At 38.3% G+C, this 72,089-nt stretch overlaps 1 protein-coding gene across 1 annotated transcript; it reads right to left on the bottom strand.

The window, feature by feature from the left end:
• Positions 1-29,213: 29,213 nt before the first annotated feature.
• Positions 29,214-71,282, bottom strand: SLC30A8 (solute carrier family 30 member 8). The gene is made up of 8 exons (XM_053559312.1): positions 71,212-71,282; positions 64,391-64,587; positions 51,453-51,599; positions 47,769-47,922; positions 36,517-36,667; positions 34,554-34,659; positions 30,664-30,798; positions 29,214-29,359 (listed from the first exon to the last, which is right to left on the bottom strand). The coding sequence occupies exons 1-8, from the start codon at positions 71,280-71,282 to the stop codon at positions 29,214-29,216; spliced, it is 1,107 nt and encodes a 368-aa protein (XP_053415287.1).
• Positions 71,283-72,089: the final 807 nt, after the last annotated feature.

Here is a 72,089-nt window from a genome sequence, read left to right as displayed (position 1 = left end):
TTCCTTTACTAGGTATATACCCAGAAGACCAAAAATCACAATATAACAAAGACATCTGTACCAGAATGTTTATTACAGCCCAATTCATAATTCCTAAGTCATGGAAGAAGCCCAAGTGCCCATTGACCCACAAATGAATTAACAAATTGTGGTACATGTATACCATGGAATATTACACACCCTTAAAGAAAGATGGAGACTTTACCTCTTTCATGTTTACATGGATGGACCTAGAATATATTCTTCTTAGTAAAGTATCTCAAGAATGGAAGAAAAAGTATCCAATGTACTCAGCTCTACTATGAAGCTAATTTATAGTTTTCATATGAAGGCTATAACCCAACTATAGCACAAGAATATGGGGAAAGGACCAAGGGAGGGAAGGGGTGGGGGGAGGATGGGGTGGAAGGAGGGTACTTGGTGGGGCCACACCTGTGGTGCATCTTAGAATGGGTACAGGTGAAACTTACTAAATGCAGAATACAAATGTCTTCATACAATAACTAAGAAAATGCCAGGAAGGCTATGTTAAACAGTTTAATAAAGATATTTCAGATTGTATATGAAACCAGCACATTGTACCCCTTGACTGCACTAATGTACACAGCTATAATTTAATAATAATAATAAAAGGTAGAATAAGAAAAAAAATAAAATAAAATAAATTAGATATTTATTTCTTCTTTGATAGACCAAAGAAGAAAAAGCATGTAAGGACCTCTGTAAATAGTAGAAAATATTTTATAAAATTTATTATTTATTTCTGAAAATAAAAATTCTTAGAAAAAGAGGGAAAATTACTTTCTAAAATATGACTTTATAATACCTATACTGAAACTCTGAAGAAGATGTCATTCAAATGAGGAACAAACCATCATTTTCATTTTTACAGAGTTTTAAACATGCTAGCCCTCATCATTAGATGAGAAAAAAATGATATATTAAAATTAGAAATAAAGGAACAAAGTCACTTTTTTAGATAATATAATTGTACATCAGGCAACTCAAGAGAATCAACCTAACTTATTAAAATTAATTTTAAAAATTCAGTAATTCTACTAGTTATAATATTAATATACATAAATCAATGGCTTTCCTATGTGCATAAGGGCCAATTACTGAGAGCAAGGATTGACAAGAGTCAAATCCAGCAAGTTACAACTACGGCAAAGTAGTTGTAACACGCACACATACACAAACACATATCACAGAGTCATCTGTGTGTCCTGGAAAGACTAAAATAGTTACTATCTGGTCCCTCTTGCAAAAAAAAGTTTGTTGACTCTGACTCACAGAATATAGTGTTCACATTTTATGACAAAAGGTGGTAAGATATCTAGGAATAAATTCGATAAGAAAAGTATAAAATCTGTTTTCTGGCCAAGTTGGCGGATTAGAAGCAGCTTGCTTGTGCTGCTGTCAAGGATAGGATTCCACTGGCAAGTGGATGCCCGCTATGAATGGGTGCTCTTGGACAGAGTATTGCAAATCCTCAGAGAACTGACAGGAGAAGCTCAGAGTGAAGGAGATGGGGATGGCGAGTTCCACTTGCCAAGATTGCAAGGTACTTGGAGGGGGGGACCCCTACACAAGCATAAGTGATAAAGGAGTGAGCCCCAGAGCCCTGGATTCCCCATGTGGACAACACTGCAACCCTAGGCCTAAAGGCCAACCTTTATCCTCCATCCACCACCACCACAGGCCTCCATGCTCATTGGGGAACTGCTTGGAGACTGACTCTACAAGGAAAGTTGTATCAGAAAGCAGGCTCAGAAGGGACCCACTGGCCTCAGTTTCTGTGTTGCCATAGCTGACACCACTCTGAGCTCTTGAGTCCAGAGCACCGGATCATCACAGGGATCAACTTTGCTGCAACTACCTCCAGATTGCCCTTAGCAGGCCACATAGATCTTCAAGTCAGATCTTGAAGTAGTGTGTTAAATCTGTACATCATTTTGGGCAGAATGGACATTTTAATAGTGTTAATTCTCCCATTCCATGAGCATGGAATGTTTCTGTGTCTTCTATGATTTCTTTCATCAGTGTTTTGTAGTTTTGCTTGTATAGACCTTTCACCTCCTTGATATAAATATATTCCTACATATTTTGTTTTCTTTGTAGCTATTGTAAGTGATATGAAGTTATTTATTTGACTGTCAGCTTGACTCATATCTTTGGCCATATATAAAATTAATTCAAGATGGAATGAAACCATAAAAATTCTAGAAGAAAACATAGGAAACATAGGATATGCCTTCTAGAGATAGGCATAGACAAATAATTTATGACTAAGACCCAAAGACAAACATAGCAGCAACAAAAATAAATAAATGGGGACTTAAATATAAGAGAATATGCACAGCAAAGGAAAGAATTAACAGAGAAAACAGGCAACCAATAGAAGGAGAGAGGGCGGCACCTGTGGCTCAGCGGGTAGGGCGCCGGTCCCATATGCCGGAGGTGGCGGGTTCAAACCCAGCCCCGGCCAAATTAAAAAAAAAAAAAAAAAAAAAAAAAAAGAAGGAGAGAAAATGTCCACAAACTATGCCTTAGGCAAAGAACTAATTTCTAAAATCTATGAAGAACTCAAATAAATCAGTGAGAAAAAAACAAACCACACTATCAAAAAGTGGGTAAAGGATGTGAACAAAATATATTCATAGAAGACAGACATATGGCCAACATACATATGAAAAAATCTGTAATACCATGAATCTTTGAGGAAATGCAAATTTTAATTTGCACAATGAGATACCACCTGACCCTTATCAGAATGGCTGTTATTGTAATGTAATAGAAATTCAAAAGACAGCTAATTCTGGCATGGATGCAGAACAAACAGTCCACTTATACAGTTTTGGTAGGACTGCAAATTAATACGACCTCTTTGAAAAACTGTGGAGAATCCTCAAATAGCTAAAAGTAGACCTACCATTCAATAGAGTAATATTGCTAATGTACCCAAAGGAAAAGAAATCACTTTATCAAAAAGATATTTGTACCTGGATGTTTATTATCATACAAAACAAATTTTAAAAGTACAAAATCAACCTAAGTGACTATCAATAAATAAGTGTATTTAAAAAATATGGTATATGTGTGTGTGTGTATACATATATACATACATATATATATATATATATATAGTGTATATATAGGTCACTATGAAAGTTTTGAGGCAGACCATGTTCTGGTCCATTATTTCACTTCCAAGAAACACAGCTGACAGCATCCTTTCTGATTCACCAGTGCAAGTTTCAACTTGCTCGGCTTATCAGTGTTGCTGGGAGTAGGGGAGCTTCATTTATTTCCATCCACATGGATTTTACATATCTTGATTTTTATGTATCTTTAAACTTTTGTAATGACCTATGAATATTTGCACACACCATGGGGCACTATTCAGCCATAGAAAGGAATGAAAAAAATGGCATTTTTAGAAACTTGGATGGAACTGGAGACCATTATCCTAAGTGAACTATCTTAGGAATAGAAAAACAAATACAATATAGTCTCACTAACAAGTAGATGCACCTGGGCACAAAAATACAAAAAAATGTAAAGGATATTGTAATGTAATAAGGGGTTATAGATGGAGGGGTACTGAAGGATAACAACATACCTGTTGGGGACAGTGAGCACTGCCTTGTTGGCAGGCACACTGCAAGCCCTGATTTCAGCATTATGGAGTGTATCCAGACAACCAAAAAGTTCATACCCCCTTAATATTTTGAAATACATAAGATAAAATAAATAAATAAATCAGGTTAATTTTTTTACAAAATAGAGTGAAGAAGAAGGCAGAGTAGGAAAAATTAAGATTTATGAAGTCCTTTCTGTTCACTAACTGCTGTATTCAGACTAACACAAGCTATGTCATTAAGACCACCAAACAAGTCTATGGCAGTTGCATTTTTATTATTCCAATTGAACAGAGGCAAAAGTTATGCATGGAAAGTTCAGTAACAGCTGGTAAATTGCAGACAATTTGAACCCAAGCCGTTTAACTGTATAACCTTTATTTTATTTCTATTGCATCCTATAGCTTCCTGGTGGGGCTGAGGTTTTCATTAATTAAGATAAGAACGGGGAAAAGATAAAAAGGTGGTATAGAGGTAGAGTTATTGACATAAGTTTTGTACATTTTGCGTTTGATTTTCCTATAGGAATCCATCTGGAAGTATCTGGTTAAATAACCAGAAAGTGGAACTAAAGATAAACAGGCTATTGCTACAGAGATACTGATTGACACCAAAGGACCACATACGTTTGCTCGTTGGAAGAGTAGAAATAAAAGCTGTATATACCATCACCCCCTTGCCAATAAATAAACACACACAAATTTACAACCTTCAAACAATACAAAAAAGAACTGTGTAATATGTATAGTGAAGATATAACAATCAGATTGAAGGATTTAGAAGACTTTGCCATTGGATAAACGGAATATATGCATTGTTTCTGAATAGAAAGACTCAGAATGACATCAATATTCCCCAATTCCCTAATTTAATCTCTAAGTTGTATCCGACTTCAATAAAAATTCAATTTTCATTTACATTTATTCAAGAAAAAGTTATTAAAAACCTGCCTCATGTTTTAAATGTGCTAAAATCTACATGTATAGATCCAATCCAAATACCTCTCTAGAATCCAAAGATCTGTATCCAATTCTCTGCTTACTATCTCTATTCAGATGGTTCAAAGACATATTAGAACATTTCCATGTCAAACCCTGATTTTACCCAAGCTACTCTACCTGCAGTCTTTCCTATCTCAGTTAGTAGCAACTCCAAATTTCTGTTGACTTAGAAAAAAATTATCCTTAGAGTTTTAAAGGATTTCTTTCTTTTTCTAATACTCTACATTAATCAGTCAGGTAATAACATCCAGTTTTACCTTCAAACTATATTCAGATTTTGCTCACCTTTCCTAACCTCTGCTACCCTCCCTCTGGTCCAGGCTACCATCATCTCTCTAGTTGAATTAACAGCTCCGGTGTACCAGCTGGTTTCTTGTATATGCTGCTATCCTAAAGTCTGTGCCTGAAAGAGCAGCCAGGTTAGGCATTTTAAAACCCAAGTCAGCTCATGTCACTCTACTGGAAAAAATCTTCTCATAGCTTCTCAGTTAAGTAGGATAAAGCCAGCATCACTGTGATGGCCTTCAGCCCAGTGCCAGCTGGCCTCTGTCCCCCACTCCCAAACTCATACCATGGTACTCTTCCCTCTCACTGTGTTCACTCCAATCCCACTGGTGTCTTATTATTTTTCTAAGAAACAAGGTACATACCCACATCAACAACTTAGCACTTTGTTCCAGTGATGTCTTACCTAAAAATCACCCCTATGAGGCCCTGGCACCCCGTTTCCCCTTACCTTTCTCTAGTCTTTCCAAATCACGAATTACCTTCTAAAGTGTCATATTATTTATGATGCATTTTGACTATATCCCTGCCCCAAACGTAGGCTCTACAAAGGCGGGACATGTTTCTCTTTTGTTCACTAGTGTATTTCCAGTGCCTAGAATGATATACAGCATATGGTGAAATTCTCAGTTAATAATTATTGAACGAATGTACAATGTGTTGGGAAAGTTCTGTAAGAGAGCAAGGAGAATTGGCTCTTCCAGACAGTAAAAGGGGCCATAAAGCCACAGTATGTAAAATATTTTATACTGCACTGGAGTATTGATTTCAATGGAACTTAAAAAGAACGAAAAACTAGAATCAAATAAAATAGGACTTTAACACATGATAAATATGGCATTTCAAACCAATGGGAAAAAAGATATAAAATTCAGTAAATTGTGGGGGAACAAACTGAAGAAAATAAAGCATGATCATTACTACTTATTCTAAAATAAATACAAAACTCTGAATACTCAAAAGGAATTTGAGGGCTTTAAAAACATGGATTGTGGCGGTGATTCAGCCAGCAGCAGAGAGAGGCATGGCTGACAGAAAGATCAACAAAAAACAGCAACAATAACAACAACAAAAATAAACCTTCCAGATGTGCAGTGAAGTTTCCAGAGTGGGAACGAGAACACATTCAGAGCTCTCAAAATGAGATGGAACAAACTACCAAGTGTGCAAGACAGAGAAATTTTGAACTACCAAGAGTATGAGAGAGACAACTAATGAGAACTCATTCATTTCATATTCTTTTTCTGGTTTATTAAGGTTTACTTGACAAGCAGAAAATTGTGTATTTTTAAAGGGTACAATGTGAGGTTTCGATGCCCGTAGACATTGTGAAATGATTACCACGATCAAGCTAATTAAATATCTATCACTTCACATGGTTAATGATGTGTGTGTGTGTGTTGTAAAAACAAATTAGCACACTTCAAGTATCAGAGCAGTACTAATAAATATAATCACCGTGCTGTATGTCCGTTCACCAGAGTTCATCCATTTGTAACATCTGAATCATTTGTAGGTACCAGAAGAGCCTTTGGTCAATACTTTCAAGAAAATTGTTTCAGGGAGGGTCTTATTCAATAAGAATTATATGCAAAGTGAATTTTGACTGGTTTTAGAAAGAATGTTTGGAAATAACTAATGTGAATCCAGAATAGGTCTTCTCTCAGAGGAGAGTAACTCCTTTATCTTGGAGGGGAAAAGGCTTTGTTAATTAATATATTACTGGTCAGCAGAATGAAGTTAATATCTTATCGTTGAGGATGGACCACTCAAAGGGAAGCACACATACAAATGGCTTTTTCTTAGGAGAATCAAATGAAAAAAAAAGCTTTTTAGAGGAGTGCTAATGTCAGTAACCCTGGCTACTGTGTAAGTGACAAACAAATCAATTCGCTTGATGCCGAGCATGACCCTCGTACTCTGAAATAGACTTCTGAGAAATGTCAAAGGAGCCTCCTCGGGCTTCTGGTAATATTAAACAAAATAAAATATTCATTTAGATAACTTCTATTGACTTACTGCCTGCTATGCACCTGGCATTTTGGGTGCCAGGGATGCAGGGATGAACAATGGAAAAATTTGAAAAGGTCTTGGAGAGTTCACACAATCAGATATCACACAAGTAAAGAAAACAAATGATAAAACCACAGAGAGTGGATAGGGTTGTGAAATAACTGGTTAGAGTTGATAAGGTTACCACTTTACATAGTGTAAGCATAGCTCTGTTTAGCATATTTTAAGCAGAAAATGCAATAAATTCAAAGATGCTCTGAGAAGACAAGAGCTTGCTACATTGAAGAAACCCAGCATGTCTGGGACATGGAGAGCAAAGCAGAAAGTAGTGTGGGATGCATTTACTGAGGCAGACGCCAATTGCTCCAACCTGCCCTTCTTCATGCCTAACAATATTCTGATTTTGTTTGCAGCAGTAGCAGATTACCTCGATGAGGCTGGCCATGGGATACAGCTCTGGCCAAAGAGATGGGGCATAATTTTTATGGCGAGCCTTTCTTATTAAATTTAAAACAATTCCAAAGTCTCAAATAATTAACTCTTGCCTTTGCCCTTTATACTTTTTCTTCTTCCTGCCTGGAATACTGGCACAGTACCTGGAGATGCAGCAGCTATTCTGTAACCATGAGGGAAAAAAAAAAAAAACTCCACAGTAAAAATATCATTGAAGAAAGACAGAAGGAACTGGACTCTTGGATGACTTGCTTAATCAGATGCTTGAAATTCTCACCTTTGGAATATTATTATATGAGAAAAGCTGATCCCTTCCTTTTCTGACCTTTTTTGTTGAGTTTTCTTTTACTTTACACATAACCACAATTCTTAATTGATACATTTGTAGAGGGCAATGAAAGTCAGACTATGCAGGGCCTTTTAGAACATGGCCAAGAGTCTGGAATTTAAGAATTATAAACACATATAAAACAGCCAATTACATCCAATAGTACATTTTAGGTTTTTAATACATGACTAATGTTACTATTAAAATGGTGACAATATTTTATGTCAATTTAGAAAAAAGTCCTTAGATTAGATTTCATGCTACTATTATACAAATATTTTTTTTTTTCTCCAAACACTTATCTATTCTCCTTTCTAAAGCAAAATCAGAGAAAATTACCCATTGTGTACACTGGGTCAACACTATTTTCTCATGCTACATTAGGTGCCAATGATTAAACTGACACCATCTGGACTGAAACATGTTGTCTTTGCCTGATGTCAAAAGAGCAAAGACAGCAGAAGTCATATTCAATGTGCTGGAAACTTCTAAGTATCAATCTACAGAAGGCTGCTGAAGTTGAGAAAGCTTCATCATACTAGTTGTAAACAGCTCAGAGGCCTGGAATTAGCCAGTAAGCCTGAAGGAAGGAATGGACAGAGAACACAGCTGAAGTTTCGGGACCTAACATCTCCTAACAGTGAGAAGCAGGAAATCTGCATCTCTCCTTTGCTCCCTGGAACAGATGGCCCCCAAATGCGATCTCTGAGAATTAGGGTTAAATGGAAATCTGAACATTCATGGTTATGATGTAAGGCCTCAAGCATTTGCATCAGGATTATCATCAAGCTGTTATATAGAATATATAATAGAATAATGTATTATTCTAATGTATATAACTTGAATATATATCAAGTTGAATATATGTGTGTATATATATTATATTCTAAATAACAGTCTTATGTATATAACTTGAATATATATCAAGTTGAATATAGGTGTGTGTATATATAAATATATATATAAAGTTATATATACAAGTTATATATATATTCACATATATATACAAGTGTGTGTATATATATTCAAATATATATACATATATATAACTTGAATGTTTAGATGTTGTAGCATAGGAGAGTATCTGTTGGAAGCTTCCCTCCCATCTCTGATCTAGCTATAGAAATAATGTTTGTGATTTGTATAATTTATAATATAAGTTGATAAAAATTATATGAAGTTATTTACATTGGCCAGTGTGCACGCACACTGAGATTTGGATGTACTCATGTTTTGTGAATGAATAAATATGTTATGTCTGCCCATGTACTGATATAGGTATGCACATTGGTGTGCAAATAATTATGCACATATATATTTATGAGTATCATAAAATCATCCTTGTAACTTAACCAAGACAGTGGTAGATACTGCTAAATATAAATTTCAGACCAAAATTCTGCCGAGATATAAGGATCTGTAAAATCATCATGAGCCCCAAGTCCAGAGAAGGTGACTTGGGGAAGCTCTATAGGCAGGTAAGGCATTTATGACTCTACCCTGAATCTAACAGCTGAAATTCAAGACCTGGGACAATCGCTTTACCATCACACCCATGCCCATTTGAGTGGATTGAAACTTCAAACAAGCCACCCAAAATGAGCGTGTGCCGCTGCTCTACCTTTAAATTCCACTGGAAATAGTGGAATTTATGACTCACCTGCCAATGAACCTAAAGTGCTCCTTAAACTTACCCAGCACCAGAGGGAAGGTCTTCCCTGTGAATGATACAGGATTCCACCACTCAGGGAAGGATAGGGATTCCCCCCCTTCTCTAGTCCCAAGTGAGCTCAGAAATCAGACCCCTATTTCCAGGCCCAAACAGGCTGCCTTTTACAGGACACAACCTCTGGGCTCTAGCAAGGTCAGTAACAAAGCAGCCTGAGATTGTTTTTTGGGTGGTTCCACCTTGGTAGGGAACACACACCCTAATCCCTTCCCTTAGACAAAAACTGCAAAGACCTAATAGCCTTGCCCCAGGGGAGGGACTGCATTCAACTTTGAAAGGATATTTTTCCACCTACCAAATCCCAGCCAAAATGTAATTCTCCAGACAATACAGACCCATAGACAAAGGACATGAGAGAGATTTCCAACTTGGGTCTTCCCTTTTGCCAGAGGCTCTGGTGCCTTTTTTACTGCTTCTGTATTCCTTTTTGTCTAATACAATCCTATCTTACCACTGATCTGTGGTCCCTGGGTTCGTTCTTTGAATCCCCAAGACCAAGGACCGGTATCATGATGGGCCCAGGGTAGGGGATAATGACACCTACACAGGAGCTCACTGTGCTTCTGTCTATGCCTGTCACCATCTTCAGTAGCCATGGGGCAAAGTTGTCCAGTGCTGATAAGTAGTAACTTTGAAAAAATCAAACCCCAAACAGGAGTCCTTACGTTTGTACATGAGGGCATATTTACAGTGTTTTATAGCCTTTCTGAAGTGAATTATTATGAATATGCAGTCGGCCTAGGAAACCTATCAAACTCTTGCTTCCTGCTGACTTGCCAGCTAGTGAAGCTGAGAGTTTTAGAAATTTAAAAAGCAAACTAATTTGCAAAATAGATAGCAAGGGCTTCCCTGTGATTCTCAAGTATAACTTTCAATTTACAAGTCTTTCATCTGTCCTCACTTTTCATCTGCCCTTCTTCCCTTCAACATCACCTCACCAGTTCCATTAGCATGATGATTCTGAAGAACTGCCTGAAGGCTTCCCCAAAGAGTACAGAACTGTCTGTTTTCCTATTTTAAGGTACTTTTAATTGTGGGACAATTAAAATGGTCTATGGACACCTGCCTTAGGTCATGTAGACTGGTGAAATTCAATCAGCTTAGACTTACCCTGAAATAATGATTATCTTAGTAGCAGGGATAGTGACAGTGACAGTGATAAAGACAGTGACAGTAATAGCAGCGACAGCAATAGTACTAGTGATAGTTACTAGGTTGATCCCTTTACATATCTCTTCTCACTGAATACTTTTGACAACGTGTAAGTTACTCTTTTAAAAGCTGAAGAAACTGGCTCAAATTTATCAAAACCATACAGTTAAGACATGGCTGAGGAAAGGTTGAATGCAGGTTCATCTTACTCCAAAGTTCACATTCTCAACTTTCTCTCTGTTTTGTTTCCAGGGAAACTAAAATCATGCTAACTCACATGCATCACAAGAGCTATGCAGAAACCACTGCCCCAAGATTATTAGTGGTTTTATCTACAGATGCTCCTCCCATGGCTCAGAGGGAACCAACAGGGCATGCCCAAACCCTGATACAGGGGAGCCACATACTCAGCTCGGAACAGTGTAAGGCAACTTTTCTGCAGCAGAAAGACACACTGGCATAGGTGGAAATGAGATAGGCCGATTCTAAGCAGAAAGCACTGACAGCCACTGGGGCAAAGAAGCACAGTAAAGTGACAGGTGACACCCAGTAGCAGGTAGAGCTGCTTATCTGGATTGTAACACAGAGAGATGAGGTGCTGCCTGCTTACCCTTGGGCATTATCAGCCCTCAGATAATCATAATTAACGATACCCCTAAAGTGTGAACTTTTAGGTGAATTCATATGTATTATTTGTGCACTTGTTACAGTGAATAGTGATTACTCACCAGGCCAGATGGCTGTATTGAACATGAAACAACCAATCTTCTTTATTTTTAACTACATAATTTTTAGAGACTTTATGTTAGACTCAATATGTTTCAACCACTGACTTTTGTCATCAATGACTATAGAATCTAGAGAGAAGATAGGCAGATAAGCAGCTACTGGTACCTATAACAAAGCATACTAGAAGTATTGTCATTCAGCATTTCCCAGAGACTTGTAAATCAGGCCCACCTTGATAAGGCTGAGAACTATATGTATTGTTGTGTAACATAAGTTACCAACCACGGCAAGGTAGGTTTGCATTCATTCATTTATTTATTTAGGCAATATTTTGCAAACATCTATTAAATGGCATCACTAAAAACACAATCAATACAGGGAAAGAGGAAAATTTTAAAAATGCATGAAAATTATACTACGAGACTAAATGTAGACCAAAAAGGCATGGTACTGGTCTAAAAGAAGAAATTTAAACCAATGGAAATAAAACCACAGAGCTATGACCAACTGATCTTTGACAAAGCAGACAACAGCATGAACTGGGGAAAGGAAGTCCTGTTCAATAAATTGCTGGGAAAATTAGCACATGCAGAATAGACAGGACCCCTAACTCTCACTGTACATAAAAATTAATTAATATGAATAAAAGACTTAAATGTGACAGGTGTAATAAAAATTCTAGAAGAATACATTTAAAAAACTCTTCTAGACATTGACCTAAGCAAATAATTTATTATGACTAAAACTCCAAAAGCAAATACAGCAGCAATAAAAACAAATGGCACTAAATTACATTTAAAAGCTTATACACAGCAAGGGAAACCATCAACAGAGTGAATAGATAACCCATAGAATGGGAGAAAATATTCACAAATTATACATATGACAAAGGACGAATATCCAGAATCTGCAAAGAACTCAAGAAAAAAACAAACAACCCCATCAAAAAGTGGGCAAAAGACATGAACATAAGTTTTTCAAAGGAAAATAAAGAATGGCCTACAAACATATGAAAAATGCTCAACATCGCTAATCATCAGGAAAACGTAAATTAAAACTACAATGAGATATCACTGTAGCCCTATCAGAATGGCCATTATTAAAAAGTCAAAAGACAATAGATGCTGCCGTGGATTCAGGGAGGAAAAAAAAAAAATGAACGTTCCATACATATATTATGTACTGTTGGTGGGACTGCAAATTAGTACAACTTCTATGGAAAACGGGATGGAGATCCCTCAAAGAAATAAATGTAGACCTACCATTCAATCCAGCAATCCCAATACTTTACAATTCATAATTGTAAAGACGTGGAACCAACCTAAGTCCTCATCAATACAAGTGGATAAAGAAAACGTGATATATGTGTGTGTGTGTGTGTATGTGTATACATACCATGGGGCCCTACTCAGCCATAAAAAGCAACAAAATAATGTCATTTGCAGCAATTTGGACACAACTGGAGACCATTACTTGAAGTATCTCAGGAATGGAAACCCAAACACTGTATGTTCTCACTAAGAAGTCAGAGCTAAACTGTGCTCACACACAGGCACAGGAACATGTAAAGAACTCTGGAAACCAAGAAGGGAAGAGAGTGGGAGGGGAGGCGTGGGATAAAAACTGACCTATTAAGTGCCATGGACACTATTCTGGTGATGTGCACAGCAAAAGCCCTGACTTAAGCTTTATACCAAGGTATCCACGTAACAAAACTTCGTACCCCCTTAATATTTTGAAATAAATAAAAAATACAGAAATATGTATTTGACTATAACTGTGATTAGTACTATAAAGGAGGGATGCCATGGCAATGTACGATGGAGGCCCTACCAGGGGGACAAACTGATCATCCCTATTGTACAGATGGGGAAACTCGGTCTTAGAAAACGTCAGTAACTGATATTCAGGCAACCAAGCAAAGCTGACCTGGGGACTCATACCCAGGCGGTCTGGCCCCAGAACCCAGGTGAACTTTCCCTGACACTGCCTCTAATGAGCAGCTTTGTGTTTCAGACGATTGGTAAGAACATTGCATATATATTTCTTCAGCTGGGTGTCAGTGAACGAGAGTCAAATAGCGTTTCAAGAAGAAATGACTGGGCATCTATCAGCCTTGGCTGCGTACAGCTGGCTTTTGACAAATGTGAACATCTCTAGCAGAAGTACTTTCTGCACCTGTTAGACAGTTGCACTTAAAAGGCTCTTCAGAAATGGGAGGCAGTCCATATTTCAGCAACTTCCATTAAGCTGTCATATACCTTCCCCCCATTTCCTGCCATACAGCAAGCCTTGGATTAATAAAATCTTCCTTGCTCAATCAAGGTTTTCTCTCCTCACCTACTCAAGGCTGTATTCTGCTCCCGATTCGCAGTCAATAGTCTGAAGGTGGGATGCAGAAGGTCAAATCCGGATCACGGGTTCTTGGGTGGTTTTGAATTATTTAGCAACTGCAGCCGACCTCTAACAAAGGCTAGACACTGAGATTTAGCTTCCCCTGAACAACCTGCTATGTAAAACTCAGCCCCATCTAATCCTGGAGTATGAAAAACAAGGGGATTATGATAGAAAAAGTTAAAATTTAGTTGTGTATTTGTGTGTATGGAAAATTTGAAGACCATAGATGTAGAACTCTGAAGTACACACATCAGAGCATTTTAACCAAGCATTTTAAGCTGGCAAAAGTGATTAGTTTTCCAAAATTTATTTTTTAAAATAAGTAATATATTCACAATAAAAATACAAACACAGCTTTCTATTCATTCTACTAGAAAACAAATACACATGTACACATATGTGGAGACATATATACGCCTATGTACTTACAACTGTGTATATGAAGGGAGAGTTTCAATTCTTCCTTCTTTAAATCAGTACCCACCAAATCTCCCCAAACAGGTAACCTCTGTTATTAGTTTCTCTTATATTCTTCCAGATATGCAAACAAATACAAATCTATATGCTTATTTTCCTCATTCTTACATGAAAGTCAATATCCCACACACCCTGCAGCTGTTGTTGATTTTCATATAACATGTAAGTATTTAGGGAGTTTCTTCACTTTTGTAGCCATTGGACATGTGTGATTATTGAGCATGCGGTTAGAACATCTGAAGAACTTTTTGCTTTTAAATGGCTTTATTGAAATATAATTCATATATCATATAATTCATTCATTTCAATCGTACAATTCAGTGTTTTCAATAAAATCCACAGAATTGTATGCCTTACCACAATTAAATTTAGAATATTTTCATTACCACCCATAAAAATCTAGTACCCATTGGCAGTCAGTCCCCACTCACTCTTCTAAACTCCCACCTCTTAGCCCCCCCAAAAACATTCACACACTTTTCACCTCTACCGATTTGCCTATTCTTGACATTTAATTTAATGGAATCGTACAATATGTAGTCTTTTGTGACTAGCTTCTTTCGCTTAGTAGAATGTTTTCAGGGTTCCTTTATGTTGTAGCATGGATAAATGCTTCATTCTTTTTACTGATGAATTATATTCCATGTATGGATATATTCATCAGCTCATAGGTATTCGGGTTGTTTCCAATTTTGTCTGAGTAATGTTGCTATGAACACTGGTGCTCAAGTTTTTATATAGAAGTATCTTTATTTCTCTTGAGTATACACATAGAAATGGAATTGCTTAGTGATATGAAAAACTCTATTTTGAGAAATTGCCAAATTATTGTCCAAAGTGGCTGCATCATTTTACATTTCAATAGCAATGCATGAGGTTTCCAATATCTCTGCATCCTCAGCCATACCTGTATTGTCTGTCTTTTTTATTACAGACATCTGAGTATATGGCGTGGTACCTCATGATTTAAATTTTCATTTTCCTAATTATTATTCATGTTGAGCACCTCTTAATGTGTTTATTGGCTGTTTGTATATCTTTGGGGTAATGTCTATTCAGATCCTTTGTCCACTTTTAAATTGAGTTATTTTTCTTATTATTGACCTGTGATAATATATTTTACATATTCTAGATTTTATAAGTCTCTTATAAAATACATAATTTGTGAATATTTTCTCTCATTCTTGTGAGTTTGTCTATTCTCTGGATGACATCATTTACAATATACAAGTTTTTAATTTTGCTAAAAGCAAATTTGTCTTTTTTTTTTGTTTCTTTGTGTTTTTGGTACTGTATCTAAGAAACCATTCCCTACTTAACTTCTTTAGGATTTACTCCTATATTTTCTCCTGGATTTTATAAAACTATAATTTTATATTTTTAATTATATGTCTTTCATACAGTTGAGTGAACTTAGATCTTTAATCTATTTTGAGTGAATTTGTGTGTGTGGTGGAGAAAGGAGTTTAACTTCTTTCTTTTTACACATAGATATCCAGTTATCCCTATGTCATTTTATTTAAAAGACTTGTTTTGTCCTCTTAAATTTCTTGGTCCTCTTAAATTTTTTGGTTAATTGATGAAAATCAATTAACCAAAAATGTAAAGTTTTATTTTTAGATTCTCAAGTCTATCCCATCGAATTATATGCCTATGCTTACTGCTACTTCTACACTATCTTAATTACCATTTTCTTGTACATTTTGGAATTATAAAGTGTGAGACCTCCTACTTCATTCTTTTTTAAGATTGCTTTTGTTATTCTGGGTCACTTGCAATTCCGTATGTATTTAGGATTGGCTTATCAATTTCTGCAAAAAGCCTGGTGGAATTTTGCTAGGGATTACTTTGAATCTATAAATCAGTTTGCAGAAAATGCCATCTTGACAAAATCAAGTCTTCTGATTTGTGTAGTTTGTCTTCCATTTATTTAGCTCTTTAATTTCTGTCAAGTGTTTTTATAGTATTCCTTGTGTAAGTCTTACCCTTGTTTTGCATAGTACTAAGTATTTTATTCTTTTTGATGCTATCATAAATGAAATTGTTTCTTAATTTCATTTTTGAATTTTTAATTGCTAGTGTATTGGATTACAATTTCGTTTTGCATATTTATCTTATACACCATAAATGGAATGAATTCGTTTATTAGTTCTAAGAGTTGTTAGCTGAGTTCTTAGGATCTGTGTTAGATCTTGCTATATAGAAATAGAGATTGTTTTCATTCTCCCTTTCCAATCTCTATGCCTTTAATTATTTTCTCTTGTCTAATTGTCTGAGATAGAATGTAATTGTAAATCTTATAAAAGCAATAGTAAAATGTCAAATTAAAGTGAGTGGTAAAAGCAGACATTCTTATCTTGTTCCTGATCCTAAGAAGAAAGCATTCAGTCTTTCATCATTAACTGCAATGTTAGCTGTGGAGTTTCCATAGATGTCCTTTATCAGGTTGAGATATTTATTTACTTTCTATTTCTAGTTTGTTGAACTTTTTTTTTAATCATGAAAGGGTATATCATTTTGTTAAATCCTTTATTAGCATTTACTGAGATGATTGTGGAGTTCTGTTCTTTATTCTGTTAATATGCTGAATTATCTAGATTAACTTTTGGATGATAAACTAATCTTTCATTCCTGGCATACATCCCACTTGCTTGTGGTTTATGAGCCTTCTTAGACTATATATATTGCTGGATTTGGTTTGTTCCTCATCCCTTTTGTAGAGCTGGATATTTTTCCAGAGTGTGTATGGTTTATCTAGTTTCATATTGATAGGCATCGGGACTTTTTAAATTGCTTTTAACCAATAATACTGAAATGAGTAACCACATATTTCTGTTATTTCAGAAGTAGAATTGTTATTCTACATAAATAATTAAAGATTCTATGCTTGCATTATTTCAAATGAGAAATAGAGCATTATCCTTGTCTTATTCCCCTGTGGGTAATGTGTCTTTTTTCACTTGCTATTTAAAATTTTTTTCTCTTTATCACTGGCTTAAACAGTCTGATTATGATAAGCCCTTGTGTAGTTTTGTATATTTTGTAATTCGCATTTGTTGAGTGTCTTGGACCTGTGGGTTCATTTTGGCTGATAATTTCCCAGATACTTTTCATGTCTCTCACGCGACTTCTCTCCTACGAGGATTTATAACTATGCAAACATTTGACTATTTGAAGTTGCCCTACATTCTAACCATGTTCCATTCCTTCCCCCAGCCCCCATCTTTTTTCTCTCGGTTTCATTTTGGGTGGTTTCTATTGCTATGTCTTTAAAATCACTACTCTTTTCTTTTTTACCTGCAGTGTCTGTTCAACTGATATTCCCATATTGTCATTCAGCACATTTTTCATCTCAAACAAAGTTTTTATCTCTATAAGTCTACTTTAGGTATTTTTAAATATCTTTCTTGCTTCTACTTAACATACTCAATCTAGCTCTTCAAACGTATGGAATATACACCTAATAAGTGTCTTGACACCCTTTACTCTATTACCTGTTTTACTTTTATGTGGTCATTTCAATTATTGAATTTTGTACTCATTATAGTTTTTACCTTTATGCTTCTTTTCATTCTTTTTACCTTTTCTTGATCCTAGACATTGTGAATTTTACCTAGTGTGCACTGGATATGTTACATGTTTCTATACATATTCCTGAGCTTTGTCCTACGAACTGGTTCAGCTATTTTAAAGAGTTTTATCCTTTTTGGGTCTTGTTTTCAAGCTTTACTTGGCAAAGAACCATTTAGAGTTAATTTTCTCTGCTGTTGAGGAAAGTCCTAACCAAACCTCCTAAATTATAGGGTTTTCCATTCTGGTTTGGGGGAACAAGAACCAATCACAGTCTTGTCTGAGTTGGGAACTTTTCCTTTCTATTCTTTCAGCTGGTCCATTCCAGCCTTAACTAGTATACTCACTTACATGCACTAATCAGTACTTAGCTGAGAACTCGAGGGAGACTTCTCTGCATAGCGCACGCGCTCTCTCTCTCTCTCTCTCTCTCTGCAGTCCTCATCTCTAGCACCATGTCCTATAAACTCTGGCCACCATGCCTTCCTCAGACTCCAGATCTATTTCTTCCACCTCTGTCAGTCAGTCAGAGAGACTGCCCAGACTCTTCCTGGGTCTCCCCTCCCTATACAAAAGCCTGGAAACTTTTTCAACATAATACACCAGGGAAAATAAACTGGAAATTATTGGGCTCACTCTTTAGATCCCTTTCTCTCAGGGATAATTGCCTTTATTGCCTGATGCTCAATGCCTTGAGAACCATCCCTTCATATAGTATTTTATCTATTTTTTATATGTTTGGCAGGAAGGTAAGATGCTTTACTTGCTTGTGGTTGGAAGTAAAAGTCTCAGATCTATTTTTCGTGATCCGTGTTCTGCTAAGGCTTTCTGCATGCTTCTTTCTTTCTTCCCATGCACCTCTGCTCAATTATAGATAATGCTAAAAGCCTTACTCATGTACTGAAATCAATGAATTATATCTGTCTCTTAGAGTGACTAAAAATGGAGTCTAATTTCCCCTTTTACTTGCTTTATCCAATAATCTAAAAAAAGTGAAAGATACTGACGTTCTCCAATAAAGCAATTTCAGTTTCTATTTCAACAACAGCTAATAAAGTGCACAAAATTTTAGTTTCCAATTATTTAATAAATTTAGGCATGTTTAAGGTCAAAAGATTTCTCAGGATGCTTAATATTTCCAGGTAGCATATGGGGGTTGTATTTATAATTCTATAGCTAATGAACTTTAATAATATTCTGAGTGTTATTTAACAGCTGGGAAAATTGTCTGGCCATTATCATCTCCATTATTAGTAGTATAATTGGCTTTCTCAAATGAGACAAAATTCACTGTTCCCTGGGGTGGAGGGTTTAGAAGACAGAATGTAAAAAACGAAGTATGGCTTTTCTTCTTTATTTTTGATCTGTTCACTTCAGCCTCAAATCATGGGCTCTCTTTTTAGTACTATTGAGAAATTTTGCTACTCGAATGTCTAGTGAGAGGATTGAAATCTTCTCTTGCCCTCGAAATCATTTTCATATTATTCATGCAGCCATAACAAGAAAAGGTCTGGTATAGGACAGTAGAATAATGTTTTAGAGCATATGTTTTGGAATGACACAAACCTGGGTTTGAATCTTAGTTCTATTACTTTTGGCTTTGGACAAATCTCTTAAACTCTCTAAACTATTTCCCATCTGGGACATAAGGGTCATCATACCTACAGCACTAAGTTTTGTTAAGGGTTAAATAAGAAAATGTATTTAATCTTGACATTTTTCCAGGCACCATAATCATCGTTACTGATATTATCTCTATTATGATTATCATTTATAATGAGGAGAAATTAGAAACTAATTCTTTCCTTGCAGCAGCCAGATCAGTATCACCCCTTTCTCATCCAAAACTTTTGAAGGGATGTGCCAAGCTCAGGCTGTTATTGCCATTTTGATTATTTAACGTTCACTGAGCACTGAGCAGCATTTGTGAGAACACAGAAGGTGACGATGGGGCAACCTCTCCTATTCTGAGTTAAGCAGGGAGCCTGGAGCTGGCCGGATGTGTGGTGAGGACAGTACAGCCAAAAAAGACCATCTGGACCAGTGCAATCGGAGCTCCATGGAAACTTGTGGGGCCTCTCACTAAACCAAGTTATTTGGCTTCTAACCAACTTAACATTAAAATTCTCCTAGCCTCCCATCTAAGATGCTAATTTCTCCTAAAGAGGCATGAGATGTATAGGAGACCCCATCAACTGAGCTCCTGTTTCCTTCTGCCTATCTCACTTCTGTCAGCTAGACTGATCTACTGGAAAACACACTTTTCCCTTAAAATAAAATAAAAGCCTAATTTGAATAAACACCAGTACCAAACTCTCATTTTAAGGGGCCTTGAACACACTTGGGGACTTATAGCCTTGCCACCCAATAATTCTTCTGGAATAGATGCCAGATACCCTTTCATCATCAGAAAAGTGAGAAGACTTTTTTAAGCCAAGCAGAATTGCTCAGTCCTTGACTCCGACCCTTTAAAATAATGCCTGATGACTAAGGGTACTCTGAATTCTGGACATAGTATTAATATAAAAGCTGTCTCCTCCAACAGGTTGTCTCAGTGGAGGGGTCTACTCTAAGTAATGAAATGCATCCTGAATTGCGTTCTTTATATCATTATTAGTTCCAGTCCAGGTAAATGGCATTCAGAGAAGCCTGATGGTGACCACATTCCCACAGCAAGTTAGGCAAGACCCTTCTGTTAAAACTCTGTGTTAGAAATTTGACCTACAAAAAAGAAAAGAAAAGAAATTTGGCCTACAATGCAAGGGAGAATCTTAGATCAGAGCCTCTGCCTCATTTTCTGTGTAATTACCTTGACTTCTCCAGATATAGTTACAGCCACATAAAAGCTGCTCTGTCAATGTTTGCTGAACTGACTGTAATAATTACAACCAAAGAACCATTTCTCAGCTTCCATGGATTTATATTTGCAAACTCAGTTCTCTTGGTATTTGTTTCTAAGCCTCAAGGCCGAGTAGTATTATAGGAGAAGGTCTACATAAGCAATTCTACAAATTCAGACTAGCAAACAATGGGCATATGAGTGTGAGTTTTTGATATTTTGAGGTCTGAGAGGGGAAGGGGGGGCATCTATACACCCATGGAAAGAAAGAAGTCTATTGTAAAACTTCTACAATATATTGTCGTACAGCCATCATTGCAGTTAGTAATGACAATGACTGCTGATTATGTGATGAGTTAAGATTCACAAAGTGCTTTTGCCTAAGATATCCCATTTGATCTCCATAATAACTGTGGGAAGTAGGAAGAATCTGGAGTCTTCTTCCCTTTTTACATATGGGGAAACACAGCTCCTAGAGTCAGGTGCAAGTGAGTCACAGTGACAGAATTAGCTGTGTTAACACCTAGCATAATATATCACATATTTCCTACCACTTTTCCCAGCTTCCCTTAGTACTCCACTTCCTTAAAGGCTCACTCAGGAATCACTGAACCCACTCCCACATTTTTAAAGCTAACGTATTGCAAAATTATTCATTGAACCAACTATCCAGTGATTGCCTAGACATAAGGCACCATAATGGGTTTTGGAGGTGGAGAACATGCTAAATAACATAAAGTTCACTCAAAATCTCATCAGGGAAATCAAAATTGTAAATCGGCATTTTGTGGAATGGGATAAGTACCTACAAAATGTGAAATATGCAAAGAAGAGAGAATAAACTCTTCTGAGTGTGGAAAACAGAGAAGTTTCAGAAAGAGTTGATCTTTGTTAGGGCTTTGAAGTCAGAACGGGAGTTTTAAGGAAGGTGAGAGAATAGCAGAGAGGGTGTTAGGTTGGATGTGGTGGCTGACGCCTGTTATGCCAGAATTCTGGGAGACCAAGATGGGTGGATCTCTTGAGCTCACAAATTGGAGATGAGCCTGAGCTGGAGCAAGACCCTGTCTCTAAAAAGAAATAGCTAGGTATTGTGGCAGGGACATGTAGTCCCAGGTGCTTGGCAGACTGAGGCAAGAGGATCATTTGGGCCCTAAAGTTTGAGGTTGAAGTGAGCTGTGACTCCACCGCACTCTACAGGGGTGTGACAGAGAGACTCTATCTCAAAGAAAGAAAAAAAGAAAAGGGGGGTTTATTTCAGGGGAAATGAGGAAATGTACTGAGTCAAAGACGGCCTACTTGTGAAAAGATGGGAAGCCCAGGGTGTGACATGTGCAGGATATTTGGGGAAAGTGGTGGTAGATGAGACTAGAGAATAAAATCAGGCCAAGTGAAGCCATAGTGAGAAATCTCACTTGTCAACCAACGTGTTATGTATATTTCTTGTATTTAATTTTTTAAAAGGTAGTAAGATTTGTAAATAAGCATTGCATCTAAGCATTTGCAAGGAGCCAAGCTTGGTCCAAGGTTGGGACAGAAGAGGATATGAGCCTCGGGGTCGACAGTGGCGCCCGGAGGAAAGAGCCAGCTCCCACCGGTTCTGAGAAGGAAGACAGGCCTTTAAAGAAAAACAACAGAAACAAACAAAAAAAAGATCTGAGTGTATTTTTTTTATAATCTTATTTAAAATGTCCGTGATGTCAGATAGCAGAAAAGCTCTAAAAAAGGGACACATCTCAGGAGCAAGACGACGGGACTGACTGGTCACCCCACCTCCCACCTCTCCATCTGATGGTTCTCCTGCCCCTGACTATGAATTCTATTTCCCTGGGTAGTGCTTTGCTTTGTTTGTGTGTGTGTGAATACTAAATATTAATTAATTAATTAACTAACAAATAAATGAAGCATTTCTTTACAAGGGGTTCTGGAGTACTCGGTAAATCTTTGATGTTTTGTTTGAAAATGTATTTTACCACAACAATACAGCAGCCTGCCAAGCTTCTGCTGAGGTTCCCCTTCCATCCACTGTGGAGCTTTGTAGGTGGGATAAAATCCCAGCTCCTCACCACGGCCTCTAGGGCTTTCCCCATTATAGCCCTGCTTTGCCGTCCTTCTTTGGCCTCACTGTCTATGCTCAGGTGCAACTCCCTAGCTTGGCCTCTGCACATGCTCTCCTCCCTTTTTTTCCACTGCTTTGCATGGCTCAACCCAAATGTCACCTCTTCATAAAGGACCTGTGTGACCGCCCTGCATCTATAGCAGCCTCCCTCCATCCTACGCCCAAATAAAACCATTTGGTTTGATTTCTCACTTATCATTATCTGAAAATGCCCTATTTTCATCTTTAATTGTTTCTTGTCCATATTTCCCATTGGTATTAAGGGTTGTTATCACTCCTGGATCCTCACGTTTACCACCGGGCCTGGCACCAAGTAGGCAACCACTAAACGCCCAGTGTTATTTACTGATGCCGGTATCTTAGCCTGCAGCGCCCCCCGCCCGCCGGCGCTGAGATTTAGACCCCTGAGGAAAGGTCTAACCAGACAGTGCTCTTCTCTCAAAGGCAGTTCTGCAAGAAGGGGAATGAACCGGCGCCAGGATGAAGAGGCACTGCTGGGTTGATTCTGTTCAAAAGAGAAAGAAACAGGAAACAACAGAAGAAAGTCCCCTCTTCCCCGCTCTGGGCTTCTGACCTCCCACAAGGGCCTCCCAACAAGGAGCAGCCAGCAAAGAAATGGAGTTAACACTGTCCCTGGCCCAGGGTCACCCAGCCAGAGATAACTGAATGGGTTTGGAGCTGAGCAATAATAGCTTAAAACTGGTGCAACCAGGCAATCGTGCTTTTACCATCATCTTGTCACTCTGCCCTCTCCTTGATGCGATTTTGCACCTCTTTGATTAAATCCTAATACCTTCTCCTTCAACTCAGAGCCCAAAAGTTGGAGGTATCTGTGAGCTATGATGTCACAGCACTCTACTGAGGGTGACAAAGTAAGACTCTGTCTCAAAAAAAAAGAAATCTATATATTGAAGTGTCTCTACTATTGAAAAATGTATACTCAGGCAAAAAGATTCCATAGTTGAGGATAAGTGGTAAATGCTGAGGATTTTAAAAGCCACCAAGATGAATAAGAAGGAAGGGGAGCCGCAGGGGGAGGAGGAGGAGAAAAAAAAGGAGAAGGAGAGGAAAAAGAGGAAGAAAAATAATTTTATGTCCTCATCAGCTACATTTGATCACACACGATGCCTCCTTTAGAACTTTCTTTTTAGTCAACATCAAAGATTATTTAATATAAGATCCTGAAAAATCCTCTTCATGGCTTTATGTTTATAAAGGATTGGAAATTGAATGAAAAGGAAATCTGCTTCTTGTTTATGAATTCAGAGCTTACTGAGCTGGGGAAATCTGAACTAACCTTTCCCCATCCAAATTGATACAAGGTGCTGAACTCTATGAAAAGGTGGAGACCAGAAAAACAGATTTCATCTTTCTGTGCCATTAATTATTCATAGAAAGTATTGCTCTGAAGAAATGTCAACACAGGGTATTCATACTTTTTTGATCATGGACTTTCGTCCTGTCAGAGGCAATTTTGGACTGGAGAATAGGAAAGCACCAGAAATTCTTGTTCCTCATTCCCATGGATGTGCCAAATAAAATCCCCTCCCCCTTTCCGAAAACACGGGGGAGGGTGGAAAAGAAGCAGCACATTGGTTTATTAAATGTCTGCTGATTCCTATCTGAAGAATGCATTTTAACTTCAAATAAGACCCCAAATTCACATCTGATCCTAATTCTCTTGTATGGGTTAACTCACCATGGTTTACAATATCTTCAGTACAGCTGGAATTCTTTCTTCTGCTGTAATACCCCTCAAACACTCTACACTCTACAGATCTGGGGAAATAGCATGTGATGATACCATTGACTGTGTACAACAACTGCAAGGTTTTAATGGCTATCAGTAGGACCATTATGTTTTCAACAAACAGGTATCCCTTTGAAGAAAGGAAATATAGGGCAATTATACTGATACATTGTCTCCAGAGCTTGACTGACACTCCTGAAAAGGGTGCAATTCAGCTTCACATCTCTCATCACTTCCCGCCCTTTATGGTGAAAGAAGGACAAGTTTGTTTTTTACAATTGCCAAGAGCTACCCCTGCCTCTGACCACCATCTTCCTCCCCCTTTGGGGTTTCGTGCCTACAGCCAGAATAATTTCAAAAGTGCCCCCAATTTTAACACATCATCTTCTGTTTCTCTTAGATGAATCTGCTCCGCACACGGGTTCTTTTCTCCAATAAAAGATGTAGAGTGGAAGAGTATGTTCTCATTACAGTCCTCCCTGGTGTCACTAAGAGCATTTCCTGCCATGATCTGGGGGATACAGAGATGATGACTTAACCCGACTCCCTTTTTTTCATGACTTCATTTTAAACAACATACATTTCCCATTTTAAAATAGAATTTAAACAGGTGCCCAGTAACAGAATGACAAACCTTAAGTGTGAAATCAGAAAGTTAAGAAACTGAACTGCAGATGGTCACCTTTTTTTAAATTTTTTAACATCCGCCTGTGCTGGACCGTTGAGTGGGCTCATCACTGTCAAGCCAAAAAGGACTCATAAAACCCGGGGTGTGGGCATTTAAAGACAACATTTGCTCGGTGCCTTTAACGATTTCTGTAATTAGTCATTTAAACAGATTGCTCTGTGATCCAAAAAAGGGAATACAGAGAGATGGGTTTAGAAAATAATTTCCTGAAGGCGCATTAGAGCTAATTGTGGAAAACAAGGCTTGTCTGTCTGCAGGGTTCTCTGGATCACATTTCACTGGGTGAGGATGGAACTGGACAGCGGCATTCTCCAGGAACCTATAAAGTGTATATGCCCAGAGCCTGGTTTTCTTTTTGACACCAGGGTGCTAAAGACCTTTATGGGTTCCACATAGTTTAACAGATATTAAGAGACCTAAATTTGCCATCGGCAATTTAGAAACCAGACAAAGGAAGTGCACCTGGTTAGAGCAAGTCGGGGCTACCTGGGAGAGAAAGAGAAAAGCCCAGGAAGTGACCTTTCATAGGAGTGGAGTAAGTCTCCGAGACCTACCACTTTGTCTTCTTTGAACTGCACAGTTGTACTTTGTGTTAATAAATGTACTTTGAATAACTCATTCAGCTTTTACTTTGAAGATAAAAGCAGAAGTTTTCCGAGACTGTCAGAAAGGATTTGACTATTTTAATTAATCTGTAACTCTCACACGGTAATGTTCTCCCAGTAAGTGCCTTTATCTCAGCAAGTTCCCAGTGCTCCATGTTAGAGAAAGGCCTAGTGAATTCGCACCAATAATTGTGCCACTCTCTTGTGGGAGCTGTGTTGATGGCTCAAATTTTCTGAAGACTTAGGATGATTGAAAACTCATTGTGCCCACATGCACATGTACTCCCTTTTATATATAATGATAAATAATGGTTGACCTGTACATGTGCTAACTACATGCTAGACACAACTCCACCCCCTTTAAGTGTCTTAATTTATTAAAGTCTCATACACTTGGGTAGGGAGGTTTTTACTGTTCAGGAAATAGAGGAGGATCAGAGAATTAAAGTAACTAGCTTGAGGTCACAGAGCTAATCAAGGGAAGAGCTAAGCGTCAAGCTCAGGCAATCTGACTTCAGAACTGATGCTTTATAGGCAAACATTCTTTCCTCCGTGTCCTTCACCATTCCCATTTCCCATCTGCAGCCAAACATATGGAACACATAAATTTCTTTTATGGGCCCTAACATCACCCCAGAGCCCTAGATAAATCTTTGCTGGGTGCTGGGTAACAGAGAAGCATATGAAGGCAGGAGGGTGGTGGTAAAGTTGACCTGATTTCAGTACCCAGAAGAAAAAAGTGGGTTGCTTTGAAAGACATGAAAGATCATTAATGTTTTGATAGCTGGAGTGAACACAACGCCACAAGGTAAAAAGTTGTACTACTCCATTTCACTCACTTCAATGGCCTGGAGTTCTGACCACACCAGGCAAGGGGCGAGGAGAAAGTGGGAACTTCAAAACTGATGCATAGAGCATAAAACCCCATGGTGGCCTCCGCTTTTTCATCTTAATATCTTCACTGTAGATTGTCTTGTCACTTTAGCACAAAAACATCTCCCATTCAGAGTTTTCAATCTAATGAACTAAAACAGTAGAATGTCAGGGAATAGCAGAAATAGCCCAGGGCCATGGGACAATTCCTTTGGTTGGCACACAAATGTCCCTCTAAGATGACATGACATTCAGTGCACTTCTGACATAAAATCAAATCTCAGCCTGATTTTAAAAAGGAAGCAGAAACAAACAATTACGCTAAAATGTGTGTGTTTGTCAGGTCATCTGGGCCCTGTCCTGCACAAAATATGGAAAAGCCAAACTATTCAGCGGCCCTGGAGACAGGAGAAAGGATTTGGCCTGAGTCCTCACTTGCATTCTGAGAGCCTGATGTAGCAGGAGATATTAAGAGCCCAAGCAGCTCTGATCCTGGCGGCCTAAATGTGCTCACTGAGGTGGGGGGCGAGTCTATCTGTCTTTGCTGAGCAGGGAAAGCTGTCAGCAGAATGCTAAGTGGCTGTTTCGGTGGTGCTGATTAACTTGCAGAGATGGTACAGATGCGACCTCCTCAGTCAAAGTCAATATTTTCTTGGTTCTCAAACTTCAGAAAAATACAGATGTAAATGAAAAATAATGACGAGGCCCACATAAAGCCCCAGACTCATTGCCTTACCAATCATTAATGCCTGCTAGGTTTCCAGCACACTGTCAGAGGCTAATGATGACATAAAAATCATCTAAGACATAACTCCTGTTCTCTACAATATTAATAATCATAACGTTGCAAAATTTATGTAGTTTTTTTTTTTTTTTTTTTTTTGAGACAGAACTCTGTTTTCCTGGGTAGGACAGCAAATGGCAACTTCAAACTCCTGGGCTTACGTGATCCTCCTGGCGCAGCCTCCTGAATAGCTGGAACTACAGGGACCCACCATGATGCTCAGATAGTTTTTCTATTTTTAGTAGAGATGGAGTTTCTTGGCCAGGCTGGTCTCAAACTCCTGAGCTCAAGAAATCCACCTGCCTCAGCCTCCCAGAATGCTAGGTTGACAGGCATGAACCATCATGCCTGGCTGAAATTTATATGGTTTTAAAAATCACAGAGTGGAGAGAGTTCTGTGCTATATGTAGTTTGCTTTTGAAATGAAAAAGCAACAACCAGACAGCACACCTTGCACATGGTCTCCATTTTGTCTAGTGTCCCTCTTTTCCTCAACTGCCGGGAGACCTTCAACATCCAGCATGGCTGTTGCCTCGGTGACATGAAGTTGTGCTGGCCATGCCCACTGAGCTATACTCGGGGCCTTCCCTCTGTACTCTCCCCTCCCCAGCATTGCAATTAGAGATACCATTATTGTTGTGCGTATGTGTCTGACCCCCCCTGCTCAGTGACTGACTGGGGCCAAGGTTCTTTCGAATCATCTCTGGGTAGCTTTAAAAAATGTAGAAGTCCAGGTTCCAAACCAGACCCACTGACCCATGATTTCCAGCATGTCAGTTTGCACATCTTTATTTTTGTTGACTCTCTGCAGGGGGTGTTGAGTTACATGTACAACCAGGACGTAGGGCACTCACTGCCTCTGGTTCCTCTTTCGAGTCCTAATGCTCAGCATATGCCTATAGCACAAAGCGGGGCTCAGATCTTGCTGGTGGAATGAATAAACTAAGTTTCTTCTGCTTTGTTCCTCTTTCAGGTAAATATCTAAATTATATGTGGCACCTACTTACTGGGGTGAACTTGGATGTTTCTCCAGGCTCTTCTAGGAGATCTCTGAATTTCTGTAACCACATTCTTGGAGGGTCCCAGTAATTGAACATGCTGCCATCTGCAAATCATTCCTTTGGACAGTGATGATATGAAGTTTTGTAATAAACAGAGTAGAATGTAAAAAATAAGAGGGATTTATTACTAAAAATGTGACAGGGAAATAAAGTTGGAAAAGTTGGAAAAGCCTCTTGGTGTATTCACACTTATGTCCAAATTCAGAGCAGAGAAAAATTATACAACATTCTGGGAGAATCAAGTTCTTGTGGGGTACCAGCCTCCAGATTCTCTTTTATCCTTGTCTTGGTTCTTTGTATTTTTGTTTCTCCTGTTTAGGGGAATTTTGTGATCATTTCTTCCTGCCACTGATTCCTGATAAGGCTTTCCTGAGTTCAACTTTACCCACTTGTTCTCAGGATGTGTTATTAGAAGACAGATGAACTTATTACCTGTAGTTATAAACAGCTGTTATTTCAGCCACACTCATGAATAATCTATAAACACATTCCTATAACTGAACACCTACTGATGTGTATATAATCCAATTGATTGACGGAGGGACCGCAATGCGTCTTTGCTCATGGTAGATGAAGCTAAATGAAGGATAAGGGGTGCATTGCACTGTGGGGTGAATTTCTCACATTTCACCCTTTGGTTCTTCATTTCTTATGATCCAGAAACTGCACAGCAGCAAGTTTGATAGTGACATCACCCTCAGGAAGCTAACAGTGTGACCGAGCTAGTCACGGGGGTCTTCACAGAAAAGGCAGTCAGGGTCCTGGTCAGCTGGGGACTCCATCTGAATGGTGAGGGAGTGTACGGTAAAGCTTTTGCTGAGGGCTCTAGCAATCTCTCTTCGAACAATGCTGCTGTCCCGGCTGGCTGCTGTTGATAAAGAACCACAGTGGAATTAGCTCTGACTGCACACACAAGGAAGACGGCTGCTCTTCTGCTTTGTCTTTGACCGGGTGGGGTGGGGCATGGGCCTAACACATGGAAGAAGCTATTTTGGCTCTGAGAGTCGGCTGCCTTCCCAGGGACAAGGCAGGGGAAATTGTCTTGCAGAAAAGTACCTCGTCACTATTCTGTCCATAGCCATCTCTGGAGTCTGGCACTCTTAGGAGTGAAGTATGGAAGGGGAGAAGCGCCCTGGAAAAATCCAAGACAGAACTGTGATTTCTTACACAGTCCCAGTGGGTCTTTGAGTTGCAGGCCTTGTATGTAATCCAAATTTACACTGAGGCTACTGACAGGAACCAGAGAGCCTTTAGAGCTCCCCACAGACCTTTCTTAGAGCAGCAAGCCTCCCTGCCATCTTTTCTCCTGTCTCCTATAGTATCAGGAGACTGTAAAAGTCCCCTCCATAGTAACCTGATTATTTACTAGAATCTTTCATTTGCAGTGAAATATTGGTGTGGTGAATGCTGTAAATTCCCTGAAACCAGACCTGAGTCCCTTAGAGATGGCAAGGGCATCTGAGGAAGCACAATCCTCAAATGACTGTCACTAGTGTTCCTATCCCTTGCCCCAGGTGACCTCTTGAGTCACTTTTTGGCAGCCAAACCTATTATCTTTAGCTTGAATTCCCTCCTGAGGCAGGAAAAGACCTCCCACTGCCCATTCTCCCAGCTCTAGGACATCTCATGGACAAAATTGCCTTTTAGTTGGAAAAAGTAGTTTTTACTAAAAACTCAGTATCAGGAGGGCCCACCATAATTCCTATTAGCACATCTCTTAGCTTGTCTGCACTTTAAGGGAGGTGTCAGTCACAGGGGGCTGTGACTCACTTTCATCTTTCTATCTTAGTGTTAGACAAAGCATCTTACACACAAAAGACACTTAATGAAGATTAATTGTTGAATTGATTCCTATTATTTGACTGATAGAGCACCAAGCCAAACAGTTGAAGTCAAAATTTTTAGAGTCCAAGGCCTTGAAAGAATTTTAGCCCTTTGTTCTGTCTATTCACTTCCCCCTGCAGTCAGCCCTACAGATAACATCAGTATGGTGGTTGCTATGACAACATCAATAAGCAGATTGGTTTTGAAGGCCCTTGGTGGTACAAAACACTTCACAGTTGTTTTGACCAGCAATTAACAATAAAGGCAGCTCTACTCAAAGGAGGGAAATTACTGCCTTTACAAGGCAAGAACTGAATTTCACCCAGGGTATTCAGAGAACTCACTGACCTGCAGCAACATGAGCCGAGAGAATGACTTGGTTCATTGTTAGAGACCAGATGTGCAGGCTGTGCACTGACACCACCCCATCGACAGCCAGGATGAGCTCTTTCACACCATCATAATTCAAGCCCTTCGGCACACCTGACAAAAAGGAAGAGTGGGAGGTGGTTGTTATTCCACTAACCACAGTTTACTGAGATGGCTAAATGGCTTCAAAGTCCTTTCTAAGATATCAATATGCCCTTCCCTTTTCTGGTTTCTTATTTCAGATGTGTACAGATCAGATTCATCTGACTATTTTGAAGGGTTTACCATCAATCAAAAAAGTTCACAGACAGAATATTTGTAGAATTTAGTCTGCAGTGGCCAAAAATAGTAACTAGTATCCTTATTTTTTAGGGTGTATTATTAGAGTAATTGTACGTTTCCTAATTGTACATGTACTCTGGAAAGCAAAATGAAATAATGTGAGATTTGTTATCAACTAATTCTAAATTACCATTCTGACTACAACTATTGTGAATTTACCGAAATGGTGGAATTTCTCTAGGACTCAACACATTTGTAGTAAAACAAGGGTGAAAAGACAACATATAGATCACAGATGTTTTCTTTGTGGAGGAAATCAGAAAATATGCATCCACTGTAAACTGGAATGCTATACAAATGTCTGTTAGCCTGCAGGTCGTTTAGTGAGTGAGCCATGTTAGCAGAGGATCTTAACGTTACCAGCTGATTATACGGTTTGTAAGGTTTTTTATTATTGTTTTAGCTACACTAGTCAGCATTGAATGTCTGGGTCACAGAATATAATAGTTTGACTATCTCTCGTTTCTAAAGGAATAGTGTGGGGTACACAGGAAGGTGGGGTGTCCGGCAGTGAATCTGCTATTCTATTGGGCTGAAGGGCCTGGTTGTCTTTGGTCTAGTGAAGAAAAGGCTAAGACAATTATGATCATTCTTCAAATGTTGCAAGATTTGTCATATGGAAGATGAGAGAATATGAGCACGTCAGAACATATACTCTGGCTAGCTTCAGGAGAAAAACAGAGCCAATGGGTGGCTGGTTGGAATAGTAAAAGAGACATCAGCTCAATATTTAAAAAAAAAAAAATATATATATATATATATATATATAGAATCAATCCAACAAGCACAACAATGGTAAAGCCCTTTGTTGAAATAGAAAAATTCTTGCCAAGTAATGATGATTCCAAGAGGATGCTGTATAGAGTTTTCTAAGTACAATCCTTTTTAAGCCTCTACTTCAATTACAAACATATTTAATGTGACCATCTGGGGTGCTTATTGAAAATAAGTATGTCACAACTCCAGTCCAGACCTTCTAAAGCAGTGGTTCTCAACGTTCTTCATGCTACAACCCTTTAATACAGTCCAAAGGGGTCGCGACCCACAGGTCCAGAACAGCTGTCCTAAAGAAAGTTTCTAGGGAGGAAGCTCTAACATCTACAGGCTTTCAGAGCGTTTACGTGGGATGCATATTGATAGCACCAGAGGAGATTTCAGAAATCATGATGAATAAGTTACACCCCAAAGCAGGTGATTCAGAATCCTTGTGGATGGGACACAGCGTCAGTGCCCGTGTGGGGTGCGGCACGCAGTCCAGACTGAGAACTGCTGAACTCTGAGCCCCTGAGCTACTCTCTCACTGTGCTTCTCAAGCCTGGCTATGTGGTAAAAAAAACAAAGCAAAAAAAAAAAAAAAAAACATCAAAACCAGTCCCATTCTCAGAAAATTAAATCAGAATCACTGAGTATAAGTTTTTTCTTTTTGCAGTTTTGGCCAGGGCTGAGTTTGAACCCGCCACCTCCGGCACATGGGGCCAGCACCCTACTCCTTTGAGCCACAGGCGCCACCTGGGTATAAGTATTTTTTAAACCTTCCCAGATGACTACAATGAGCAACTAGAGCTGCAAACCTCCTACTTAAAGAAATAGGGAATGTGTAACCTTCCTTTTTCAGGGTTTGAAAACCTTGCTGACCGGGGACTTCCTCCTTGGGCAAATCAGAAATCTCCACAATTTCAGCTGTGCTTATTTCCACTGCATATTGTTTTGGGGAAGCAACAAAAAACTGGTCAATGCGTTTTTCAAATTACCAGCAGTAAAAGGCTCAGGCAACAAGAATAGATCAAAAGGAGTTCGTGCCTCAGGTCAATTTTAGAATGTGCTTGAAGTCCTGGATAAAACTGTTCTATTGTAATAACAAGAAGAAAACTTTATTGAGGACTTACTATGTATAAGGTTTGTGCTAAGCACTTTATTTATAACGATTATCTCATTTGATAGGCCTAAGAACTTTAGGAGCTATATATCATCAATGTTATTTCCTATTTAATTAGAAGACAAAAGATTATAGTCAGAAAGGGTAAGAAACTGTTAAGGCCACACAGATAAGTGGCAGAAACAGATGTCAGATTCTGATATCTGTGCTCTGGTTGTAAAATGTTATGCAAATACTAGAGTCCAGGTATTTCAATCAAAAAGTTGATTCCCATGTCAAGCACTATTGAAGAGTTTTTCGGGTAATGAAGATAGATTTGTTCTGAATAAGATTCTCTTTTCTGGTCTTCTGAGGCCGTCAGCACTGATGGCTAGTCAGGGCTATGGCTACCACCTGTGGCCAAGAATTGGGACTTTCCTGGTGTGAGGATAAATAGGCAACATAGGGAGCCAGCTGAGAATTTACATTTCCGGGGCACCTACTGTGTTCCAGACCTTACACCGTTTAGCTCATCTAATCCTCAAAACACGGTCAGGTGGATGCTGTATTTTCATTTCTGAGTTGAAAAAACTGGAGTGCAGAGGAAGTTAAAGACCTTGCCTGAAGTCCGCAGCTAGAAACTTTCACAACTAGAATTGGAACTGAGGTGCCTCTGATACAAAGACCTAATTTTTTTCAGCTCCATGGGGAGTCTCTGTGAGCTAGCTTTACCAGCAAAAACATGGCCCAGAAAGGGCAGAAAACAATTCTTCTACCTCTTTATGCCAAATGAAAAGAAAATCACCAAAATACAGAAAGTGGGGGGCGGGGTGGGGCAGTCACTAAGCCCTAGGCATAAGCAAGAGTTTCTTGGCAGTGAGAGTTATTTCTGCCACCTGTAACTGGAAGACCCAAAGAGCCAGACAGGGATTCCACAAGCTCCAGTGAATAGTCAAGGCTGTTCTCTGGCTATCGAAATGAAGTTATGAAGCCTAAAATCCTACTCTGGGCTAAGAGAGGACCTCAGCAAAGCCTCTATGACCACCAGCTCCTACTCCCCAGCCCTGTTAAAATCCCCAAGAAAGGGCCCACATGCCCCTTTGCAGCACTTAGCTCCATTCCCTTCCTGTGTAATCATTTGCATAATCTCCTTCTCCCCTTACTAGAGTTTTAGCCCCATGAGGGCCATTCTTTTCACTGCTTTGCTAACCTCTATAACTCCAGCTTTGAGCACATATCCAGTACAGAGTTGGGGCTCAGTAAACATTTGCTGGACAAGTAAATAGGGGCTCACCCTGGTGTTCTTGTTCTATGAGGCACAATTTATCTACATTGCTTCCTGAGGATAAATTTATGCAGTCTGTGTTAGTTCTTATCCAGGTATATTTAGGGAATAATTTATAGTTTTGCAATATCTTTCTCAGAGTTTGGGTACTCACTGTTTTTATACTGTGAGATATCATATAACTGTAGCTACAGCAAAATGTAGGAGGCAGTGCCTTTGGGAATAAAAACCAAATGTTCGTTTTCACAAATTCCTTATCAGTTTAAATTTTTCCTAAATTTTTCCTAAATGCAGATCAACACCGAGCATGTCTTGCAGCTATTCCCTTTTGTGATCATAGAGAAGAGAAGATGTTGACCTTGGGAATAATAATAAAATCACTCCTACCTTCCATAAGCAAGATGGAAAAGTCCTTTAAGATCGTGATGGTGCTGGCCAAAACCAGGATGGAAAAGATAAATGTGCAGATTGGGTCGGCTATTTTGTAGTCTGGCTGGAAAATACAGAGAGTTTTGTTAACTGGATTCATGCCTCCCATCCAGACAGTTCGATTTTAATAAAATAAGTAAACCTCTCTGTTCCCTTTCCTCCTTGTAACCCATTCACTGTCCTAACATGACATCCAACTCAGAAGCAAGACTTTCTGTCTGAAGACTCAATCCTTTTTGTTTGCTTGACAGTACCAGTGACAAAGAAGGGAGACCATGGTTCATGCCCTCCCTGTAATTTAAGATCAAAAAGAAAAATCCTCTCAAGTGTGCTCTCAATAAGCCTGATTTAGCTTTCCTCAAATCAATCAAGGTACAGACTATATGATAAAAATGTGCACAAATGTGCCCACAATGTCCAGTGACTTTTTTGGCCTGAGTTAAGATAAGGAGAAGAAAGTTATGGTCTTCACTGACTGGTTAGTTTATTTCTTTGCCTCTCAAGTGTGGCACCTGCTTGAGGCTGCATCTTTCATTCAGTCTTAAGGCAGTAAGTCAAAGCAGCTTCATTGCTCTCTGTCCCACTGGAGACCTTGGCTTCAGGGTGAACCACCTGCTTTTCTGTCCTTGATGAAGTTCTATGCCACAGAAAGTTCTGTACCCCACTGGCTCTAAGAAATTTCAGTATCAACCTAAGCTTTACAAGGGGCTTCTCAAACTCCATGAATCCTTACAATGTTGAACTAATTTGCCTTAAACATGAAGCTTTCAATGATCATTTTGCTCCACTGAATTCAGATATGTCCTTATAATTATCACTCACATTTTTCACTTTTTAGGAAAAACAGTACAGAGTTCCTGCAAACTGGACAATCATTACATAAACAGAGGTAAATTGTTTTCTCTTTCTTTCATAGCCCATGCCCAACCCACCTTTTCTAGTTGTGGGTATTATGAGGCAGAGATTCATAGTGTGTATTTATTTGTTTAGGGTCAGAAGTCCACCCCAAGTTCATCCTCATTTTTTCTTTTCTTTTTTTTTTTGAGGATTTACACTTTAATTCTCAGTCATGTTTTCATATAAGCATCATTTGGAAATTATTTTTAACATGGTGATGCCAGTGATTTGACCCCAGACATTCTGATTTTGAAGTTTTGGGATGGACTTTGTTATTGGCACTTTTTAACCCCTTCTCCTCCACCCTGGGATAATATAACATACAGTAGTAGGGAATGTTGAGGACCACTTCAGAATCATTCCCATTTTTTCATTAGTGCCCTGGCTTTTGGGGGAGAAATTGAGCCTTTCCCAATTGTCAGCACTAATGGTGCAACAATAAATCAGGTACTCTAATCTCCTCGTAGCCAAGTAGCAAGTACAAGATACAAGCTGGATCAACTGGACTCCCCTTCCCACAAATATAAATGTTCAGCAATGACAAGAAGAGGAAAAAAATTGGTCGAGACACATTTATTTCAGCATAGTATCTGGAACAGAAGACGGCTAGTTTCTGAAATCTAGGTGTAAGTAGTTGCTCTTATTTCTACATTGATTTCTGTCCAGAAATACAGCCAATCAATATTGGTTAGTGAATATATTTTTTGTTAAGTGATGTAGAGATTTTGTCGGTTGCTTATAACTCAAGAACTCCAAGGTGTTCACAGTTTTGTTGCTATTTATCTTAACCATGACAGAAGAAATTGCTTTCTTGAAAGACTGACAGCCCAACAATTAAAAAGACGTAGCACTTAGGAATTTGGGAAAGTCTAAGGTTCCAGGCCTTGGGTGTTTGTACATTTGTTTATTTTAATCTTGTTAAGTATTAACAGGTTGTGTAGGCAAAAATAGTCTGTTTATTCACTTTTAATATGGAAGGGTCAACTTCTGTACAATGACAGTGGAGGAACTCAAACATACTCACTTTAAAGTAGATAATAAGTGCGCTGATCAGCACACTGAAGCTCTGAAATAGATCTCCAAGGGCATGTATAAAAGCTGCTCTGACACTGGCATTTGCTTGCCCTTCCTTGTGACTGTGACCAAGGCATCGTTGGTGTAAAACCATAGTTATTCTGAAAGAGAGAATGATGTTCTTAGTATATACGAAGTTAACCCTGAAAAACACATACAGCACAAGGGAGAAGCTGGAGGTAGCATGCATTATCCAAAATGGCAGGTACTGGAAATAGTGTTTGAACACAAGTATCTTGTAGGTTTTTAATTTTTTTTTTTTTTTTTTTCAGTTTTTGGCTGGGGCTGGGTTTGAACCCACCACCTCTGGCATATGGGGCCAGCGCCCTACTCCTTTGAGCCACAGGCACCGCCTGCACAAAGACAAATTATGCAGATTTAATTTGTTTACTCATTCATTCATCAAATGCTACTATGATTCACATTAGAACTGGAAAGTATCATTTCTTAGATGAAAGTCAAGCATTTGACAATAAAGCGAAATTCACTGGGAGTCTACAGAATCTCTCTGAGCAAGGCTGAAAGTGGAGCCTCAATAAGAGCTTAATTAAATGTAATTGGGTTTGAATGTAAAATGCAGCAGAAGGAGATAAAATAAGAAGCAGTTAATTTCATCAAGATGGGATTTTATCTTTTTCCTATTTAATTTAGTCCATTGCCATTAAAATTTGACATTTGAACAATTTCTTAATGTATAATAATGAGAGGGCTATGTTTATATATATTTATCCAAAGGTTGAAATATATAATGTATTATAAATGTTCTTGTGTCTGTATATATACATACAGAACATATTGAAAAGTTTGGCATCGCTCAACCCAGTCAAAGTGAAAAATAATTGGTACTAGAAATTATATACCTGGCTACATTTATCTATAATTTTAAGAAGTATTAGACGAAAGGAAAAGTGAGAACCTTTTCACTCACCATCAACAATGAGTGTTTTGCCTGGAAACCCTTTCTGAACATTTTGGAACACAGGTTGAAGAAAACCCAAACATTTTGTTCAATACCAAGTATCCCAGTCTATTTACAGATAAAGTAGCTGTTACATCTCAGGCTATCACTACAAAATGGAATAACTGCTACCCTCCAAAAGTTTATCATTGCAGAATGTAGAGCTTTCGGATTGTCAATGTTTGGGTGGAAATTCACCCTCAACTAAGAGTTACCACTTAAGGTTCTTTAAATCAATGGTCCCCAACATTTTAGACCCCGTGGACCAGGTTCATAGAGGACAATTTTTCCACAAACTGGATGGGTGTGGGAGGAACTGATAGGAGGTGGAACTTGGGTGATGCTGGAAGAGACAGGGAGCAGCTATGAATACAGATGAGGCTTCCCCCATGTAGCTGCTGTGTGTGGCCCAGATCCTGACAGGCCACAGACTGGGATTTGTCCACAGCCCAAGGGTTAAGGACCTCAGCTTCAAACAACCTGCTATGGCTGACAGTACATAGACCCTCTTCTAGATCTGCCATCACATTCCCTTCAGAGGGTTATTCATTCCATTAACCATATTCAGAGGGTTATTCATTCTCTTACTCATTTAAAAAAAAAAGAGAGAAAGAGAAAAATTACTTTAGGGACTCTATGTCAGTACTGTTGAAAGCTTGGGCCATAAGGATGAGTAAAAACAGACATGGTCATACCCCGTTTAACTTTAAATATGATGGAGAAGACAGAGATTCGACACACACACACACACACACACACACATAAATGGAAAATTCTAATTACAGGCAGTTCTCAAGGTATGAACATGCACCTTACATACAACTCACACTTATGAACAGAGACTATTGTGGTAAGTCCCCATGCTACAAACATCTGACTGGTGTACAACTCACACTTATGAATAGAGGCTATTACAAGTAACAGGTAAATGTACCTGTTCCAACTTATGAACAAATTCAACTTAAGAACAAACCTATAGAACTTATCTCATTTATAACCTGAGGTCTGTCTGCACAAGTCCACCAAGGACTGATACTACACATAGTACAATAGGAGAGTCTAATTTAGTTAGAGAGACATAACAGCAAAGCTGAATTCAAAAACCTATGCTATAGTTAAATAGGCTAAGAGGGAAAGGAAGATTTCAGGAGAGAAAACTTAGCTCACAGTAGCCTTAAGGCTCGGCCTGTAACCTTTGTCTTAGTATCCCATCACAACTTCCACTAAATTTCTGTCCTGATTTTGGGCCCCCAAAGAATAGATTTGTTCTCCAATTGCAGTTCCGATATCTCTCTATTCAGACAACATACCATCTAGCAGCCCTTGAAACCTACAATCCCAGTTCTTGAAGAAAACATTATAGTCACTCAGCATTTTTATCCATAAATATCTATTTGCAGAGTATTTCAACTGCCTTGCCTTTCTAAGTGTAAAAAACACCTGCAATGTTAAAGGTCAGTGTTCAAAAGCAGTTGCTGTGGAAAGAAACTTTAGATGGTGTCTATTTAGAAAATCAAACCCAATCATTGAGGTCTCGGATGGATGCAGTATTGGCAAGGAATTGCCTCCGTCATTGTGTAGCATTGACACAAGGTATGCAACATGTGCGACTCTTGGGAAATTACAATTTTTATTCTTTCTGCTTCCTTGAGGAAATATTGTTCTCCTTCAGCAAAGATAATGTTGTTGACCCCTAGTCTGCAGGATGCATGCTCTGCCTATTTGTCTCCTGGAGCTGATTCATTTGCATTCATCTGCTCACACTTTTTCTTCCAGTGCCAATGTACAATATATTTTCTAGTTAACTGGTTGGAGATAGGGATCTAGTCGGTGACAGCAGACCAAACTACATTCTTCTTATTGTTTAGCTCAGAGATGTTGAGCAGTGGTCCAAGAGGTGAGGAACTGAGTTGGAAAGTGGCAAGCCAGACAGGTAGATGGTAAATAGATGCTACCCACATGAGTAGCCCGCTGCAGTTGTAACTAATCACCCGGAGCCTTAGTGGCTTAAAACAACAAATGTATTGTCTTATATTTGTGGAGGTCAGTGGGTTTATAGGACTGTGTTTTTCCCGGAAGCTTTAGGAGGGAATTCATTTTCCTATCATTTTCAGCTTTGAGAGGTCATGTACCCTGTTTCCCCGAAAATAAGACATCCTCCGAAAATAAGACCTACTTACAGGAAAGATAAGACGTCCCCTGAAAATAAGACCTAGCACATCTTTGGGAGCACACCTTAAAATAAGACACTGTCTTATATTCGGGGAAACAGGGTAGATCCCTTGGCTCCAGGCCCCTTCTCCATCTTCAGTTCCCACAGTGCAGAAGCTTCTGTCTTATCTGCCTTCTGTCTCCCTGTTATCAGTACCATTGTGGCTACATACCCCCAATAATCAAGGACAATCCCCTCATCTTAATATCCTTCATCAAATTTGCAAAATTCCTTTCACCATGTAAGTCAACCTATTTAGAAGTTCCAAGGATTAGGATGTGGAAATCTTTGGGGGTTAGGAGAAGATCATTATTCTGTCTACCATACTTGATAGGTGGATAGATGGATGGATAGATAGATAGATAGATATGATATATAGATATAGAAAGATGATAGGTAGATAAAGATGTTAGATATATAGATAGATGATAGCCAAATATAGATGGATTATAGATAGATATAGAAAGACAGATAGATAGAGAGGCGGAGCAAGATGGCAGCCGAGTAACAGCTTCCTTGCATCTGGGCACCGTGAGTCTGGGGAGATAGGACTCCAGGCATCTCTGGCTGGTGGGAACTGCCTATCATCACTCCTATGAGGATACAGGGAGTCAGCGAGAGACTTCTGGACCCCAAGAGGAGGACTAAAACCGTGGAAAACCGGCAAGTGGTCGCGGGTGTTCAATCTGTCTAAACCCGCCCACAACTGTAAGTTCAGTAGCAGCGAGACTGCAAACCAGAAAGGCCTTACCTGTGAACTGTTTTGGTGTCCTTGGACTTGGCACTGAGTTGAACTGCCTTGGGGAAGGCCTGAGCGGGAGTGCGGAGAACTTTGGCCGTTGTCTATGGCCCCAGTCTGAGCCGCTGAGCCAGACAGAGCTAATAGTGTTTGGCGGTGGGTCACACGGATCCATTGTCAGTGATCTGCCCCGGCAAGCTCCGCCCTCAGGGTCGCAGAGCTAGAAACGGGTGGGAGCTGGTAACCCAGCAACCAAGTAGCCTAAGGGTGGGGTCTGAGCCGCCTTGCAGCCCTAACCCTCAGGGGCAGAGTGAGACCAGTTTTGGCACACTGGGTAAGTGGATAGCCACTTCAGCAGCGATTCCAGCGAGAAAGCTGGGAAAGCTTCTGCTCAGCAAGTTTACAAGTTCAAAGTGCCTTTTAAGTAGGCTGAAGAGAGATTTAGGGTGTCTACCTGCTGGGGTTTGAGAAATCAGCAGCCTCCAGTCGTATCAGAACTCTGACTAATATCTCATACCCCAGAAGACCACGTGTTGCCCAGACAATATTCAATAACATATACAAACTGCTTTCTTTTTGGTTGTGTATTTTTTTCTTTTTTTTTTTTTTGTTTGGTTGTTTTTTTTGTTTGTTTATTTTGACGTTGCTGATGTTCTTTTGTTTTTTTAATTTCAATCTTTTCCACACAGATCCCTTTTTCTTTCTCAATTTTCCTAGTTTAATTATAATTTCCCATTGCTGCCTTTTTTAATAACTTCAACTTCATTTTTGCTAGTGTTTCTACCGATATAATTTGGTTTTTCACCCAATTTTATCCCTGTAAAGTTTTCTGTTTGCTTGTTTTGGTTTGATTTATAGCATTTTTGTCTTTCCTCTCTACTTGGTGGAGGTGGGGTACTGTGTCTGACCGGGTTAGCAAAGAGCTGCTGACCTCAAGGGAACCATGCAACTGGGCACCCCCAGAAGGTGGGGTTTTTTAAGGTTGTGTCAAAGTACCCTACAGTACACCTATATTGCCCTGTCTCCCTCTTTCTGTGCCTCTCTTCTTTTTGTCAATATTCCTTATACCCACCCCCTCTCCTTTCTCTATCTTTCTTTTTTTCTTATCACTCGGTCCTCCTTTCTTTCATCCCCTTTTTTTTGCTCTTCAACCTTCTCACCCTTCTGGTCCTGTAACCCTTAGTCCACAGGCACAAGAACTTAAAGAGCAAGAGGAAGTGAAAGGAAAATTAGGGCAAGGAAACAGATAAAAGAAATCACTCATGAGGAAGACTCAGCAGAAAACTCCAGGCAACATGAAGAACCAGTCTAGAACAACCCCACCAAGGGACCATGAGGTAGCTACTGCAGATGATTCCACCAGTATAGAAATGTTAGGAATGACAGAAAGGGAATTTAGAATACACATGTTGAAAACAATGAAAGAAATGATGGAAACAATGAAGGAAATTGCTAATAAAGTGGAAAATAACCAAAAGGAAATCCAAAAACAGAATCAAATAAGAGATGAACGTTATGAAGAATATAAAAAGGATATAGCAGACCTGAAGGAACTGAAACAGTCAATTAGGGAACTTAAAGATGCAATGGAAAGTATCAGCAACAGGTTAGACCATGCAGAAGAAAGAATTTCAGAGGTAGAAGACAAAGTTCTTGAGATAACTCAGACAGTAAAAGAGGCAGAAAAGAAGAGAGAGAAATCAGAACGTTCACTGTCAGAATTATGGGACTTTATGAAGCGTTCCAACATACGAGTTATAGGAATTCCAGAAGGGGAAGAAGAATGCCCCAGAGGAATGGAAGCCATACTAGAGAATATTATAAAAGAAAATTTCCCAAACATCACCAAAGATTCTGACACACTGCTTTCAGAGGGATATCGGACCCCGGGTCGCCTCAACTCTAACCGAGCTTCTCCAAGACACATTGTGATGAACCTGTCCAAAGTCAAGACAAAAGAAAAGATTCTGCAAGCTGCCAGGAGTAAGCGCCAGTTGATCTACAGGGGCAAATCCATCAGAGTGACCGCAGACTTCTCTAATGAAACTTTCCAAGCAAGAAGACAATGGTCATCTACCTTTAATCTACTTAAACAGAACAATTTTCAGCCCAGAATTCTGTACCCTGCTAAGCTAAGCTTCAAAATTGACGGAGAAATCAAATCATTTACGGATATACAAACATTGAGGAAATTCACCACAACAAGACCAGCTCTACAGGGAATACTTCAACCTGTTCTGCACACTGACCACCACAATGGATCAGCAGCAAAGTAAGAACTCAGAAATCAAAGGACAGAACCTAACCTCCACACTGATGCAAAAGATAAAACTAAGCAATGGACTCTCACCAAATAAGACGAATAGAATACTACCACACTTATCAATTATCTCCATAAATGTTAATGGCTTGAATTCCCCACTGAAGAGACATAGATTGGCTGACTGGATTAAAAAACACAAGCCATCCATTTGCTGTCTGCAAGAAACACACCTGGCTTCAAAAGACAAATTAAAGCTCCGAGTCAAGGGTTGGAAGACAATTTTTCGGGCAAATGGAATTCAGAAGAAAAGAGGAGTTGCAATCTTATTTTCAGATACATGTGGATTTAAAGCAACTAAAGTCAAAAAAGACAAAGATGGTCACTTTATATTGGTCAAGGGAAAACTACAACAAGAAGACATTTCAATTCTAAATATTTATGCACCCAATTTAAATGCTCCCAGATTCTTGAAGCAGACCTTACTCAGTCTGAGCAATATGATATCTGATAATACCATCATAACAGGGGACTTTAACACACCTCTTACAGAGCTGGACAGATCCTCTAAACAGAAATTAAACAAAGATGTAAGATATTTAAATGAGACCCTAGAACAACTATGCTTGATAGACGCATATAGAACACTCCATCCCAAAGATAAAGAATATACATTCTTCTCATCACCCCATGGAACATTCTCCAAAATTGATCATATCCTGGGACACAAAACAAATATCAACAGAATCAAAAGAATTGAAATTTTACCTTGTATCTTTTCAGACCATAAGGCACTAAAGGTGGAACTCAACCCTAACAAAAATGCTCAAGCCCACCCAAAGGCATGGAAATTAAACAATCTTCTGTTGAATAACAGATGGGTGAAGGAAGAAATAAAACAGGAAATCATTAACTTCCTTGAGCATAACAACAATGAAGACACAAGCTACCAAAACCTGTGGGATACTGCAAAAGCAGTTTTGAGAGGAAAATTCATCGCTTTAGATGCCTACATTCGAAAAACAGAAAGAGAGCACATCAACAATCTCACAAGAGATCTTATGGAATTGGAAAAAGAAGAACAATCTAAGCCTAAACTCAGTAGAAGAAAAGAAATATCCAAAATCAAATCAGAGATCAATGAAATTGAAAACAAAAGAATCATTCAGAAAATTAATGAAACAAGGAGTTGGTTTTTTGAAAAATTAAATAAAATAGATAAACCATTGGCCAGACTAACTAGAAATAGAAAAGTAAAATCTCTAATAACCTCAATCAGAAACGATAAAGGGTAAATAACAACTGATCCCACAGAGATACAAGAGATCATCTCTGAATACTACCAGAAACTCTATGCCCAGAAATTTGACAATGTGAAGGAAATGGATCAATATTTGGAATCACACCCTCTCCCTAGACTTAGCCAGGAAGAAATAGACCTCCTGAACAGACCAATTTCAAGCACTGAGATCAAAGAAACAATAAAAAAGCTTCCAACTAAAAAATGCCCTGGTCCAGATGGCTTCACTCCAGAATTCTATCAAACCTTCAAGGAAGAGCTTATTCCTGTACTGCAGAAATTATTCCAAAAAACTGAGGAAGAAGGAATCTTCCCCAACACATTCTATGAAGCAAACATCACCCTGATACCAAAACCAGGAAAAGACCCAAGCAAAAAGGAGAATTTCAGACCAATCTCACTCATGAATATAGATGGAAAAATTCTCAACAAAATCCTAGCCAATAGATTACAGCTTATCATCAAAAAAGTCATTCATCATGATCAAGTAGGCTTCATCCCAGGGATGCAAGGCTGGTTTAACATACGCAAGTCCATAAACGTTATCCACCATATTAACAGAGGCAAAAATAAAGATCATATGATCCTCTCAATAGATGCAGAAAAAGCATTTGATAAAATCCAGCATCCTTTTCTAATTAGAACACTGAAGAGTATAGGCATAGGTGGCACATTTCTAAAGCTGATTGAAGCTATCTATGATAAACCCACAGCCAATATTTTACTGAATGGAGTAAAACTGAAAGCTTTTCCTCTTAGAACTGGAACCAGACAAGGTTGTCCTCTGTCACCTTTACTATTCAACATAGTGCTGGAAGTTCTAGCCAGTACAATTAGGCAAGACAAGGAAATCAAGGGAATCCAAATGGGAGCAGAGGAGGTCAAACTCTCCCTCTTTGCTGACGACATGATCTTATACTTAGAGAACCCCAAAGACTCAACCACAAGACTCCTAGAAGTTATCAAAAAATACAGTAATGTTTCAGGATATAAAATCAATGTCCACAAGTCAGTAGCCTTTGTATACACCAATAACAGTCAAGATGAGAAGCTAATTAAGGACACAACTCCCTTCACCATAGTTTCAAAGAAAATGAAATACCTAGGAATATACCTAACGAAGGAGGTGAAGGACCTCTATAAAGAAAACTATGAACTCCTCAGAAAGGAAATAGCAGAGGATATTAACAAATGGAAGAACATACCATGCTCATGGATGGGAAGAATTAACATTGTTAAAATGTCTATACTTCCCAAAGCAATCTACCTATTCAACGCCATTCCTATCAAAGTACCTACATGGTACTTTCAAGATTTGGAAAAAATGATTCTGCATTTTGTATGGAACCGGAAAAAACCCCGTATAGCTAAGGCAGTTCTTAGTAACAAAAATAAAGCTGGGGGCATCAGCATACCAGATTTTAGTCTGTACTACATAGCCATAGTGCTCAAGACAGCATGGTACTCGCACAAAAACAGAGACATAGACACTTGGAATCGAATTGAACACCAAGAAATGAAACTAACATCTTACAACCACCTAATCTTCGATAAACCAAACAAGAACTTACCTTGGGGGAAAGACTCCCTATTCAAGAAATGGTGTTGGGAGAATTGGATGTCTACATGTAAAAGACTGAAACTGGACCCACACCTTTCCCCACTCACAAAAATTGATTCAAGATGGATAAAGGACTTAAATTTAAGGCATGAAACAATAAAAATCCTCCAAGAAAGCATAGGAAAAACACTGGAAGATATTGGCCTGGGGGAAGACTTCATGAAGAAGACTGCCATGGCAATTGCAACAACAACAAAAATAAACAAATGGGACTTCATTAAACTGAAAAGCTTCTCTACAGCTAAGGAGACAATAACCAAAGCAAAGAGACAACCTACACAATGGGAAAGGATATTTGCATATTTTCAATCAGACAAAAGCTTGATAACTAGGATCTATAGAGAACTCAAATTAATCCACATGAAAAAAGCCAACAATCCCTTATATCAATGGGCAAGAGACATGAATAGAACTTTCTCTAAAGACGACAGACGAATGGCTAACAAACACATGAAAAAATGTTCATCATCTCTATATATTAGAGAAATGCAAATCAAAACAACCCTGAGATATCATCTAACCCCAGTGAGAATGGCCCACATCACAAAATCTCAAAACTGCAGATGCTGGCGTGGACGTGGAGAGAAGGGAACACTTTTACACTGCTGGTGGGACTGCAAACTAGTACAACCTTTCTGGAAGGAAGTATGGAGAAACCTCAAAGCACTCAACCTAGACCTCCCATTCGATCCTGCAATCCCATTACTGGGCATCTACCCAGAAGGAAAAAAATCCTTTTATCATAAGGACACTTGTACTAGACTGTTTATTGCAGCTCAATTTACCGTTGCCAAAATGTGGAAACAGCCTAAATGCCCACCAACCCAGGAATGGATTAACAAGCTGTGGTATATGTATACCATGGAATACTATTCAGCCATTTAAAAAAATGGAGACTTTACATCTTTCGTATTAACCTGGATGGACGTGGAAGACATTATTCTTAGTAAAGCATCACAAAAATGGAGAAGCATGAATCCTATGTACTCAATCTTGATATGAGGACAATTAATGACAAGGTTATGGGGGGGGAAGCAGAAAGAGGGATGGAGGGAGGGGGGTGGGGCCTTAGTGTGTGTCACACTTTATGGGGGCAAGACATGATTGTAAGAGGGACTTTACCTAACAATTGCAATCAGTGTAACTGGCTTATTGTACCCTCAATGAATCCCCAACAATAAAAAAAAAAAAAAAAAGAAAGAAAGACAGATAGATAGATAGAGAAACAGAGTTTTAAGTTACCTGAATCAGAATATCAAATAGGAAGGAGAAAATTAACACAAAAGGACCAATGCTCTGGGTTTAAAACCCCATTGCCAAATGAACTACTTAAGCAAGAAAGGGCAGACCAATATGGCAAGGGACATGTGACCATCTCCTGTAAGAATGATTTAAAACTGCCTGGATAAGAGAATGGACCAATAGGTAGAAATGAAAGGGAGATTTTAACGAACAGCGTAGGGGAGAATTTTTGTGTTGTTACCATGATGCAAATATATAATAAGATAGACTATTTTTGAGTGAATAAATTAGAAAATAAATTCCTCATGTTTAGTCCTATTAAGATATATGAAATTAATAACCATTTTATGGGGATGTTGCAAATAAGAATTCAAAAGTAGAAGGGGAATTAAATAAATAAATTTTAAGTTACCTCCCAACCCAGCTCTCGGGGGACCCACAATCTGCTTGCCTAATAAAAATCTCACAGGAGTGAAGTCACCTATGCAGCCATCAACATACATGAAAAAGCAGAATAGCTGGCTCAGAGCTCAATTCTGGGTCTATCAAATCTTTGCTCTGCACTACATAATTGGTAATAAATTTACTTTGCTGAGCTTTGGTTTCCTAATCTGTAGATTAGGAGTACAATGAACATTAAACTTAACGTATACCAAAACACCATAGCCTGGTCTCTAGCACACTAGAAGCTTTCAAAAATGGTAGCTAGGAGAAGCCAATATTAAAACAGCCGTTAGCTTAAACTGGCACAACTGGTCTCATTTTCAGCCCTAGAGCCATTCAAACACTTTGAGTTAAAAGAAAAGAAAGACTTTGTCAAGACAGATTTCAAGATAAGCCTCAGGGGTAATAAATTCAGGGATGACTTACACAATGTTGGCTGCCACTGCACAGGCCGAGACGATAATCATCACGGTTGCCTGGATTTGATAATTGGGGTGCAGCAGACGGTCATACGCAAGGTACACCAACACGCCAGTCACTACCCAGATGCACAGGACGGACAGCAGGGCACCAAAGATCTCTAGGGATTCAAACACACAGAAACACCCCACCCCCCACAAAAAAATAACTCCATCACCTGACAGCCAGAAGAGCTTTGCCCTCCCCACTCCCCCCCCCCAAAAAAAATAATGAGGTTTCAAATTAGTTCACTCAATTATTCACAAAGCAAAGGTGTGGATGGATTTTCAAATGAAGGGCATTCATAAAACGCCAGCATCTGAGTTCATTATGCTTCACGTTACCAAGTAATTTCCAGCAAATATTTAGAACATATTAATTGTTGCCTGCCCTCACTGTTTTCCTGGGGGATTTTCATTTAAACAAGTGCTAAAATGATTGAAACTTATTAGGAGATGAAATAATGAGATACAAAGAGTAAAATGTGTTTAGAAACTCTTAATTTCCCCATAAAACCTTTACGACAGAACCTTCAGTGGAATAAAATAGTAAAAAAAAAGAAAGCTTCAGAGGGTACTTGACAAAATGAGTTTTATTTTCCAACCCAGTATATTATAACAAAGAGGTGAGCTCAGAGGCTAATCAGCACTCTAACTGCATTTTAAGAGCAACAGTAAGAAGCAATAGCATCAGAATGGAGACATAGGCATTAATATTTAAAGAAAAGATAGTGTTCAACTTGCCACCAGAGAAAAGCATGGGGTTCCTTAACACCTTACCGTGACGTTAACTCAACCTTGTAGATAGATTCTAAAAGCCCATAAGGTCTAGAAACATTCTGTGAATCAGTGGTCAGGAATAAAAATATTCCGTTAATTTTATTCTTCCTCCTTTAAATGAATCCCATGTATTAAGTCTCCTCTGAAGCACAGTAGTGTTACCTGGTGTGTGGTGATTATTTTCCAGACTTCAGTCATTTATAGACAACTTTCTTGATTTTTGCCATATCCACATGCTACCTGTTTTATTTATTCTTAAAAAAAAATCACTTTTTATACTTAGCTTCTTCCTAAGCAAAGGTATGTTCATGAAATTAGGTATTCGATGTGCTAGTTGATATTTTCTAATACACATTGGGATGTACAATGATTGTCCAGGTGACACTTCAAATCCTCTAATCAACCATGGAACATTCCTCACACTATAGTTTGAAATACTGGTATAGATTTTTAGGGCTTGAGTTCAAGTGTCAAATATATATGGTCCGCCAGTGACAGACTATGTGATATTAGATGAATAACTTAACCCACTTGAGTTTCCTTATCTATAAAGTATGTACTAAAATAATAGAATATAGGTATTACTATAACTAGTTGACATATGCTATGAGTTGAATTGTGTCCCTCCAAAATTCTTATGTTTAAGTGCTAATCTTCAGGACCTCAGACTGTGACCTTATTTGGAAACAGGGTCATTACAGATGAAGTTAGTTAGGAGGCTTCACTACGGTAGGGTCAGTACATAGGTAAGTGTGGCTTCTGCCCTTGTTCGAAGGGGAAATCTGGGCACAGATACAGGGAAAACATAATGCAAATATTAAGCCAGAGCTCTGTAAGCCAATGAATGACTAGATGGCCAGAAAACCCCCAGAAGCCAGGAGAGAAGCACAGCCAGACTTTCCCTCGCAGATCTCAGCTTGATCCCTAACTTCATTTTTCAGAACTGTGAGAAAATAAATTGTTATCACTTAAACTACCTAATTTGTAGTACATTTTTAAGGCAGCCCTAGGAAATGAATGCAACATATAGCAAACACTCCAGGAATTACAATTATATTAGTCTAATCAGGCTATTTAAAACTCTCCTTTGCAAAAGTTTATGAGGACCAGACCCAAGAATTCGGGGTTAGTCAGATACAGAGACTGAATGTGTAGCCATCAAGTTATGTGCTTCCTACCCATGAGAATCCCAATTAGGATATGAAAGTAGAATGTGCCCACATCTAAACCCATGATTAGAGAGATACTGTGAGATAAAAGCTTGGAAGATAAAGCCCAAATACCAACGGTATGAGTCGGATTTAAACACAAGATAACCTGAAGAGTCATAAATCCAGACGTGACTGTTAAAAGGAAGGAAACACATGAGGAACCTGGATAAGTACTGTCATGATTACTAAGAAAACCAGGAGGCTGGCAGGGGTCGTCACGCTGGCCAGGCCACGGTGCAGGTGTGCTGGATTCGCTTGTGTGTCTATAGAGGGACTGCTTAATATGGCAGCCAGTTATCATGCTATTTAACTTGAAATGAAGTAAAATCAAAAATCTGGCTCTTCAGTAGCACTCAGAACATTTCATGTGCTCAATGGCTACATTATGCTCTGTATTATAGAAAATTTCCCTCCTAGCGGAGAGTTCTGTTAAGCAGGTCATAGACGTCCATGGCCAGGATGACAAAGTACAAGTAATCCAAACTCAGACTTCATCTTATGGTTACAAACTATCCCACGTTTACAAAACAGCTTTGACCAATAGTATCAAAAAGGGTCAAGTACACATAAAACTTTATACAGACAGGTGATGTGTGCTCAAAGGTGCATGTTTTCCAAGTGTAGGAAATGGCAAAAGCATTCTCACATCACGTCGTCACAACCTTTATTTATTGTTATTTATAGCTTCATGTCCCTGTGAATGTCAAAGGCAAGGCATTTCAAAGCACTCGTGATGATAAATTGTTTGGTGTGAAACTTAAAAAACCACAGTGCACAGTTGTCGGTGTATCATCTGCAGTCCTGTCTCTGTCTGTGTCTGTGTCTTCACAGAAGGCCCCACCCTTGCTCTGCCCTCAGGCCTCCTTTACACTGATTTTCTCAACTAGTGTGCAAATGTGGAATTCTGACTCTTTGTTCACATGGTTTCCACAAAACATCCAGAGGCTCCTCCAATTGATATAAGGAAACAGACAGAGAGAAGTGGAATTGCACTGCCGGGCAGGGGCTCGTGGGAGAGGGAAGCTTGTAAAAATGAGCCCAAGTAAACAATTCCCAGACAATAAGCCCTTATCATAACCGGAGCTACTTCCTAGACAAAACCAAGTAGTTAATTATGCAGTGAAAGAGTTGCTCCAGAAAAGAAGAAATAAATTTTATTCCTTCCTCTTCCTCCATCTTTTTTTGCTGTTATTGTTGATGGATTGTGGAATTTAGTTAAGCCACTCACTGAATGGCTAAATGCTGTGGGTGAGCGGGAAGACTCCTATTCTATTACCACCTCCACTGTGAGAAGTTCTTCAGTCTTTGCAACTCTCTTGGGGCCTCTCTGCCTTATCCTGCAATATGGCAAAAGCTTTACCCCTCCTGATCTTTCCAGGAATACAGGAACAATATCATGGCTGTTACCACACACAGAGACCCTGGAGTGGTTGCTAAAGTGATGCACAAGTTCCTGTTGTCCCATAGGAGTAGAGGTAGCACCATGAACCTGGCTGTCAGCTGCATTAATACTCAGAAAACACATGGCCACACACACGTTTATTTTACCCGGTACACTTAACATGTGTCTCTAAGCGCTTTGCTTTGCAGCTTCTGTTTTCACCCTTGGTTTAACTTTGCAGCACTAACTCTGCCTTAATTGCTCAATCAATGATCTGTACCTGCTCGGTGCCATCCAAACGTCAGCTGCTTGGATGGTGGCTTCGATGACAGCCACAGGGAGAAGAGGCTGAGCAGGAAACTGGTCAGGTCAATTAGGAGGTGGGCGGCATCCGTGACAACAGCGAGACTCCCGGCGATGTGCCCACCTAGGGGATACAGAATTGCACAGTGGGTTAAGTTCCCAGACTGCAACTAGATTCATCTGCATACTCGCAATAGTTGATGAAAATGTCACTGCCTCACATAACTGTTGAAGAGAAAGAAATCCTCACATTGATTTAATCTACTTCTTCTGCCTATTTGGACAAGTAAAGAAACAGAGACTCAAAGAGTGGATAGGATTTGAACACCTAGAAATAATTTCAAGGGAGAAGCCATTCTTATAACAAAAGTACAGAAGTTGGAAAGTAGGGCGCACATTTGTGGCATAAAGATTAAAAACAGGAACACGAGAAGATGGTCCGGAGGGTGATAGGACTAGATTCAAAGAATCTCTCCATCCACACTGAGGACCTGGACTTGTGTTTGTAAAGCAGATGTTGCAATCTGGCTCACAGATGTGGTTTTATTTGACTTATAATTTTACCACAGTCGTTAGCCCTTCCTTATGCTCTATTAATTTATATTATCCACCTGAATGTGAGATTCTTATAATAAACAGTGAGGAGCAGGAGGGAGAAAGGGCAGGGACCTTCCAATGGGCATCTCGAGTACAACAACAGCCCAGTAAAGTACAAGTGTTGGACACAAACCACCAGAGCCCGCCTTGCTTTGCTCTCCATTGGATGTGCTCTCTCTACACCCTGCTTATTCTCCTTTGAGAAAAGACCTCCAGCCTCCAAAATAGAAGTTAAAGAAAAACCGTGCCCTTTCCTTCCCAAACAGGGTTTGTTATTTGAGAGCAATAACCTTTATTGCTCTTACTATATCTTTCCAGCAAAGAGCTTTTGCTGACTGTTTTTGGTGGCTGTTTATTGCCTCGTGTACGACAAAGCTGCCCAGACTGTCAGCCGTCAGCCCTGCCATCACCAGACTCACCTTGTCTCACCTGATGATTGTAAAAATTCACATAGATGGCTCATAATTGCAATAATCGCCACAGACCATTGGCTCTAGCTGTAGGTAATAATTGGTTTGTCAAGGTTTAATGGGCTGAAGCAAAGTAATCTTCAAGCTTGTGACTGAGCAAAAATTGGAATGATTCATTAGTCAAAAAGCAACATTTTGCTAACAAATCAGCTGTCCTTCCAATTATCTTCTAATGTTGCTCTACCTGCCAAACTTGGTCCTGATGACAAAGCTGTGTTAATAATGCATTATTTCTTGCCCTGAGATGCCATACAGATAGGTAACATGTTGCCATAATAGCAGTGAGGAATGATGATTGCATGTGCTAGGCTGAAATTGTATCTTAAGCCAAAGAAATGAAGTCTTGTAGGGTTTCTATAAAGGACTCAGCTGAATCAGGAAGCACCCAAGAAAGAAAAAGGGCTTACTTTGGAAGAAGCATATTAATATGGAGACCTAGGAACTGAGAACCATTTGCAATCACCAGAGCTACTTATAAGAACCATCCAGAAAATTGTGAATAATAATTGCTGGATCTGATGGAGGAAACTATTTGCAGGAGGTAGTCTGTGACTAAACTTGCATTTGCTTCTGAAAGCATAAGATATTCTTGACAAGTAATTCAGTTATCTAGCCAGTATTTATTGAGCCCTTGCTATGCATGGTAGATAAATAGAGTATATGAAGATAAACACATCACAGCTCCCATTCACGGATCTGCTGGTCTAATACTCACCATCATGGATCATGGAGACATGATAATAGATCAGAGAGCTACTCTGATTGGCAGCATTAAGGATCTTTTCTCAAAGGAAGGGTAAGAATTAGCAAAAAGGGAAGGGCTTATCAGAAAGAGACAAGAGCAGGAACAAAAACACAGAGAAATGAAAGAACACACCACCTTTATGGAAAAACAGGAGGTGTGGGGTGTTGGAAGAAGAATGGGAAATAGAATGGGAAAGTGGGTCGGAGACCCTTGTGTGGAGGATTCTACGTCACCCCAAAGGGTTTGAACATTACTCTGTGGGTTTAAGCACATGTGCTGTGCCTTAGTGTCAAGGTTGTGACGTGTTCAGATCTGTAGGTAAGAGAAAGATCGAGAGATATTTGCCAGCCAATTGTATGGAAGATGACCTGGAGGGAAGGGATGTTGAGATGCAACTATAATAGCCGAAGAAAATTAAAATAAAGGCAGGAACTAATGCAGTGGGAGTCGTATTTCTGGAATACTTGGCAAAATGTGGAGAGTGGAGCACTTAAAACAAGACAGGAGAGCGGGGGTATAGCTCAGTGGTAGGGCATTTGACTGCACAAGAGAGGAGAGGAAGAGAAAAACTTCAGTCCTAAAACAGACCTTACTAGGGGCCAGTAAGGTGAAGGTGACAGCAGGAGACCAGGGAAGCCATCAGGTCTGGGCCTCATATGATAAAACACCTCAGATTGAGGCATTTGCCATTAAGTCTCCAAGAGAGCATCCGTGGAAAGCAGAATCTTACTGATAGGACTGAAACAAAGTAAACATTCCTCTGAGGACATAAGCCTGATGTGCCATCACTGAGCTATACCAGTGTATACTATGGCTGTACATTTTTTACATTCTCTAATTGTTTTATGAATGTCATTATCATACTATGCAGTATGTTATGTCAAAAATTCATCAAGTAGTTTTTTAACAAGTATAGCAGATTCTCAAATAACATCATTTTGTAATGTCAGCATCAGTTCATTCTAATATTGGTGAGACAAAAAGTGGATCCCCGGGGGCCGCTGTCTGTGGAGTTGGCACGTTCTCCCCACATCTGGGTGGGTTTTCTCCAGGTCTTCCATTTGCCACCCACATCCCAAAGATGTGACCCTGAGATGATCTGGTATGTCGACATGGTCCTCGTCTGAGCGAGTGTGGCTATGTGAGAATGCCCTGGGATGAGACAGCACTGATCCAGAGCTGCTTCTGCCTTACACCCCGGGCTTCCAGGACAGCCACTGGCTTCCTGTGACCCTGAAATGGAATAAGCAAGTAAGGAAATGAATGACTAAATGAACAAAGACAACTGATTGTCAAATAAAAAATCATAAGGTATGTTACAATCATACAAATAAATGACAGGAGGCAAAGCATTCAGTCTCCTGTATCCATGATTGTTTTTGAACTATGGGGTGGGAGAAGGTGCTCCCCACAATTTTTACTTTATAAAATTTTGCTTTATTTGTTGATTAAACCAAACCATTATAACCACTGTCTCTCAACAATTCACAAAAAAGTGGATAAATAATTACCTTGATTTCATTCATCTTAATGAAATATATATCACTAGATGGCCAAGGGGAGTCCTTCGAAGGTGCCTGTAGTGATATTCAGCAATGAGATGTATAGCACTTTTTCTAGGATGAGTTCACAAACTTAATTGTTTCACCTCATATGTATAGCTTGCATTCATTTCAATGTTTAATATTAGAAGTGTTTGATCTTTATCAAACACTTGATCAGAAGTTTGCTGACGTTTTAACTACATCAAGTAGCCTACAGTTAAACTGGTTTTGTTATATGTTGTTTTGCTTTAAGTTAAAGTTCCCAAGAACCTATCAATGTCATGAAGTGAGGACTTACTGTATTTAAAATATACCAGTTTTCCAACCATGTTTTGACATTTCTTAAATTTTTAATACCAAGAACCTCAAAAAATGTAAGTGGCCAGAGCCTCTGAAACATTCCGGCTGAAGGACAAAGTAAGTACCCTTATCAATAAAACATGCTGTTATCTCAAAACTTAGCTATATCTTTTACTTAGTAAGACAGAAATTTTCCACTGTGCAATATTTACCAGACTTCCAGCCTGCTCTCAGCTCTGTATTCTTGTCTAGCAATCTAATTTCTTCTCCTTTCTTGCTTAACTCTAAACAGTCCTATTTCAGATGCTTTCTCTGACCACTCTGAATTTCTTCTATCAAAGTCCATACTTGACCTTATTTTTCTGAGTTCAGCAGTGTCTGAACATTTATCCATTCACACAGAGATACCTGTGTACATTTGTAACATTAGTCCATCTTATGGCCTTTCTACAATGGGGAATTTTCATAAGCAATCAGAACGTGTCCCGACTCAACGGACTGTAAGGCTCGTTAAGAGCAGACACATGCTTATGCTCTTCCCTAGTTCCTCCTCCAGTCAGCTCTCCATCCTACAGCAGCCTCTCTCCTAAACACAGCTCTTTGATCAGCTTCTCCCCGTACAAAACTTCAATTGCTCCCCCAGGTCTACAACACAGAATGAATCCACATTCTTCAGCTGCACCCTAGTCCTTCTTAATACCCACAATGACCGTTCTAGCTACATTCGTCATTAACCACTTTTTACCCAACACCCCTGCTTCAGAGAGGCTCTTTCAACTGTAAGTCACAAATGCCAAACCCAAAATAACTTGAACAATAACAAAATGATAATGCAGAGGGTGCCCCAAAATATATACACATTTTAAGAAAGGAAAAAAACTGTATTAAAATTGTAATACTCCTTATGTACCCGTAACAAAAGATGAACACAAGTCACGTTGAGTACTCCTTCTAATTGCAGAAGTCAAACATGACTTTATTACAAATTTAACACGGTTTTTTTCCTTTCTTAAAATATGTTTTTTTTTGGTTTTTTTTTTTGCACTCTATGTATATTGGCTCATTACTGAGGGAAAAAAACAAAATCTGTGTGAGATTTGGTCAGGTGTAGTCTAATCCTGAGGTTCAAAAAATGTTCTCAGGGCTCTTCTTTGTCTCAGCTATTGCTATTTATCATTCTGTTGAAGACAGAATTCCTCCCCTTCCACAGGAAATATGGACCTTTGTGAGTTCTTGGCCTAAATGATTTTATTTTATGATTTGTACAGGAAAGAAAGAGAACTTTCTTCCAACTTCTCTATATAAAGACCCTGAGATTCTAATCAATGCAGTTTGGTATCTCACGCCAGCCTTGCCCATGTGCTTGATGTTCTCAGGCCAGGAGGACCAGAATTACAACCCAAGGAAAAAGTATGAGAATATTTGCTGAACAGGAAATACTAGTCAACTACAAAAAGTGACACCTAAGTTTCTAAGAATATAGATTTTCTGTTCTGCTTCAGATCTACCCACTTGGAATCATTCAAGGTAAGACCTGATATTTACCATTTCCCAGATGATAGAAGTAAGTAATGTTCATTCAGCTCCCTCCATCTTAAATTCCATTCTTATCTCCTTTATTGCCGCCTCTCAATTCCTACCCATCCTTCAAGGCCTTGCTCAAATGCCATATCCTTCAGGGGGAACCCCAAATCTCTAATAGTGATCTAAGAAGAATTGCTTTCTCTAAAGTGGTCAAGAATGGCTTGGAGGAGCAGGTGATTTGTGGATTGGGGTCTTGAATGGGGGACAGGATTTTCATCAGTATTGGACAATGAGGAGAGGGCTTTTTCATTCAAAGAAAAAGGCATAAGCAAAAGCTACGGGGACTGTAAGGTGCAAGGATTATTTTTGAAAGAATGAATAAATAAATTTGGATGAAACAGAACAGACATGTAGGGAAGTAGTAGGACAAGAAATATTAATAGTCAGTTTAGCAATCAGATTGTAGACTATCTTAAGAGAAAAAGTAAGAATTTTTCAAATTGTCCAGGATGCCAGGGCATTCCAATAGGCTGATCACTGTTCACTTGGGGAAGCCAAGTGGAGCTTTGCACAGTAAGAGCTCTAAACCAGTCTTTTCCAGCTACAAGCAACCTTATCAGTTTAGCTCAGTGCTCATCAAAATTTACAGGTTTTCATGATGAGGAAAGGGTTGTGAACCACTGAACTAGGCAAAAGGGAACCATTGAAGAATTTTGAAGATAGAAGAAACATGTTTTAGGAAGATCAGCTCAATAACCATATAGCTTAAATTCTAAATGTTTTTAGTTGGCATCTCTTTAATTTATTTGTTGACAATATCACTTTCTTCCAGCTCTAAAATCAGATTAGAATTCTAGACTTATTCACAGGAATGAGAAGAAAGAGGAAGAGGTTTATTAGCTGACTTTAGGTGAATAGCTGCCCATTTTCCCACTAAAGATATAAGGCATTTTATTTTTATTTATTTATTTTTTTAAAGACAGAGTCTCAGTTTATCGCCCTCAGTAGAATGCAGTGGCATCACAGCTCACAGCAACCTCCAACTCCTAGGCTTAGGCAATTCTCCTGCCTCAGCCTCCCAAGTAGCTGGGACTACAGGCACCTCCACAATACCTGGCTATTTTTTGTTGCAGTTTGGCCATGGCCAGGTTCGAACCTGCCACCTTCGATATATGGGGCTGGTGCCCTTCTCACTGAACCACAGGTGCCGTCCAATATAAGGCATTTTAAAAGCAAAATGATAAACATTCAACAAATTCAGTATAGAAGGAATGTGCCTCAACACAGTAAAGCTCACATAGGACAAACCAACAACCAACAACCTACTTAGCAGTGACAAATTCAAAGCTTTTCCTCTAGTATCAGGAAGAAGAAAAAGACAACCACTCTTATCATTTCTATTCACCATAGCGGGACTTGAATAGTGAAAATTATAAAACACCAATGAAAGAAATCAAAGAAGAAAGAAATAAATGTTCATAGATTGAAGAATTAACATTAAAATTTCATACCACCCAAAGCAATCTACCAATTCAATGCAAACCCTATAAAAATGCCAATGACATTTTTCACAGAAAAATAAAAAAACTTAAAATTTATATAATACCACAAAAGACCCCAAATAGCCAAAACAATCTTAAGTAAAAAGAATAAGCTGGAAGCATCACACTACCTGACTTCAAAATATGTTATAAAGCTATGGTATCCAAACTGCATGATATTGGCATAAAAATAGACATATAGACTAGTGGAACAGAATAAAGAGTCCAGAAATGAATCCATACATTTATAGCCTATAGGTTTTTCATCAAAGATGCCAAGAAAAAACATCTTTTGTGGGAAATTGCAGTCTCTTTTATAAATAGTCCTGGAAAAACTAGATGTCCTTATGCAAAAAATTAAGAAGTAAAATTTAGATGCCTATCTCACACCATATGTGAAAATCAACTCGGAATGGATTAGAGACTTAAACCCCAGATGCAAGGCCTTAAAACTGCCAGAAGAAGATATGACAAAAAGCTACATGAAACAGATCTGGGTAATAATTTGGTGGGGGCGGGGGGGAGATGACCTGAGAGGCTCAAGTAACAAAATCCAAAATAGACAAATGGAATTACATCAAATTAAAAAGCTTCTGCACAGCAAAGGAAGCAGTCAACAGAATGGGGAAACAACCAACAGAGTAAGGGAACACATCTGCAAATCATACATCCGAAAGGGATAATATCCAAAATATATCAAGAACTCAAACAACTCAATAGTAAGAAAACAAATAACATGATTTAAAAATGGGCAAAGAAATTGAATAGACATTTCTTGAAAGATGACATACAAATGGCCAACATTTGAAAATATGCTCAACATTACTAGTTATTAGGACAAATAAATTAAAATCACAATGAGATATCAACTCATACTTGTTAGAATGGCTATTATCAAACAAACAGAGAAAATATAAATGGTGAGCATTTGGAGAAAAGGGAGCTCCCATATACTTTGTGGGAATATAAATCAGCATAGCCATTAGGAAAATCAGTATACAGTTTCCTTAAAAAATTAAAAATAGAACTACTGTATGATCTAGTAATTGGGTATATATCCAAAGGAAATTAAATCAATATGTCTAAGTGGTATCAGATCTTCCATATGTAAGTATGTAACAAAGATTCCACGTACATTGCAGCATTATTCACAATAGTCAAGATATAAAATCTACCTAAGTGTCCATTAGGAAATGATGGATAAAGAAAACATTGTACATGTATACAATAGAATACTATTCAGCCTTACAAAACAAGGAAATCCTGTCATTTGTGACAACATGGAGAACCTGGAGGACATTATCTTAAATGAAATCATCCAAGGACAGAAAGATAAACACCACATGAACTCACTATTACATGGAATCTAAAATAATTGAATTTATAGAAGTGAAGTAGAGTGATCTGAGGGACTGAAGTGGGAAGTAGAGTGATCTGAGGGACTGGAGTGGGAAGTAGAGTGATCTGAGGGACTGGAGTGGGAAGTAGAGTGATCTGAGGGACTGGAGTGGGAAGTAGAGTGATCTGAGGGACTGGAGTGGGAAGTAGAGTGATCTGAGGGACTGGAGTGGGAAGTAGAGTGATCTGAGGGACTGGAGTGGGAAGTAGAGTGATCTGAGGGACTGGAGTGGGAAGTAGAGTGATCTGAGGGACTGGAGTGGGAAGTAGAGTGATCTGAGGGACTGGAGTGGGAAGTAGAGTGATCTGAGGGACTGGAGTGGGAAGTAGAGTGATCTGAGGGACTGGAGTGGGGGTAGGGAGAGGGAGAACTTGGGTGTGATGTTGCTCAGAGGACATAAAATTTCAGTTAGGTAAGATGAATAAGTTCAAGAGATGTTGGACAAGGATATTCTTTTTTTTTTTGTAGAGACAGAGTCTCACTGTACCGCCCTCGGGTAGAGTGCCGTGGCGTCACACGGCTCACAGCAACTTCTAACTCTTGGGCTTACATGATTTTTTTGCCTCAGCCTCCAGAGCAGCTGGGACTACAGGCGCCCGCCACAATGCCCAGCTATTTTTTTTTGTTGCAGTTTGGCCGGGGCTGGGTTTGAACCCGCCACCCTCGGCATATGGGGCCGGCGCCCTACTCACTGAGCCACAGGCGCCCTACTCACTGAGCCACAGGCACCGCCCAACAAGGATATTCTTAAAAATACTAAGAGAGTAGTTTTTAAGTGTTCCCACTACAAAAAAAAAAAAAAAAAGACAAGTATGTGAAGTGAGGCATATGTTTATTACCTCAATTCTGCCTTTCTACCATGCATGCATATTTTAAAGGACTATGCTGTACACAATAAACATATATAATTTTGTCAACTGAAAATTAATTTTTAATAAAAAGCAAAATGGCAGCATATAAAAAAGTTTCTGGAGAAAACTGATCTTTGTGAGTGAGAGAGCACAATGTTTTAAAGTATTGATTAGACATTAGCTGGGGGAGAAGATGTCACCCATTCTCAACATCCATATGAATTCAGAGGAAATCAGAGGAAGAGGAAGTCGTGGAGGAAACAAATCAGTTGGCACATCTTCTTGAGCTGTATTTTCAGTTGGTGCACCAGCACTTTATTTGGAAGGTCAAGAACATCACCTTTTCAAATCACATTTCAAATAAATTCTGTTATTAGGTTTTCCATCTTGTCAATCTCTTATAGAAACAACTGAATATAGTCTACCCTCTTCTGAATTCCAATAATAAAAAACAACACCCCTCTGGTGCAGTTAGTAATGGATTTCCAAAGGGAATTTTTTAGATTACAACTGCTAAATTTTTTGGAACTCCATCAAGTTATTAAACCCATATATGAAGGGTCATCTCCAGACTCTAGAAGTTGTGCGACATTAATTAATTTTGTAAACTTTAACTGGAAGGTTATTACCAACCCTGAAGTTGTCTTGGACTAGATGTACCTAAGTTGTTTTCCAGTTTTCAAAAGCAATAAAAGTCCAAATACGAGCGTATAGGCCAAAAGACTCTATAGTTAGAAGAAACCAAACAACTCTGCTAACTAGATAGTATAGCTTAGCAACGTCTGTTTTTCTCTAATCTTAGATAATTATTCATGTAAGCCCTCCTTTTGAGAAATAAATACGAATGTAGCCACCAAAATATTGGTAGCAGAAGGTGACAGGTAACAGTGGTCCTATATACCAGGGGGCTTACAGTATTCTTTTTTGTATTTGGAGAAAAAATAAATAACGCTGCATATCAAAACCTTTGAAATAAGTAAATTCTTCTGTCAGGCTATCTACTTTCAATGTATGATAATGAATTTGAAATTTTCAAGGTGATGTATGTCTTGGGAAAAATATAAATGACCATAGTGTACTCAAGAAGTAGAAATTTTAAGTATATCGATAAATAAGAAAGAAGCTAAAATCTGCAACAAAAAAATTATGCCAAAAATGTTTCCAAAGCCAGACAAATACCCAGGGAGTTCTTTAAAAAAGAAGAGTTAATTATAATGTTCTACAAACTGTTTGGGTTTCTTTATAAAAAAGAAATCATTAAAACTAAACTTTTCATTTAAGCATTAAAAATTGATTGAAAACCCTAGAAAAATAACACCAAAACAAAAACCTATAGTTAAATTTCAATTATTAATAAGAATATACAATTCCTAACAAAAATATTAGTGAGTCATATTCAGCAATGCATGAAAAGAATAACCCACTACAAAAATTCAAAAAAGAATTTGAGAAGCATCATTGTAGGAGCCCAAAAACATAAGCCCTGGAATTCCAACTACATGCTGGCTTGCCCGCTTACAAGAGTATGTTTCCAAAAGAGAATTATTTTACCTTTTGTGCTTCAAATTCTTTGTCTGTAAACTGGGGTTAATATAGAACCTACCTTTTTGGAATTTCACTAGGGTTAATTGAGGTAATACATGGAAAGCACTCACGACAGTTTTTAATGCACAGTACACATTAAATAAATATTAGCTGTTATCAAAAACACAAAGATATATCATATTAGGAAATCTCTTAATGTAATACACCTAACAATGAATCAAATGCTTTAAAACACAATACATTTAAACTAAAAGGTATTTGATAAAAAGTCAACATTTATCCTTGATTATTTGTTAGTCATTTAAAACCTAAGGTAAAGAGCATATTTTATTAACATAAAAATATTTAACCTTTCAAGAAGCAACTTGCTTTATAGTTAAACAACTGAACATAAATTTGATTTAACATAAGATATTGTTTAATATGATAAAATACTAAACATAGAGAGATATAATTATTAAAAATGAGGAGAAATATGATTTTTGCACAAGAGGGGGTTATCGACTAAGGTAGGAAGGATGCACGCAAGAGAAACAGGGAAAATGCACTGAAATACATTTAGAATTGACAGTAAATCAAGCACATTATTAGGTACAAAATGAATATATGAAATTCAAAACTTTCCAGAAGACAAAAAAGTAAGCACATGGAAAACAGGACATGAAAAAAAGAAGAGCTCATTTACCCCTGGAAAGAATAAGGTAAACCCATAAAATGACCAGAAATAACTCTTGCAAGAAATAGACTGTCCCTGTAGTAAAAACTTGATGAGAGATATAGAATGTTTGGGTAAATGAAGAAACATATCATATTCCTGGAAAAAAACTGAGTATTTTAAAGATGTATTCCCAAACTAATTTATATACCAATAAAGTCATAATTGGAGCTGAGAACTGAAAAAAAATGATTCTCATGTTTAATTAGGATAATAAACATGGATGAGTAGCCTTTACTTTTTTGTGTCAAATAAAAAATCAGGAGGAAGAAACAACAGATGTTATAACATTCACATATAAATCTACATTAATTATGTTCCTGACAGAGAACAGGAACACAGATCAATAAAATACCTTAAAAACATCAAAAATCAATGGAAGAGAGAATTAATTATTCCATAAATGATGCTGAAAACTTTGTGGCTATTTAGAAAATGAATTTTCCATCCTTAAAGCACATAATATAGCTAATTTCATATTGATTTAAAAATTAAATACAAAAATGTGAACAAGGAAAGCATTTATCTTCTCAGAAGATGGGGAAAGATCTAAGCACAAAAATAGTAAAACAGTAGCAAAATAAATCATGTCAAAATGAAATTTGATAGTTACATATATGAAATTTGAAACTTCTCTAAGTCAAAACAAGAATTAAAAAGTTAAATAACAAACTGTAAAATTAGTTATAACTAGCAAAACAAAAGTTAACACCCTAACTATATAAAGAGCTCCCAGAGATCAATAAAAAGAATTAACAAAGTTCTCTATAAAATAAATGAGCAACAGACATAAAGAGGAAAGGAGAAAATGTGTTAACAGAGTGAAATACAGATTACTAATAAGCATGCAAAAAATTCTAATAGTAACTATTAAAGAAATGAATATTAAGATGAAACATTCATCTATACATTAAAAAGATTTTTAAAAGGTTAAAATATGTCCTGGGAAAGAGAAATATTCTCAGGTAGAGGGGGAAGGTATAAGATTCATTTAACTTTATGGCAATATGAATACTGAAGTAATAAAAATATTCATGTTCTTGGGTGGCGCCTGTGGCTCAAAGGAGTAGGGCACCAGCCCCATATACCAGAGGTGGTGGGTTCAAACCCAGCCCCAGCCAAAAATGTATATATATTTTTTTTTCATGTCCTTCATATGAATTATTTCCACTTTCAAGAATCTCTTTGAAGAGATTAACTAGAAAGTCAGGCAGAATTTTATTTAAGATTTTTTTCATTGTAGCCATTGTCCATAAGCAGAAAGACATTCCCTAAATTTCTAACAAGAGAGAGATGGTTATGTATTCCCATTACAGTGGAGCACATTAGAAAATATTGTTCAGTCACAAGAATGGTTTTGAAGAGTATTTAATGGTATGGTCAAAAGCATTCAATATTCTCTCAATTATGTATCAAAAAACCCTGTGAGCAATGAATAGAAAATATGTTGTGCAAAATATATATATGTGCTATTATGTTTTTGGAGGCTGTGGCTTGAGCATAGGATGATGATGAATTTTATTTTATTTCCTTCTATTTTCCAACTTACCTACAATGAGCATATTGTTGCTTTATACTAATAGAAAATATTAAACCTTACTTTCAAAGAACTTAGGTAGCTTTCTCATAATAATGTAAAGTTTTGTTTGCTTGTTTCAGCAGAGAATTCTTGAGAAAGACTCACCCATGACCTCTGCAATCATGAACACAAAGCATATCACTGACGCAGCACAGAGCTTCCACTTGGCATGGGTCTTCTCATTCACTCTGTCCTCCACAGCCTTGGAGTTGCTATGGCAATGGTAGCCTCCTGACTCCAGCCCCTCGGGCCCTTCTCCAGGACATTGGTCTTTATTCACAGGTTTCGGCTGGAGTTCCACACTATGGATGAGTTTGACAGATGGAGAAGTGAACATGGTTGCAAGTAAGTACCTCACTAACGGCCCTGTCCCTTCTTGAAATCGCTATTGAGACTTAACTAGCTAAGAATGTAATCCACTCCTCCTTCTACGAGAATTCTCAAGTACGAAAAAAACAAGCAAGAACTTGTTTTCTGCATTCACAACTACTGAAATTCACTTTCATTCAGTCAAGCTCTTACCCAGTCGGTACCACTAATGATTAAGAGATATCAAAGAAATAGGAGGAAAAAAGAATCACACACCTTTTAATGCAATTCTTTCCCAGTTATTTCACTTTAAAAAAGACTTTGGACACTGTGCTACAAATAATAATAATGTAAATTCACTTTCATTCAGTCAAGCTCTTAACCAGTTGGTACCACTAATGATTAAGAGATATCAAAGAAATAGGAGGAAAAAAGAATCACACACCTTTTTATGCAATTCTTTCCCAGTTATTTCACTTTAAAAAAGACTTTGGACACTGTGCTACAAATAATAATAATGTAAATTGGGGGATGGTGTAAGATAGATGTTTATGAGCCAGACTAAGGATTCAAATACATATAAACATGGTTAATACATCATAGCACTTTTTCTTGCTGGGTTCATATGGACCCTCATAAACCACCTTACCACTGTTTTGCAGTCTGAATCAATGAATGTTAAAATGAGAGTTGAAACTTACTTATACTTCCCAAAGTAGGCAGTGAATATCTGTTCTATTCAAACACAAAGCATGATTCTAGCCATTCATAGTATCATAGAATTTCATAGACAGAAAGATTATAGAAAATATTTAGTCCAATTTCGCAGTTTATTTTTTCTTTTTTAAATAATTTTTTATTGATGCATGATACGTGTACATAGTTTCGGGGTATATGTGATAATTTAGTACATTCATAAAATTTGTAAAGATCAAATCAGTGTACTTATGTTATCCATCAGCTTAAACATTTGTCTTTTCTTTATGCCAGAAATATTCTAATTATTCTCTTCTAGCTAATTTGAAATGTGCAATGAATAATTGTAAACTATAATGACCCTACTGATTTATCAAACACTAGGTCTTATTTCTTCCATCAAGCCATATATTTGTACCCATTAATCATTTTCTCTTTACTCCTTCGTGAGCCTTACCCCCAACCACCTTTCTGCTCTCTACTTTTATGAGATCAACTTTGGAGACTGCATATATAAGTCAGAACGTGATATTTGTCTTTCTATGTTCGGCTTATTTCACTTCATTACAACCTCAAAGTTTCTTGGCTGACATAACTAAGGTTCAGAAATGCTAAGTAATTGCCTACAGTCAAGCAGCCAGGAAACAGCCGTGTGCGTATTCTAAGCCCGGTATTTTCCACACCTGAGCACACACTGCCTCCCTGCCTCAATACCAATACACCTAAAACCAGTTTTCACTGACACAGATGTCAATGTGCATGGACCTTAAACTAATCAGACTCAAAATTATTTTTAATAGAACTCTTTTGAAGACATAAGCAAGATTCTGGAATTAAGGAGTTAGCATTTCTGGCTTTGAAAGTAAAATAAATACATAAGCTTTAATCTGAAGATTTATTTCATTTATTGCATCACCATTCAGAAATAAAAATCTGATGGTTTTGCCTTAAATGATAATTATTATTATGGCTCCAATTATCATTATATTTAGGTTTTTCATTATAAAAAATCTAGAATTACAGAAAAGCACAAAGCAGAGGGAAAAATCACTAGTAATCTTGTTTCTGAGAGACAAGTATTATCGATACTTTGATGTGTAGGTTTAAAAGATACAAATACGCATTTTTGTCACGTGATTAGGATTCATATTAATCAGAATGCTTTAGGTCGCAAGCACAGAAGACAAAGCTCTTGCTAGAATAATTAACAAATAAGAATTAATTGGTTCTTCAACTGAAAACATCTCTAGAGGCATCCAGGCACTCTTTCAATGGGGCTCTGGATCTATTTCTCTCTGGTTCTCAGCTGTATTTCAATCTCAAGCTGGTCTTCCTCATGATAGTGGAACGGTTGCCAAAGGTAATCAGATCATGTGCTTGCTTTACACACCGAGAGAGTCTCTGCTCTTTTGCGCTTTTCTCATAATTGCCAAACAAGAATCTTGACGTGCATGCTGATTTGGCCATACGTAAACCAACCAGAGGAGTATGGATGAGCTGGTTGGCTTAGGTCTTGTAGCACTCAGAAGATTGGCTAACCCCAGCCATGCTGACTTTTAAAGCTCAACTTAGGGTAAATTCTACCCAAATCACAGGGCTGAAACTCAGTGGGGGAAGGACTAGAATGGATACAAATAACATGACAGTGTCATGAGAAGATTCTACTGAAGATACAGCTTCTGAACCTGACTCTTAGCTATATATGCATATACTAACATTTTCTCAATTCATTAAATTTTCTGTCACTATTTTTAACATATGGAGAGTATTATATTACCCTAGGTGTGCTATAACATAATTAACTGATTATCTATTATTGAACAATTCATTCTTTTTTCAATTATTTTCTTGCATAAGCATTGCTATGATTTATATCATTGCAGTTAATCTTTGCTCAATACATTATCTCCATATAATAGAATCTTAAAAATGGAATTGCTTAGTCACAGGGCACCTGACTTTCTAAGGATTTTTATGTATACTGCCAGATTGGCTTTGGGATGTTTTTATCAATGTTGTTAACAGCACTCAGAATTTTGAGCTGTTTCAAATAATCTTCTCTGTGGGAGTAAGAAACATCTGGCAAGTGACAATTAAAATAATCATATCTTTAAATAAGTTATCTTGTTTTGTAACACATACCCTGATAATAATCATAGAATTTGCTAATGGGGTCACCAAATGTCCTCAACACAGAGGAGCCTGAGTTCTAATACAAAAGCATCTTGGAAGTTTCCTCCTTTCTTGCCCTGAGAAGCAGCATGAGCAGGGCGGGACACCACGGTTCTGCCGCATCCTGGCTGCTGTGGTCATAAGAAGCTCGGCTTTATTTTATGTTTTTCATGAATCCTGTGTCCAGAGAAAATCAGGTGATAAGTGAGCAGGAGGCAGGACTTCTCCTAGAGCAGCTTAAAAGCAAGACAAAGACACGAATACAGGGAACCGCCTCTGGGTAACTCCACAAGTATGAAACCCATGGGCGACAGACTTGCTCTACTGCTTTCTTGTCCTAGAGTCTACAGTTAAGCAGTGTGGGTATTCTTTGAGCTGGGACTGCTCCTTGAAGTGCTAAGCCAGAATTCCAAAAGTGGGCTTCAGAGGGTTCACTGAAATTGTGTACAACATGCTCACCTGTGTATGTTTTGTGGGGGTAGGCAAGAGTACACAGTCTCCATGGGCTCCCCAAAGGGTTTATGACCTCAAAGAAGTTAAAAATCATTCCTCATCAGCTCAGTGCCTGTGGCTCAAGCAGCTAAGGTGCCAGCCACATACACCTGAGCTAGCGGGTTCGAATCCAGCCTGAGCCCACAAAACAATGGTTGCAACCAAAAAAAAATAGCCGGGCATTGTGACAGGTGCCTGTGGTCCCAGCTACTTGGGAGGTGGAGGCAAGAGAGTTGCTTGAGGCCAGGAGTTGGAGGTTGCCGTGAGCTGTGATGCCACAGCACTCTACCCAGGGCAACAGCTTGAGGCTCTGTCTCAAAAAAAAAAAAAAAAATCATTCCTTGTCATCCCTTGCAGTGGTTCTCACCCTGTGGGTCATGACCCCTTTGGGGGGGGTTCAAATGACCCTTTCACAGGGTTGCCTAAGACCATCCTGCATATCAGATATTTACATTATGATTCATAACAGTAGCATAATTACAGTTATGAAGTAGCAACAAAATAATTTTATGGTTGGGGGTCACCAGAACGCAAGGAACTGTATTAAAGGGTCACGGCATTAGGAAGGTTCAGAACCACTGCAGCTTAGAGCAAACTTCTCTAAGTCTCTCTTGATGCAGAATAGGCTCTTGATCTGAAAAATAATGTGAATTCTAATAAGTACTATTTAAAGAAGGTTGTAAAAAGCAAATGCTATGATGTATCAAAAAATGAAATGTGAATCTGCTATCAAAGAATAAATCCCAACAGATTTCCATACATTCAACTATGGCAAAGCTTTAGTTTGGATAATAGGCCAAAGAAATTTATTGCAATATCAAAGGGGAAATAGGGAGAAAATCAGAGTGAAAATAGGAAAATATTAGAAAATTTGATGCCAGTAACCACAACTTTGAGTTTATCTCTTAAAATAAAATTTAGAAAATGGGGCTTTATTTTTGTAAACTTAGGGAAGTTTTTATTTTATCTTATTTTTTAATTTTGTTTTCATTTGGCGGTAGAAGTTAAACTACTTTGCTACTGTATCTCTAAAATGGAGATGGTAAATCAGAGGGTGTCAAAAATGTATACACCTGTTAAGAAAGAGAAAAACCATATTAAAATTATAATACTCAATATACACCAATAACAAAAGATGAGTACAAGTCATGATGAGCACCTCTTATAATTGCAGAGGTCAAACGTGACTTGAGTATTATAAATTTAACTGTGAGTCATCAAATGATTGTTGGTTAAGCCATTAAGTTTGGGGATGATTTGTTGCACAGCAATAGATAAGTGAAACCTTTCCTTCGTTTCCTTCAGATTTAGTTTCTTAGCAATATAAATTAAAAGCTCGGGATAAGTAGGAAAAAAAGGCAAAGAAGGAGAAAAAGGAAAAAATATCAGAGAATGAAGTTATAAGATCTATGTAGTAGAGACAGAACAAAATAAATGAGGAAGGAGATTGGGAGAGGTGAAGAAAGGAAGCGAGAAAGAGGGAGTCTAGGCTCATGTAATCTCAAGAGGAAGTAGATTAAGTATTCAGGGGACCACATGGTAAAGGTGGAGGCGGAAAGGAAACACTAAATTCACAAACAGTGGGTAAGGGGCATCGCTCCAGAACTCAGCTCAGCCACAATTAACCATCTGACTTTGAGAAAAGCATTGACTGTCTCTGACATTTTTTTTTGCCTGCTAAAATAAGGGATACAAATAAAGAAACCTTTCCAGATTTAATCTTTTTTGTTTGACAAGAAAATAAAAATGAGTTTGACAGTTTTTATAAACATTATGTCCCGAAAACCATACCTATTTATGAGGTGAAGAAGATCCTGTAACTATGAATGATCAGCTTATTTGTGCAAGAGAATGATAATAATCCATTTTGATGAGAAGGGAAATATTGTAGAAATGTTATTTCAATAATGTACAGATGCTATATTAATAGTGTCCCAAAGGTTAACAATTTATTGTCCAAAAATACTGACTAATCTAACAACCACCCAACGCAAGGCTTTGTTTTTAGTGCAGATTATCTCAACAAATTATATCTATTCTAATATTCTAAGAAAATAATTCTTCTGATGTAAGATAATACATGTTCTGGATTCTTTGTTTTAAGCAAAGTCATAAATATTCTTTTGAAAAGTTTGTTTACTGTTGCTAAAATATTTGATGCTATCAAACATAATATTGCCACTCTTTAGAATATTAATTTGGCTCCATAAAACAAACATAAATGTTACACATATTATTATTGGGTAAGCATCCTCTTAAATGCTGTTCCTAACATGAATTTATTTCATATTTTTATTCATTCATTTATATATGCTGATGTGTTTCTTTTTGCTCCCCACTCAGATTTGACCCCACAAACATATCAAGCTCTCAATCCAGAAAAACCTTCCCTTAAACCTACTTTCTATGAAGTATTTTCTTTAATCCTGTTCTAATTCATTTTTATTTTCCATTTTTTTATCACCACGTCTGAAAAAGCTTTCCCTGACCTGCAAGTTTGGGTCTGACATAGGTTCTCTCGTATTCTCAATGAATGCTCCCAGCATGACACAAACATGCTATTTTATAGTTGCCTAGTCCTTACTTGTATTTAACACTGGACTATGTTTCAAGAAGACAGAGTTCTGGGACCAGAAATCATTTTCTTTTCCATGATGGAGGTCCAACATTAAGCACAGATGTGCTTAATCATTACAACAAGTGAAACACGAATGAACGTATTGGAGGCGGAACTATGGGAGGTATTAACAAGAACTGTAACTATGTAAAAAATAAAAATCAGCCATATTTACTATAGGCATATATATTCATAATGGTATTTTATGAGTAAGAAAGTAATGAATCATTTTAAGATCTATACAACCACAGTTGAAAAGTTGCTGTCATTGAAAAGTCTCCTTTCTAAATAAAAATTTAGAAATTTCTATGAAAAAAGTAATAAAACTTACTGTTTTAAATGCGGAAATAAGAAAAACAAGTAAACATGTTAGATTGTATATGTCCATTTTCTGCAAGAAAACTACAGATGGAAAACACTTTAATAAAATGTTCCCTTTATGCACTTAGGATATTTAAGGAATCAAACCAAAAGAACTACATTTTTCAGTCTCTCAGTCAACAGCTTATAAAATGTCCCAAAATGTCCCAAAATGTTCCAAGTGGCAAAGTCAAAGTTTGAAATTCACAAGCAATAGGATCTAGAAATTTATTGAATATGCAAGACACACAATTGTAACATAGATGCAGGAATCTGTTACCTGTCCAGTGTGAAGGCGTACATCTTGGTGGCTTTATCATTCACAAGATAAGTTCTCTCGGGAAACTCCATGATGGCCAGGATAAGAGCTGTGGTTGTTGTTGACTTCACTGTCCAGTTTCTTAAACAAAGCAGCACTGCAACTATTTACACCCTTTCCAAAAATAAAAGTAATAAAATAAAAAACCTCCTACATCGATGTTCTTGGTAGTCTGCTAAAGCCACAACCTCCTTGGAATATCAACTGGCCTCGTTTTTTCACCCACAAAAATTGACTTCCCAGGGAGGTTTGCAGGTGTGTGTATCTTTCTCATGCTCTCTGATTCAATTGTGCTTAAAGGGAGAAGAGCTCACAGGTTTCCCACTAATTGCTGAGTAAGGGTTTGACCTTCAGAGCACACCTGGGTGAGCTGCAAATAGCCACCCTTCTGTATACTAATCTCACTTTTTTCTTTTTATTAATAGTTCACTCTTTCCCCCCCGTCTATCAATGTAACATATTTCTTTGGGGATTTAGTTCTAAGATGACCTCTAAGCAGATGTCAGAATTTACTTCTCCTCTTCTAGGAGCATTTTGGGATTTGAATATTGAAGGGGAAGACAAGGGTCGTTAGTCACTGAAGGCTGTGATCTGAAACCACTCCTAATGTGGCAGCTTTGAAGCTCTTTTGATAGGCAAGAGAAGGGCTGTGCTTGTAAGTAAATAATAGCTCTCCACCGTGCAAGAACTGGATAGAACTGTGGCCTCCCTGGCCAGGGTACCCTCTACAAAAGATAAAGACACCCCCAAGGAAAGTTTACCAGGCGTCCCAATCACAGCTCTTGGCAATGGAGCCTCTCAGTTGCTCCCTCAGACCTTCAACTCTCCAACTCCTAGGA

Source organism: Nycticebus coucang, chromosome 13 (genome assembly GCF_027406575.1).
Source record: "Nycticebus coucang isolate mNycCou1 chromosome 13, mNycCou1.pri, whole genome shotgun sequence".
Lineage (NCBI taxonomy): Eukaryota > Metazoa > Chordata > Mammalia > Primates > Lorisidae > Nycticebus > Nycticebus coucang.
Note: the sequence above shows the minus strand (reverse complement) of the source record. Positions and strands in the feature narration are given on the sequence as shown.

Excerpts from the sequence above, each read along its gene's own strand:
- SLC30A8 (XM_053559312.1), bottom strand. The coding sequence starts at position 71,282 with ATGGAGTTTCCCGAGAGAACTTATCTTGTGAATGATAAAGCCACCAAG. Across the intron at positions 51,600-64,390 it reads CATGATTGCAGAGGTCATGG|GTGGGCACATCGCCGGGAGT; the intron begins GTGAGTCTTTCT and ends TGTATCCCCTAG. Across the intron at positions 30,799-34,553 it reads TTCCATCTTGCTTATGGAAG|GTGTGCCGAAGGGCTTGAAT; the intron begins GTAGGAGTGATT and ends CCTTTTTGTCAG.